At 42.6% G+C, this 72,089-nt stretch overlaps 2 long non-coding RNA genes across 2 annotated transcripts; one reads left to right on the plus strand and one right to left on the minus strand.

The window, feature by feature from the left end:
• Positions 1 to 33,591: 33,591 nt before the first annotated feature.
• Positions 33,592 to 34,639, plus strand: LOC311028607. The gene is made up of 3 exons (XR_014598741.1): positions 33,592 to 33,770; positions 34,319 to 34,373; positions 34,500 to 34,639. It is a non-coding gene; the product is annotated as an uncharacterized lncRNA (long non-coding RNA).
• A 116-nt stretch (positions 34,640 to 34,755) lies between these two features.
• Positions 34,756 to 35,742, minus strand: LOC311028772. Its single transcript, XR_014598784.1, has 3 exons — positions 35,603 to 35,742; positions 35,151 to 35,249; positions 34,756 to 35,026 (listed from the first exon to the last, which is right to left on the minus strand). It is a non-coding gene; the product is annotated as an uncharacterized lncRNA (long non-coding RNA).
• Positions 35,743 to 72,089: the final 36,347 nt, after the last annotated feature.

Here is a 72,089-nt window from a genome sequence, read left to right on the forward strand (position 1 = left end):
TCCTGCGTGTGGGTTCTCTCCGAGTTCTCCAGCTATCCCGGACAGGGATAGGTTCATCGATGACTCTAAATTACCTGTAGGTGTGAATGTGAGTGAGTGGTGTTACTTGTCTGTTTCTACATGTCGGCCCTGTGATAGACTGGTTACTTGTCTGTTTCTACATGTCGGCCCTGTGATAGACTGGTTACCTGTCTGTCTCTACATGTCGGCCCTGTGATAGACTGGTTACTTGTCTGTCTCTACATGTCGGCCCTGTGATAGACTGGTTACCTGTCTGTCTCTACATGTCGGCCCTGTGATAGACTGGTTACCTGTCTGTCTCTAAATGTCAGCCCTGTGATAGACTGGTTACCTGTCTGTCTCTACATGTCTCCCTGTGATAGACTGGTTACCTGTCTGTCTCTACATGTCAGCCCTGTGATAGACTGGTTACCTGTCTGTCTCTACATGTCGGCCCTGTGATAGACTGGTTACTTGTCTGTTTCTACATGTCGGCCCTGTGATAGACTGGTTACCTGTCTGTCTCTACATGTCGGCCCTGTGATAGACTGGTTACTTGTCTGTTTCTACATGTCGGCCCTTTGATAGACTGGTTACCTGTCTGTCTCTACATGTCGGCCCTGTGATAGACTGGTTACCTGTCTGTCTCTAAATGTCGGCCCTGTGATAGACTGGTTACCTGTCTGTCTCTACATGTCTCCCTGTGATAGACTGGTTACCTGTCTGTCTCTACATGTCAGCCCTGTGATAGACTGGTTACCTGTCTGTCTCTACATGTCAGCCCTGTGATAGACTGGTTACCTGTCTGTCTCTACATGTCTCCCTGTGATAGACTGGTTACCTGTCTGTCTCTACATGTCTCCCTGTGATAGACTGGTTACCTGTCTGTCTCTACATGTCAGCCCTGTGATAGACTGGTTACCTGTCTGTCTCTACATGTCAGCCCTGTGATAGACTGGTTACCTGTCTGTCTCTACATGTCTCCCTGTGATAGACTGGTTACCTGTCTGTCTCTACATGTCTCCCTGTGATAGACTGGTTACCTGACTGTCTCTCTACATGTCGGCCCCTCTGATAGACTGGTTACATGTCTTTCTCTACATGTCAGCCCGGTGATAGACTGGTTATCTGTCTGTCTCTACATGTCGGCCCTGTGATAGACTGGTTACCTGTCTGTCTCTACATGTCTCCCTGTGATAGACTGGTTACCTGACTGTCTCTCTACATGTCGGCCCTGTGATAGACTGGTTACATGTCTTTCTCTACATGTCAGCCCGGTGATAGACTGGTTATCTGTCTGTCTCTACATGTCTCCCTGTGATAGACTGGTTACCTGTCTGTCTCTACATGTCAGCACTGTGATAGACTGGTTACCTGTCTGTCTCTACATGTCAGCCCTGTGATAGACTGGTTACTTGTCTGTCTCTACATGTCAGCCCTGTGATAGACTGGTTACCTGTCTGTCTCTACATGTCAGCCCTGTGCTAGACTGGTTACCTGTCTGTCTCTAAATGTCAGCCCTGTGATAGACTGGTTACCTGTCTGCCTCTACATGTCTGCTCTGTGATAGACTGGTTACCTGTCTGTCTCTACATGTCAGCCCTGTGATAGACTGGTTACTTGTCTCGCTCTACATGTCAGCCCTGTGATAGACTGGTTACCTGTCTGTCTCTAAATGTCAGCCATGTGATAGACTGGTTACCTGTCTTTCTCTACATGTCAGCCCTGTGATAGACTGGTTACATGTCTTTCTCTACATGTCAGCCCGGTGATAGACTGGTTATCTGTCTGTCTCTACATGTCTCCCTGTGATAGACTGGTTACCTGTCTGTCTCTACATGTCTCCCTGTGATAGACTGGTTACCTGACTGTCTCTCTACATGTCGGCCCCTCTGATAGACTGGTTACATGTCTTTCTCTACATGTCAGCCCGGTGATAGACTGGTTATCTGTCTGTCTCTACATGTCGGCCCTGTGATAGACTGGTTACTTGTCTGTTTCTACATGTCGGCCCTGTGATAGACTGGTTACCTGTCTGTCTCTACATGTCTCCCTGTGATAGACTGGTTACCTGACTGTCTCTCTACATGTCGGCCCTGTGATAGACTGGTTACATGTCTTTCTCTACATGTCAGCCCGGTGATAGACTGGTTACCTGTCTGTCTCTACATGTCGGCCCTGTGATAGACTGGATACCTGTCTGTCTCTACATGTCAGCCCTGTGATAGACTGGTTACTTGTCTCGCTCTACATGTCAGCCCTGTGATAGACTGGTTACCTGTCTGTCTCTACATGTCTCCCTGTGATAGACTGGTTACTTGTCTGTTTCTACATGTCGGCCCTGTGATAGACTGGTTACTTGTCTGTTTCTACATGTCGGCCCTGTGATAGACTGGTTACCTGTCTGTCTCTACATGTCTCCCTGTGATAGACTGGTTACCTGACTGTCTCTCTACATGTCGGCCCTGTGATAGACTGGTTACATGTCTTTCTCTACATGTCAGCCCGGTGATAGACTGGTTACCTGTCTGTCTCTACATGTCGGCCCTGTGATAGACTGGATACCTGTCTGTCTCTACATGTCAGCCCTGTGATAGACTGGTTACATGTCTTTCTCTACATGTCAGCCCTGTGATAGACTGGTTATCTGTCTGTCTCTACATGTCGGCCCTGTGATAGACTGGTTACTTGTCTGTTTCTACATGTCGGCCCTGTGATAGACTGGTTACCTGTCTGTCTCTACATGTCTCCCTGTGATAGACTGGTTACCTGACTGTCTCTCTACATGTCGGCCCTGTGATAGACTGGTTACATGTCTTTCTCTACATGTCAGCCCGGTGATAGACTGGTTACCTGTCTGTCTCTACATGTCGGCCCTGTGATAGACTGGATACCTGTCTGTCTCTACATGTCAGCCCTGTGATAGACTGGTTACATGTCTTTCTCTACATGTCAGCCCGGTGATAGACTGGTTACCTGTCTGTCTCTACATGTCAGCACTGTGATAGACTGGTTACCTGTCTGTCTCTACATGTCAGCCCTGTGATAGACTGGTTACTTGTCTCGCTCTACATGTCAGCCCTGTGATAGACTGGTTACCTGTCTGTCTCTAAATGTCAGCCATGTGATAGACTGGTTACCTGTCTGTCTCTACATGTCGGCCCTGTGATAGACTGGTGACTTGTCTGTTTCTACATGTTGGCCCTGTGATAGACTGGTTACCTGTCTGTCTCTACATGTCGGCCCTGTGATAGACTGGTTACCTGTCTGTCTCTAAATGTCAGCCCTGTGATAGACTGGTTACCTGTCTGTCTCTACATGTCTCCCTGTGATAGACTGGTTACCTGTCTGTCTCTACACGTCAGCCCTGTGATAGACTGGTTACCTGTCTGTCTCTACATGTCGGCCCTGTGATAGACTGGTTACCTGTCTGTCTCTACATGTCTCCCTGTGATAGACTGGTTACCTGACTATCTCTCTACATGTCGGCCCTGTGATAGACTGGTTACATGTCTTTCTCTACATGTCAGCCCGGTGATAGACTGGTTACCTGTCTGCCTCTACATGTCTGCTCTGTGATAGACTGGTTACCTGTCTGTCTCTACATGTCAGCCCTGTGATAGACTGGTTACTTGTCTGTCTCTACATGTCAGCCCTGTGATAGACTGGTTACCTGTCTGTCTCTACATGTCAGCACTGTGATAGACTGGTTACCTGTCTGTCTCTACATGTCAGCCCTGTGATAGACTGGTTACTTGTCTGTCTCTACATGTCAGCCCTGTGATAGACTGGTTACCTGTCTGTCTCTACATGTCAGCCCTGTGCTAGACTGGTTACCTGTCTGTCTCTAAATGTCAGCCATGTGATAGACTGGTTACCTGTCTGTCTCTACATGTCAGCCCTGTGATAGACTGGTTACTTGTCTGTCTCTACATGTCAGCCCTGTGATAGACTGGTTACCTGTCTGTCTCTACATGTCAGCCCTGTGCTAGACTGGTTACCTGTCTGTCTCTAAATGTCAGCCATGTGATAGACTGGTTACCTGTCTGTCTCTAAATGTCAGCCATGTGATAGACTGGTTACCTGTCTGTCTCTACATGTCAGCCCTGTGATAGACTGGTTACCTGTCTGTCTCTACATGTCAGCCCTGTGATAGACTGGTTACCTGTCTGTCTCTACATGTCGGCCCTGTGATAGACTGGTTACCTGTCTGTCTCTACATGTCAGCCCTGTGATAGACTGGTTACCTGTCTGTCTCTAAATGTCAGCCCTGTGATAGACTGGTTACCTGTCTGTCTCTACATGTCCGCCCTGTGATAGACTGGTTACCTGTCTGTCTCTACATGTTGGCCCTGTGATAGACTGGTTACCTGTCTGTCTCTACATGTCTCCCTGTGATAGACTGGTTACCTGTCTGTCTCTACATGTCTCTCTGTGATAGACTGGTTACCTGACTGTCTCTCTACATGTCGGCCCTGTGATAGACTGGTTACATGTCTTTCTCTACATGTCAGCCCGGTGATAGACTGGTTACTTGTCTGTCTCTACATGTCAGCCCTGTGATAGACTGGTTACCTGTCTGTCTCTACATGTCAGCCCTGTGATAGACTGGTTACCTGTCTGTCTCTACATGTTAGTCCTGTGATAGACTGGTTACCTGTCTGTCTCTATATGTCGGCCCTGTGATAGACTGGTTACCTGTCGTTCTCTACATGTCAGTCCTGTGATAGACTGGTTACCTGTCTGTCTCTACATGTCAGCCCTGTGGTAGACTGGTTACCTGTCTGTCTCTACATGTCTACCTGTGATAGACTGGTTACCTGTCCAGGGTGTACCTTCACCCAATGACAGCTGGGATCGGGTCCAGCCCCTCCTCTGAACCTGAATACAGGATAAGAGGTAGACAATGGATTGAGCATATCACAAAGTGTACATTGTGCATTGATCTCCACTGCCAAGGGGCAGTATTTGACGAGTTGGCAGAGAGAATGTATTGGAGAGAGCACAGCATAACACAGCAACAAGCCACATTATGCTAGTTGCTTACATCAGAAATATCATAATATCAAGGGAAGATTGCTAATTACTGAGCACTTCCCTGCTTCCCAGAGGATGACCCCTCCATGAGGTTTTAGTAGCCCCACCCTGAAACAATAATGATGGCACAAATAACACACAGATGTAAATTTATGTGTATCCCAGCCTCTAGCATTTTGGGGGCTGTTGGTATCAAATAACAATTATACAAAACTAAATGTAGATAATACATGTCATGCATACTTGCTCAATGACAAGTAGTAAATATGTACCATACAGACGAGTTTGTAGTCGAAAATACATTTTGTATGTTGATTTAACACACTGCCAAGTTTGTGTTTGCTGTTGTCTCAGGAGAAATTGATCTGTTTGCAAAATCTCCTGGAACACCACCCAGCTCTGATGAAGTATTTTGTTCCATTTGTGCAATTTTGAGCAACGTGAAAAACATACAGTTGAGATTCCTCTATTAGAGGGGGCAGTGTAGAAAAATAGCGTATTGTATGCATTTGTTAACTAGAATAAAGCCAAACTCAAAGTACATATAAGAGATAGATTTGCTTGATAGTCTAAGAGCAAGATGTATTATATGTGTCTGTGGAGCTGGAAGGTTTGGCCTTGGTGTGGAGTTAAGGAACTGCAGACGTCTACAGATAATGTCACACTTAAGAACACATGTTTCTGCTCTTCACAAAGAGACTTGGTTTATTAGCAAAAACATCAACATACAACCAAATACACTTTACAGTGTACTTTAACTATTCATTCATCACGTCACCATATTAATATTGACTGTACTGCTGGAGAAGCTGAAGATTGGTGCACTGCCAGGGATCATTCCTGTTTGTATCCCTCTAACAGCAGAATCTATAACTAAAACAAGGTTAGGTTACATGTTAACATTACAGTGTGTGTGTGTGTGTGTGTGTGTGTGTGTGTGTGTGTGTGTGTGTGTGTGTGTGTGTGTGTGTCTATATAAATATATATACTGGAGATAGCTTGATGGTTAAGCTGAAAACCAGTGTTAATGACAAACAACCATTAGTGGTCTGTAAGTAGAAAACAAGTAAAAACAACAACTAGTAAGGTAAAACAAATATATGACATCTAACATTTCAGCTCACAGCACATACCTTACCAAAAAGGTAACAGAATGTATGTAATGGATTGTCTTTAAAACAACAAACATATCATTTTTTTGACACAGAAAAATAATGTATAACAGTTGATAACAATTCATATTTTGTGTTTTCCAAAAATACCGTGGCAAAACTTTCCCATCTTGTTCTTTTCATGCCCTTTCCTTAAACTGTTTTCCCCCTTTTTCACAAGGTCTTGAATTTTTTGTGAAATGTAGTGTCACGGTTCTGCCGGGACAGTCTGGGGTTTTCGTCTTGTTTGTCTTTCCCTGTCTGTTTTCCCTCTCCTTCCTCTCCCTCACCGACTCCTCCTCGGGGTGTGTCCGGTGGGCGTGTCGACGGTCGAGGCCGAGTGGCACACCTGTTTCCCATTCAGCTCATCAGCCTGCAGCATACATAACCCTGGTCTCTCCACCACTTCATCGCCAGATGATTCAGTCCCTACGGTGATGTTGACATGCGCCGTATCGTTCACCTAAACGTGCTTCTGTGTATCGTAGCTTTCTCCGCTAACGCCTGTCTTGTGGCTTCGCTCTCCAGGAAATCCCCAGCGCCTCGCCGCCGGACTCCTGCCTGCCTGCCTGCTCGTCACCTCGGTTGTCCCCTGCCGATCTGCCCGCACGGCCACATCATCCGCACCAGCTCGATGCACAATTATCTGTTGTAAATAAACACTTTACCTGCCACTTAGCCTCTCTGTCTCTCAGTCCGGGTCCACAGACAAAACACAACATGTAGTATCCCACAATCTTCTCCCTCTTCATCTTCTCCGTGGTGTGTCCCTTCAGGCACCCACTGAAGCACCCTTGAAATGGAGGGGAAAAAACAGATTCACATCTAGCCTCGGTTTATGATTACTTGTTGTGCACTGATTTTAAAAGGTAAAATATGCTGAATGTTCTGAACATGCACTGTGATAGCATCAACTGCATTTCAAAAGTCTGTAAAGTCAGAGGTTTGTGAAGACTTACTCTTGCATCACCTGTCTGCCTTTAATGTTTTTATGCAGTTTTAAATCTGTTAGAGGTTGAATGTTAGATGACATTCAGTGTAAGGAGATGTGCAGCACATCTTTGAGGGTTTCAAGCTTTTATGGTGTTCAAGGAGGCTTTGCTTCAGTACTTCTTGTTGGGCATTCTTTCCCAGGCATGCTTCTTCCCCTCAACTCTACCGTACCCCGTATGGCGACAGCCAACTCTTTTGCAAAGATATAATCTTTTGCACCCTCTGGAAAAGACATCTGGCTCCTCTCACAGCCAGATGTCTTTTCTAATGTGCTGATCAGCTTGTTATGTGTTCCTCTGTCCTCTAGTCAGTGACCTTGAGATCAGTCAGTGACAGGTGATATGTGTCATCAGTAATTAATGTCGCTTCACAATGCCACTGGACTGAGAAAGGGTATTTCTGGTGTATTTGGCAAATGTGTGCATAAAAAAAAACATTTCCAGCATGCTTGATACATGCCCAGCTCATAGAAGTAGTACAGACACTGAACTGTTTTTACTGGTCATTTGACAAGTACGAAAGAAAATGGCGTTGTTTGTTGTCATGGTGACAACATACGTCAGTGGGGCCAGAAAGTGTTATCTCCCGAGAGAGAACAGACGCAGAGAAGCATGAACTGAGGTGGAGGGACTGCTAGGTTGCGGTCGAATAGTCTATTTTGCTTAGGAAGGTTCCAAACTGAAGAAGTGATCCGGAAGTAAACAAGTGGCCGCCATGATAAGAGCCGTTTGGATTCTCTAAATGCAAAGGAAAGGCGCTCCAATGCTTCCTTTCAGAGCTCCTTTAGCATAGGATGCAACAGACCTTCGATACGAAATTAAAGGAGATCATGCCGACATTACATTTCTTTTCCTTAATCCTTTTGAGTTCTCCTATCGCCTTTCCTTAACCCTGTGATGTTTTCTCCAAAGGTCAAGGAATATCAGTTAGGACCTTATTTTTTGACTATTCGACTGCACCCTAGACTCAGCCCTGCCGCTTTTCACCAGCCTGCTGCTGGGCTCATTTTCTGTAACTAGTGTTGCGTTAAAGAATAACAGAATTAACAAGCTAGCAAACTAACCTATCCACAAGTTAGCTTAGCTAATTCTTTCTTGTTACATTGCCAAAGTTGTCAATCATTATCATGTCGACGATATCAATGTTGTTTCTGACGTTGTGTTCCACCCTGCTCTGATTATTTACCTGATCATTAACCTAACCAATCTCACTCCTTGTGCCATTTTTCCAACCAAAATTGTCTCACATTAAAAAATGATTACGACCTCATGTTATGTTAATTGTTTGACCATTCAGAGCCACTGTAGAGCTACAACCATCCAACATGTCAACAGAAAGAAGAAAGAAAAGCTGTATGACAAACAGACTATAGACTATACAGATGCAGAGAGGACAGATGGTGGCGAGCGATTGCCGAGCAGTTTGAGATCGGGGGCGTGTCAAGTGGATCGTTGAGATTGGTGGTCTTCTTTCTGATGTGCGGTTCCAGTAGTGTGGTGCAAACTGCCTAAATAAGGTGCAAACTGCCTAAATGTCATCCAGCAGTGAGGACGATTTTGTGATTGTCTCATTCTTGAAAGAAGAAAAAGAAGGGAGCTGCGCAACGATCACGATCGGTTCCATGTGGACTTCAGGTTGGTGGTATTAACCCCCAGTTCTTTTGTTGGAAGCCCAAGGATAAACCGGAGAACTCTTCAGTTCACAGATATGTTTCTTCAGGTCACAGGTAAAGTATGGCAGGCCTGGGCTCGGAATGGCAGAGCTCCCGCAGGATCTCGGTCAGAGCGAGCCCTGTCTCCGGGTGCTGGTCACATTTTATCTTCTTGGGCTGGGACTACCCCGTACAGATGTTGGTATCACTCCCTCCGGGACATAAACGACACCATGGTTCTGAATACTGATGGATTTATTGGTCATTGTGGTCATCTTAATTGCCGTCATCACAATCCACCGTCGAACTACAGTTTGACAATGTAAAACATAAACGCATTAAGATACACAGTACAAAGTAAATACAAATGTATTCGGGAAATACAAACGTTACACATACCTCGCTGGCTGCACATAACCAAGAGGGAATGAGAAAAACACCCGGTTCAAAGTAAAAATTAAAAACATTTCCTTCTTTAACTCCACTCCACGCAGGGAGTAACTTCTTTGTCTAAAACAGCCGAAGAGAAAAAAACGTCTTGCCTCGTGTGGTTTACCCGTCGCACCTTACAGTGTCCGAGTGCAACGCAAAAACGAACTTTAGTTCCTAATTAACTCAATATTCATAAAAATAGATTAAATAAATATAAATTATTTATATAAATAAACAAACATACCAATAATGACAGAAATAATATTTATGGCAGTTAAAGTTGGACTTTCACGTAACCGAATCGCACTGGTCAGTTATCTCTGACGGGAACTTACGGAAATGTAATATGAAACTGTCAGAACAAAGAGGGCCTTGAAGATTCAACAGGTTCCTGCTTATCAGGTTAAAATGTCACACTGCTCTAATGAGCACAAGCAGTGATTTATATGAGTTCAGTGAAAAAGTACAAGTCTAAAGTGAAGTGAAGTACAAGCTAGTGATGTCCAAATGAAGCTTCGTGAAGCATTTTCTTTATTTTCTGATCCCAATAGATGGCGCTCTCTGTTCAACAAAGGGTTTGTTCTGTCCTCAGAATTACATTCAGGTTCTTTATGCAAATGATTTAATAAATATGATGTAGTTCAAACTGAAAGAAGAACACACAGTAATATTTACATGTTGAGGACTTTTATTTTGAAGGGTGATAGTAGTCGCGATGTCGGTCACTCTGTGAATCGTCTCTTCCCTTCTCACGCTCACGAAAGCAATGGCTGTAAGTTCTAAATGCAGTACTTTTTGTATAAATTAAACGAATATCTGAGGTAACGTATAGCGCTCAAAAATGCAGACTGTCCTCCTCGAGAAAACGACCACATAGGTCGTGTGTCAAGCACCGAATTACGACCATATGTTACGTTTCAAAATAGTGCGCCCTCTAGCGGTCAAGTAAATATCGACACTCCGGTGTCTCAGACGATCGCCCCCCGTCAATCATCGGCAGAGACCCCCCCCACACGTCGACCTAAACCTACCCCCCCCCCCCCCCCCCCCCCCGCGCGTGCGTGGACGATCGCCCCCCGTCAATCATCGGCAGAGACCCCCCCCACACGTCGACCTAACCCTAACCTTAACCACTACTGTCGTTGCGGAAGAATCTCCGCAATACGCTCCCAGAGGTCGTATTTGAGGACGTGACACACGACCTATTTGGTCGTATGAGTTGGAGGGCTTGTTGCAAAAATGTGATGTTTGTTTGCTCAGTGAAAAGTTAAGGATTAGCCGATGTAAAATGTGTGTTGCATAAGACGGCGTATTAGCCTATGTTTAATAAGCGCAAGCTCTCGTTTTGGTGCATAGTTTTTTTAGCTTATTGTACTAACTGTTTATTACAGTTTTATTATTGTTTGTATTCGCAGTTTCACTCTTGGTATATCATACGAAAGGAAATAAAGGGAGCAAGATGCTCGGATCCTGGCTCAAGTGTAGCAGTGTTATACCTGAGTTTGGCTTGCTGTTAAACTGCAATAACGTACTGGAAGTGCCTAACGTGCAGGGAGAACAGTACAGGGTTGAAGGCCGATATATTGCCATTGCTTTCAACCCTTTGTTGAGCAGAGAGCGCCATCTATTGGGCTCAGAAAATAAAGAAAATGCTTCATGAAGCTTCATTTGGACATCACTAGTAAAAGCCAATTCTAACAGTGGTCCAGTTTGCAGCACTACTGGGACCACACATCAGAAAGAAGACCAAAGTGCGTAACAAATTTTAACTGATGACGGATGGAAAAAACCTTTAAAACAATGTGTGCAAAGGCCTTTAACCTAACCAAGCAAACCAATAAAGGCAACCAGTAGTAGCCTAAGAAAGGAAGAGCAGAGTAGGTCATGCCTTCGCCATGGCAGGAAAAAAAACAGGTCAGCCTAATGATGTTATTTTGCATTTTAAAAAATCAACAATTGCGTATGTCTGTTGCACAGAGATTGTGCTTTCTGAGTACAATGAGCATTTGTTTTTGGAATAAGGGGCTGTTGGATAAATGGGCTTTCAGTCCGAAGGGTCTTTTTTTCAAACTATTGGGCCATCAAAACAATGGGCAGTTCCCTGATAGCATAGGACAAAAGTCAGGGGATGAGCAACATCAGAACGGAGAGCATCGCTATACAAAATTTCATACCAATCCATCCAGTTGTTGAGATATTTTAGTCTAGTATTACTTTAACATCATTATGAGTTTTTTTTTTTATTATAATAAATAGAATAAATAAAGCTGGAGAGGGCCTCGTATATTTTAAAATGCAGACTAATTAATGCAGACTAATTAATTTCCATACAGACCTGTATGGAAAGAAATAATCATTTGATTTAAAGAATCTCTTTTTGTGCTGAAATAAAATAAAATTGGGCAACCAAGTCTTTGAGAGCTGCACAGCGTAAGCGTTGGTTCTCTCCGGGTTCTCCGGCTTCCTCCCACAGTCCAAAGATTCCACTGGGTGTGAATGTGAGTGTTAATGGTTGTCTGTCTCTACATGTCGGCCCTGCGATAGACTGGCGTCCTGTCCAGGGTGAACCCTGCCTTCGCCCAATGACAGCTGGGATCGGCCTCCTGCGACCCTAAATACAGGATATGCGGTAGACAATGGATGGAACCAAGACTTTGATGCTGGTTGCCAGACTATCAACATGTTCATGTTTTATAAAAAAATTGGATTATATAACAAGTTGAGAGAAATTTTGCGAGCAGTCCTACACATTTAAACACAAGTCAGACTGGATCTTTGCTTGTAACACACACACACACACACACAGTCTGTTTTCGTTCTCCTCTCGAGACGGCTAATGGAGGGTTTTAGAGAGTGTGTTGTCACATCCCCCTCTCTGGTCTGTCTTCATCACTCACATCCATCTCCTGGCAGACAGCATTTATGGTCAGTGTTTAAATGGTGTAGTTCCTGCACTGAGCATACTGATGCAACACCGTCCTGTTTTTCACTGGAGAACAAACTTGAAAGTGAGCATCCAAGTCAACACTGGGTCACTGCAAAGCAATTTAATGTTCCAGCCTCTTTCATTTACTCTAATGACATTTAGGCATTTATTATAAGGTTTCACAGTATTTGTCTTTGTGCTTCACTGTTTGAAGTACACGGTGACCTTACATATCTTTGTTTTTCTAATATCTACCACTCTGCAAAATGGCAACATCACTCAATGGCAGGATAGTTAATGCTTAAAGGCAATGTTCTCTGCAAGTTCTGCACTTACAACAGTAGTTACTTTTTTTAGACTTTGTTTGGATCATTTTTGATTAAGAATTGTGCTGACCGACATAAAAAGTCCAGTGCTAGTCCACTCTAGGAAAGTATGGGCCAAAGCATACCAAATGTATAAGGTTTCACACCATGTACAGCCATACGCTTCATTATGGTTTAATCCTGCCATTCATATTGGTAAAATCTAGGTGTACTGGAAGCAGTGGCATTCAAGAGGTATATGTACAATAGGAGATCTATACAAAAATGGACAATTTATGTCTTATGAGGAATAATTAGTCATTTTAAACTTGAAGGGAAACAACATTTTTGGAAGTACTTACAAATCAGGGATTGTGTAAAATCTCGAACTAGTAACTCCTCAGAGAATTCTATTATGGACTATATGAATATGCCACTGGAATGCTGTACAGCTTCACAATTTTACAAATTAACACATTTTTCAGTAAGTGAGGAGTGCAGTAATGTGAAGTTGCTATGGCAGAGGGACCTGAGAACAAATATTGCTCAGGAGAAGTGGCTGGATACGTTGGCAGGCTGTGGGAAGTATGTAAAAGAGGTGCGAGGAAAGTTCACACAGTACAAGATTATACACAGATATTACCACACTCCTGTGAGATTACATAGAATTAAATTGATGAATGACAATAAGTGTTGGAAATGTAAAACAGGACTGGGAACCTTTTTGCACTGTATATGGGAGTGTACATTGGTGGCTCCATTCTGGGTAGAAGTTGTGGACTTCCTGAGTGAATGGTGTGGTTCAGCAGTCCCCTTGACTCCTGTTATGTGTCTTCTAGGGAACAGGTCTCAATTACCAAATATATCTAAAGGAACATTTCTGTTATCATGGTGGGCCTGATTACAGCTTCCAGAGTGATTCTAAGACATTGGAAGACGGCGGTGTCTCCTAATCTGAGGGAGTGGTGGGGTGCAATGGTGGAGACAGCATCCTATGAAGCTATGCTCTGTAGGCTGAAAGACAAAGAGGAAGACGGGATAAGCTCTTGGGAACTTTTTTGGAGTTACACAAAGCAGACCAGAGACTAAATGTAGCATCCTGTACCATTTATTTGGTGGACTCGGTTCCTTTTCATGTGGATTTCTTATGTGTCATGTTTGTTTGGATTTCATAATTGCTCCTTTTTGTATGTGAGAGGATGTCAGCACCAAAACACACAAAAGAAAGCATGGGTATCTTGAACCTGTACTTGTTTGTATGTTTCTTAAAAGTTCAATAAAAATTTAAATGACAAAAAAAAGAAAAGAATTGTGCTGACCAGGGGTGTCAGCAGCATTTCATACAGGGGTCCTGTTTAGGCTGGGGGTCTGGGGGTCCTCCCCAATTATTTTCATGCAGTCATATAGTAATTGGAATTGTGTTGATACATGTGTGTGGACAGTGATAATAACTTAATGGTATTTGTATTTATATATTTCAATCATGTTACAAATTTTTCACAAAAAATGAAACTAAAACCAATGAACAAATTAAATGTCAATACAACAAACGTCAAACAGGAAGGAGGAGCTGCTGGACCTGAAGCCGAGCCATTCATAAAACCAACATGGGGAGAAGCGGACGATGCACTTTTTGTAGTCCATTATTGTAGTTTCTCCGCCGCAGAACCACGTCAATAGATACTGAAGCGGAAGGTTCTTTACGTAACCACCTAATTTTTGAATCTTCAAATCAGATTTTTATCATTCTAGAATAAATACAACTTAATGAAATAACTTGGCTGTGATCTAATTGATACTGTGAACTAAAAGGTCAAACGTTATTCTTGAATTTCTGTTTCATGTTGTTTGTGAAAATTACATTATTTCAATTTAATTTATAGTGTCATATCACAACAAATCTCAGGACACTTTCCAAACAGAGTCAATGGATCTTCCGAGTCCCAACATCACCCAGGAGCAAGCGTTACAATGGCGAGATAAAACTGCCTTAAAGACTTCAGGCAGAAATCTCGAGCAGACCAGACTCCTGGGTTCCATCTGCATTTGGTGTTGGTAATATTTACAGTAGTAATGTTACAGTCGTCGTCCATGGTGGCAGACACAGCCACGTTTAGATGGATCAGTCTCCAAATGTCCCCGTAGACCAGACAGCATTCAATGTTGAGCAGCATCATAGTGGAGGTGGAGCCACAATCCGGTTCTTCCCTCTTGAGTCCAGGTAGCAGTCGCCACCTCTGTAGACCCCGTCGCAGAAGAAGTGGCCTGAGAGGATGGGAACACGTTTGTTAACGGTGTGTCTGAAGAAGAAGTGGGTCGTGACCTCGAGTGTGACCTTGAAAGTCGACTCATTTTCAACAGGTGCGACACCAAACGCAGCCAGACACTTACCAGGCTGAGCTGAGGAGCCCTGGTGGCTGACGATGCTCACCAGGGAGAAGCAAGCCGTCTCCTAGAGAAGCACACAGTTTAGCTCAGGAGGTAGAGCGTTCGGCTGGCAACCGCAAGATTGCTGGTTCGATCCTCGGCTCCTCCTAGCTGAGTGCCTGGTGTCCCTGAGCAAGACACCTCACCCCAATTGCTCCTGACGAGCTGGCTGTCACCCTGCGTGGTTGACTCCGCCGTCAGTGTGTGAATGCGTGAGTGAATGGGTGAGTGACAGTCATTCCTGTAATGCGCTTTGGAGAAAAGCGCTATATAAATGAGGCCATTTACCATTTACACAGTTACCAACAGTGAGCTTCACAAAAAGACATGTTGGATTTGACAGCAGTCTTTACTCTACAATCTCTTTAGTTGCATTTTTTTCACTGAACATCATCTTTACCTGATCAGACTTCAGCCTCAGCACCCTCGAGAGGACAACAGGGGAGTCCACCTTCTCCAGCCGGAATGACAGGGTGAACCTGAACCTCTGCAGCTGGAGGATCAGCACACAGTGAACAGGAACGAGGTTGAGGAGGGAAGAGGGTCAGACCACATGTTGGCAGAGGGAGACAGGAGGAGGTGACGCTCAACTCTACTGTGATGAAGGGTGATGTTACTCACTTTGGCAGCGTGGAGAAGGAGCCCTTTATGGGTCAACTCCTCGGTGCCACAACTGCAGTGATTGTCTGCTGGTTGAGGGGAATGATGTTCCCACCATGACCTCCTGTCTGGGCCTCTGGGGTCTCAGGTGGAGGGCTTTCCTTTGCTGCATCCGTCTCAGTTGGAGCATTCACCTTCTTCTTCTGCTTCTTCCTGCAGAATAAGAAAAGGCGTCTACGCCACAGAGGAACCTTCTTCTTCTTTCCAGCTTCAGCTTCACACCAACCTTTGATTGGTGTGAAGCCTCCTGGACGCCAGCGTCTTTCTCTGCCTCTTCTGCAGTGTGGACACTAGTGATGAAAGAAAACACGGATGGTTATTCTACTGTTTGGTCACAACAATGAGGTTAAGGCAGGTAAACAACATAACAGGAACATTAATATAATATGTGTTAAAACAGTAAAAGTATCTCTTACTCATTTCCAGCGACACAGGACGGAACATCTGTCTTCTACCACATCTTCTTCTACAGCAGCCGGCTGTTTGGTCTGGATGATGCCTGCACCAGTTTGCTCAGAGGTTACTGTTGTAATCTGCAGCTCTGACAGACCGACCTTGTTGCAGAAGCGTTGACGCCACAAGTTAGTCTTCTTGGCTTTTCCCTTCTGTGCTGAGACTCTGGAGGCAGAGGTGAGGCTGTCTGAGACCACAGACTCATGTTTTCTGTCCTTCTGCACATTGACACTGATGATAAAGAGGAAACACAGATGATTATTCAGATGTCTACTGCAGTCAAAAGTCCCTCAAACTCTTTCAAAGATATATTCCGGTGTAGATATTCAGACAAGACAATAATCCACAGACTGTTATACATATAAAAGGTGTCTGTATTAATTAGCACATTAAATCAATAAAATAACCATCAAAGATACGTTTAAGGATGAAATGAAGCATTAACTCATTTAACTAATTGTCTCCAACTTCCACATCGTCTCCACGGTTTAAAACAACTAAACCCACATGAGTAAATATGACAGACACATACTCATCTGCTTCACAGACAAATATCAATAAATATATATATATATATATATATATATATATATATATATATATATATATATATACATACATACACTAAGTAGCCTACTAATGTTGAGGGGACAAAACACAAACAAGCAGCAGAACGGCGACCTCACTGAATCCGGCTCCATCTGGGTTCTGGTGCCAAACTTTGAACAGCTTCCATAACTTGAGGTCAACTTCACAGCTAATTCTCATTCTCACCTTTGATTGTCCTTCATTGTTTCACGAATTGTCTCTCCCTCTTTATCCAGGTTCACTGCCCACCAACTCCAAGCTCTGCGCTCTGCGTTCCAGCCGTCCGCCATCTTGGCGACAAACTCACCTGCTCCTGGACTACTTTCAACAACTGCACCCAACCGCAGCGTGCTCACGATAATGCATTTGAATCTCTCTAGGAAAAAAAAAAGGTTTAATGAGGTATTAAAAAAAAGAATGGCACATAAAGATGTCATGTCTGCATTTTTATGCATGTGACATGCAAAGCCCAGATATAACATTTTCTAACTGGTTGGGGATGAAAAACAAAACAATGCATTTTGGTAATTTCCTTAGTTTGCTTCCTTTACCAAATGTGCAAGTCCAGTGTGGCAAAGAGAAAGGGTTACCGCTTCAATACTTTTCAAATAAAGTCAACAAACATAAAAAGGAAACAATGTTTTACTTTCTACACACACAACAGTGGGATCTGTGGGAGGTTGATGGAAGTTGGAAGTTAGCACAATACAGAATGAGTAAGAAAAACATTCATGAATGTTTGTCAGAGAAGACATCAGCTACTGCAGATTGAGCTGCAAATTCACTCCCGACTTCTTCTGTGTCATGCTGGGGGAGTATATATGGATTTGATCCCCCCCCCCCCCCCCCCATTTGATTTTCTAGTGTATGCACATTTACTTCCTATTTTCTTTCAACAGAACATTTTAAGTAGTAAATACTGTACTTAGTTACTTACAAAGGCCGCTTTACTTGCTGCTTCATTATTTATATAAATATCACAACCTTTATTTTGAAAATATCCTACAAGGATGTCAACCTCTTCAACAACTTCTTAACTGTTTTTTTCCCCCCAACTTGATCCAACATACAGTACCATTGAGTTTTTCTGTTTCACTCAAATTGTTCATTGTGGAAAAGACTGAACATAAGTCAAGTTGTCGTGACAACACGTGTTGATTTGTCAACTACAGATTTGAAGCATTTTGACCATCAACATCTTGGAATCTTTGCAACTAGTGAAGGAAGTGACCAAAATTGAACTGTGGTGGATCTTATGATCACAAGCGGCACCCAAGCAGCACCCTTACTGCATCTGGATCCATCTGGATTCTGGTGTGAAGCTTCATGATTCAAAGGCAACTTTACAGCTACGTGTTGAAGTCATCTTAGCAGCTAATTGCATTGGTAGCGAGGTGACTCTAAATGGACCATAATGTACTAAATGAACATCATGCTGGGTTGAAGAGGACTTGGAAGTAGAGATTGAGACATAAACTCATGTTTAGGTAGGGTCATTTCCTCATTGACTTCCATGCAATCAGACTTATTTTTGCAACCAAAGGAGTCACCCCCTGATGGCCAGCAGAGAGAATGCAAGTTTAAGGCACATGAATGTTGGCTTTCCTGCAGAGTGTGGCTATTTCTAGCCTTGGTCAATTGTTGCCTTTAATTGCTCATGGACAGTTGTCCCTCGCCACCAGGAACCATGTTGTGGAGGTTCAGACTGGAGCCACACAAACCACCAGGATACAGAAGTTGCTTTGCACTTAATCTCTGTTTATTTGGTTTAACGTTTGAATTGAGGGGGTGGTGTCACCGAGTGCCATGGTTCTAAAACAAAGAAAAGAAAGAAAGGAAACAAGTAATTCATGCCTGATAAATATAACGAAATACCATTAAATTAGAATACAATCAATCCTTTAAGTTCATTATCCATAAACACATCAAACCAAATGATTCTCGTTAAACTTAGGCATGTTAAAATACTTGAAACTTAAACATTGACCTTAACCTTAATGCGTTCAAATAAGTTTAGATTTACTTACAATGAGCTGAAGTCAAACACGCATGGCAAACTCAGGTGAGCACCACCAGCACACACACACAGAGTCTGGAGACAAAGGAAAAGGGGGAAGGCCTCAACTGGGCCTCTATTTGTAAAGTGGGAGGAACGGTGGGAGGTGCTCACATCTCCATCTTGGAGTTTCCTCTTTGGAGATCTCAGCCTTGGAGTTTGTGACAGCCGCCCCCGGATTTGTGCAGCAAATACGTACATTTTCTTCAATCTGTGATCCCAGGAAGTGGGATTAATCTGGCAACAGGTCGTACGTATTCTCTTCCCTGAATACTGACAGGGTTACTGTCACTGATAGTGCCTTGATTCTATGGAACCAGCTGCTGTTGTGGACAGGCGTGTTTCAGTGGGGCTCGGTCCACTGTGAGATGGGGCGGCCATTCCCTCAGAGCCCAAGAAGACTTATTTTAAGACTAAAAGAGATGTGTTATCTTCCATATGCATGAAAAGGCACATTTAACAGGTTTAATTGAGATCCACACAACAGAGGACCTGTCTTTCCCCGTCAGTTATCTCATCCTCCACAAACGGCGCTCGACCGCTTTCCAGCGACGACTCAAGACTCGTTCTTGACATCAGCGCCCCAAGACTTCCAGTGTGGGAGCAATTCCACTTTAAGCCGCAGAGCGACGTCACACCCCCACTGCTCCGCTTTCATAACAGGAGAGGAGGAGGGGGCGGTGTCACAGAGCGGAGGAGAAGCACATGCGAGGGGGGAGGGCGGTCCTAAGCAGTCAAACCCCGCCCACCGTACCGTTTACAGCCACCACTACATGTATCAATAATATTTGAAAATAGCATACAACCCTATACAGTGGTTTCAAATATTCTGTATTTTCTATGTGGTGGCGACGACCATGGTGCTGATGGACATAGAATAACACTACTTTAAATACATTTCAAAGTGAGATTTCTCCACTACTCGGAATTTGCAGTCCCCTTGACAACATGTATACTCTGGCTTGACTAAATCTGTGTCAAGGACACAGGGACTACCACATTTTAGGGACCACCATGAACACAAAGGACCTTACAGACCCTTTTTTAATACCCCATGTAACCCAGACACTTTTTTTTTCACATATTATAGGCTTGTATATTCACATTATATATCCATATATCCATATTATGCTGTGTTGTTAATCTCCTGTGCTCTGTTTTCTTTTTGTATTCCTTTTTGTTACCCTTGAGAACAAAAATTTAAAGTAAAAAATATAAAAAAAATGCAATAATTCACTCAGTTGCCCCAACAAATCATGAAATATTTTATTCCTAGGCTGCACGGTGGTGTAGTGGGTAGCACTGTCGCCTCACAGCGAGAGGGTCCCGGGTTCGATTCCCGGGTCGGGTTTGGGTTCCTTGTGTGTGGAGTTTGCATGTTCTCCCCGTGTAAGCGTGGGTTCTCTGGTTTCCTCCCACAGAGACATGCAGGATGGGGATAGGTTAATTGATGACTCTAAATTGCCTGTAGGTGTGATTGGTTGTTTGTCTCTACATGTTGGCCCTGTGATAGACTGGCGTACCTTCGCCCAATGACAGCTGGGATCGGCTCCAGCCCCCCCGCCACTCTGAATACAGGATAAAGTGGTAGACAATGGATGTTATTCCTATGTATTATTATACTAATATGTGGAAGCCATTTAATTCAGTGTAGCTTGAGGACAGTTGGGAGAAAAACAGACTGAGGGACTTCATAAAGGATCGCCTGGTAAACTTCAGTAATTCTGCCTCCAGCTGTTCCATAGCTGCATTTTAATGCCAGTGGGTGCACTTGACCCTTCTTCGAAAAACATAATCTTTGAAAGCCTGAAATAGAACACACCATGGTGTTCATGTGGTAACCAGTGTGCTTTCCCATTATCGTCCTTTAGAAGAGCAGAAGAAGAAAAAAAAGAAAAAATATTAAGGTGTAACAGAGAGTAGTATGTTTTTCATTCTGCTGACAAAAGTGCACAGAGAGATTGAACATGAGATTGAACGTATAAATACGTTATACAACGTCATATGTGGATCTTTGCTGTTACATCAGAGGTCAGAAATAAGACAAGTAAGAGATGTGTCTGCCGTTGCAGCTGAGGAGGCTCTGAAATGCCTTCAAAGCCATAATATCAAAGGGATGTTTGCACCAAATTTACATTTAAAGCTGTCTTTCTTCCTTGCACGGCATATAAAGTATTCATTTGTTTAACATATGACTCGGATGTGTGATAATGTATTGTGTAATACATTCATGATGTGGCTCAGCTTAAAATTAACATCAGCACCTGCCAAATATGTCGTCAATGTGGAGTTGGTAAGCAGGTCTGCCACCACTTGCAATATCTCTCTGCCATTCAAAGGATTAATATATTTTAAATGATGACAACATTAATTGTTATGTAACCTAAACGTCTTTCCTCATTCCATATTGTGGGGGTATAACTGGTTGTTCCAGGCTACCATGGTTGCTGGTGTCATCAGAGTGTGACTAAGGGTGTTTTCACATAGTCCTCTTTTAACAAACCAACCTCAGTCCCCTTAAAGTGGACGGAAAAGTGGACCAGCAGAAAAAGGACTATTTGTGTTCACATTGTTGATTCATTGAAAGAGGACTCAGTTCTGATTCTGGCCCAACTCAGCTCTGATGGGGCCTCAGCTCTGCTCCTGTTCAAACTATAGTTCATTCATTCAAGTGAATTATTTCCCATTCAATGATGTGATGTTTAGTGTCGCTTCCACGCAGAAAAAAACGTTCTCATTAATTTCCTCTAAAATAACAATTTTATATTAATGTGAAAACATCTCCTTCAAACGACTGGGTCCCTTTTCTGCTGGTCTACTTGTTGGTCCACTTTAATGGGAGTTCAGTTTGTTTCAAGAGGACTATGTGAAAACACCCTAAGGATCTCTTCGGACATGGTATGACCATGCGTCTGGTTGTCTGATCAGAAGTGGACAGATTTATAATATTGGACATCAGAAATTAGTTTTTATTCAATCAAAATTATGATCAGTGGGCAACTGAAGAGCACAGATAAATATGATCAGTTTCTAATAATGTAGCATTTAAAAATATATTTTGTGATCACTCACTCAAAAAATTCACTGGGGCTAATTTTTTCCAGTAAATAAGAATGAAAGCAATGAGGACAAAACAGCATCCCAGATCTGTTGTTACCACATATTCTCTGGTCTAGCTCGACTAAAAACAGAAATAAAAATGGATTACAAGCAAGCCTGTTAGTAACTGGAACGACAACATTACACATGTAACAAACTGCCTGCTTGAGCAGCGTGTGACAGCTGCCTCGAAGAACTGACGTGTTCACACAGACAGCGCCTCTGCTGCCAGTCCTTCTTTCTATGTTTTATTATAAATGTCATTTATATTTTCTCCAGACAGAAAAAAAGGATTAACAAGCTCATTTGTAAATAAGATTAACAATCCACAATTAAAAGCTGGTACTGTATTCATTTATGGAGCCGTGCAAGTCGCTGAATTTTGCACAAAGTCCTGCAGAATAAAAATAAAGAATCAGAATAAAAGCTTTGTGTTAACAAATGAGGGGATTCTGTCTGCAGAAAGACACAACAGGGCTTTAATTTTAAAATGCTACAGCGTTGAGTTAAACATGTCTGTGAAGGTTCTCAGTCATCCAGGCTATGGTAATCCTTTAAAGCTTCGTTACATTACAGTACAGAGGGAAAGGAGTAGTGACCTGTCAATCACAACGTAGCCCCGCCCTAGAGATTGAGACCATAAACTCATGTTTACAATGTTTGCTGAGATAATAAATCAAGTGAGAAGTAGGGTCATTTTTTCATTGACTCCCACGCAATCAAACTTCTTTTTGCAACAATAGGAGTCGCCCCCTGATGGCCAGCAGAGAGAATGCAAGTTCAGGACACTTCTTTTTGGCTTCACTTTTTAGAACCAGAGGTTGCGGCCTGGAAAGAACACAAACACATCGAGGAAGCTTGTTTTACTCATTATGGCAACTTCTCCATAATAACTCCAAATTAGATGAACTCCATAAGTGAAATAATGTGTTTACATCAATTCTAGCTAATCAAACCCATACTAAAATCAAATCAGACTAAATTTCAATTTCAGCACAAGATTATGATTTATTTACATAGCTTCAGCTGTATGGGGATAACGTTTACAGAAAATTGAGCTGAAGGGAAATAATCAAATGTGAAAATACATCCAACATCAACCACTTATCACTTATCCTGTATTCGAGGGGGGGGGGGGATTCCAGCTGACATAGGGCGAAGGCAGGGTACACCTGGACAGGTAACCAGTCTGTCACAGGGCTGACATGTAGGGCCCTAGTTTCGTAGACCAGGCGCAGTCGGGGCGCAGCGCACCTGCGCCATGCTGACGGGGTGTGTCCGCCTGGACTTTGCAAGTTTCGTGCACGGCGAAGTCGGGCGCAGGCACGCCTCCCGTCACACCTCCCGTCACGCCTCCCGTCACGCCTTCCCACGCAAGTGGCAGGAGAGAAGGCGTGAGTGGGAGACGAGGAGGAGACAAAGCGTGGAGTGGGATTAACACAGCCGATTCAGATCTTCACCAATCAAATGAGCTCCTCTCCTCACCTTTAATGCGCCAAGGCGAGGTGCAGTGCAAGTTTCGTCACTTGACAACCCAATAACAGAAGCAGCGCCACCGCTCCCACCACGCGCATCACGCGCTGTGCGTAGGGCACCAAGTGCTGAGGGGGCACCAAAAATATTATGAAAAATCATCATAGTCATAATAATTATAATGCCAATAATATATCACTATAGAAATTGTAGGCACATTTTAGGCATGTCTATCACAAAACAGGGTCAGGGCGCACAGCAGTAGACATAATGGTGGCGAGAACCCGGTGCCTGCACGAGCCGGCCGGGCCATTCATCATCATCATCACCGTCTTCATCATCTGCGCTCCACAGCTGCACCGGATTCCCCCTCCAACACCAGAATGGCGGGACACCGGGACCTCGCGCGCCGCTCAGACCAGCTGCAGCCCCAACTCCGGTTCCAGCTCGCGGCAAAGTTGCGCGTTCCTCCACGGACAAGGACAACAGGCTGCCGAGGCGCGAGACCTCAGACTAGGCACGAGTTGCTGTATTTTTTTTTTTTTTACGATTTTTTCAGGCATAGACGCATTTTATTAGCAGTGGATAGATATTAAAAACAGGAGAGAGAGAGGGAGGTGTGACATGCAGCAAAAGAAATGGCCTCATTTATATAGCGCTTTTCTCCAAAGCGCTTTACAGGAATGACTGTCATTCACCCATTCACTCACACATTCACACACTGACGGCGGAGTCAACCACGCAGGGCGACAGCCAGCTCGTCAGGAGCAATTGGGGTGAGGTGTCTTGCTCAGGGACACCAGGCACTCAGCTAGGAGGAGCAGGGGATCGAACCGGCAATCTTGCGGTTGCCAGCCGAACGCTCTACCTCCTAAGACCTTCGGACCTTCACTGTTTTTTTTTCGGGTAGGGGGGGCCATCATAAAGGAATTCTGCTTAGGGCACCAAAATGGCTAGCGGCGGCGCTGGACAGAAGACAGCAGCAGCAGCAGCGCCAGACGGCCAAACTTTTCCCAGGATGAAACTGATGTTTTGATCCGAGAGGTCCAAGTTTCAGCTGTGTTAATTCAGTCAGGCTGAGTTTCCGTTATGCGTGCCATCCGCCTTTGATCTGACGTCAGATGTGACGGGACAATCTATATAGATATAAATTCACGTGTTGATTCAATTAGTTGTATTAAATAATGTTTGTTGTGATTATTTATTGCATTTAAATAATAATAATAATGGATTGGATTTATATGGCGCTTTTCAAGACACTCAAAGCGCTCTGACAGGGTTCCAGGTTCCATTAATTCACACACAGTCATACCGGTGGTGGTAAACTACGATAGTAGCCACAGCTGCCCTGGGGCAGACTGACGGAAGCATGGCTGCCATTCTGCGCCTACGGCCCCTCATACACATTCACACGAGGCAAGCTGGGTGAAGTGTCTTGCCCAAGGACATAACGACCATGACACAGTGACAAGGGCGGGGATCGAACCGCCGACCCTCCGAACATTGGCCAACCCGCTCTACCAACTGAGCCACAGTCGCCCTCGATGTGCCTGGAACTGTGGAAACCTGCCTGTGAGGTCTTGGTGACGTGTGCGCACTGCGCACCAATGAGCCAAACTGCCACTCCACCAGCTGTAATTCGCCTTGCGCCAAGAGTAGACCAGGTTGGAGCTGGTGGGCTTTCGGCGCCGTCTCGGCGAGGCTTTTTGCCACGAAACTCCCGCTGCACCAAGCTGAATCTGTGACGCCTCCCCCTGCTGCGCCGCCACACCCATCTTGACGCAGGCGATCCACCAAACTGCCAAACTGACTGTGCGCAAGGCCGCGCTGGTGGAAACTTGCATTGCTCCGCCACCCTGCGCCACCCTTCGCTGCGCCACAAAACTAGGGCCCATAGAGACAGGCAAGTCCCCATTCTGCATGTCTTTGGACTGTGGGAGGAAGCCGGGGAACACGAAGAGAACCCACACCAAGATGGGGAGAACATGCAAACTCCACACATGGCCCTTTTCCACCGAGGCATTTTGAGGGTCGGTTCGGAGCCGGTGCCCAATCGCGAACCAGTTCTTCCTGTTTCCACAGACAAAGAGCCGGCTCTCAGCCAGGAAAACTGGTTCCCGAGCGGCCCCAACTCCTTGCTGGGCTGGAACCGGCCCCGGAAGAAGGTCTTGCTTACGTTAGGGGCTGGGGGCGGGGTTAACGCTCGAGGCAACGGGGGAACGGGGGATTTTAAAATTGTTTCAACTCGTTTCAAGTTGAAACAATCAAGTTCCAGCTAGCGTGATATTGCTAACAACAACGTTGTTGTTGCCACTTTCTGACTGCCGTTGGCTCACTAAACGTTACCAACTACCAACGTAACATAACATCTGTGTTCGCAGCGTCGTGGACACGTTTGTGATTAAACCGCTGTTCTCTGGTTTGTGTTTGTAGAGCTGTCGGACATCGGCGATATTAAACGGAGGTCCAACCTGCAGATGACTAAACATCAAACCGATCTATTGATCACACACTGTTCTACACTTTAAAAAAAATGTTGTGATTTTATTATTTTGTGTATTTTATTGTTATTGTGTTATTTGCCAAAATAAACACTTTTTCTGAAGAAACATGTCTGCTATGCTTGAAATGAGCGCTGCGGGGAAACCTCAGACGTATACAGTGACGTAATGACGTGGCTCTCTGGGCTCTCTAGCCGGTGGAAACGCAAACAGGTTCTCAGAAGGTTCGCAAGTTGAACCAACTGCGAACCAGCACGGGCACCGGCCCGGTTCCTGAACTAGGTTCGCGTTGGTGGAAAAGGGGTAACAGAAGAAACCCGAGCCCAGGACCTTCTCGCTTTGAGGCGACAGTGCTAATCACTACACCACCGTAAAAGAAGCGTTTTACTTGTTGTTTTTGCAGGTTACTTAAACAAGTATTTTTGGCTATAACCCTCCACATAAAGTGGGAAATTAAATGATGTAATGCAAGTGTCACTTTAAAGATTTGTTGGTTCTTTCACAAAACAAACCATATAAAATTAAGGTTGGCACATGAGTCCCTCCATTTACATTGCCTTCGGCAACTAGCAGCAACTGTGAGCCAATTTAAGTCTAATCAGGGGTTCAGGAGGAAAATCTGGTGCCATCTTTGATTTAATGCCTGAGAGATTGGGATGTTCATGCTGAGTTGTTTTTTCTCAGTTTGCCAGCTAACAGCTAATGTGCTGTTGTGTGGTTTGAGTGGTGAGGAGGAACGACGCATGTGCAGGACGTTGAAGTCGGTCCCTTTCTGTGCCTTTTTCTTTCCACATCCAGGACAGATATGTAGTCATCCCCTGCTGCTGCTAATTAACACACACAGTGTACCATACACTCCTTTTGCACCTTCTTAGGTTCAACTAAGGAACATCCTGTTGTAGTTGCTGACACCCTCCCCCACTGTGTATAGTCTCAGAACCATGGTTGGTCTGGGAAGAGCTACGATATTCTAATAAATCAGTGAAACCCTTCGTCTGCCAGATTGGCTGAACTGTGAATTGCTCAGCAGTGCTTTTTTGGCATGTGGAGATCAGCATGACGAGACTCTCGCATGAAAAGTAGCAGTACAGAGAGAAACTCATTGTGCTGTAGGATGTCAGAATGGAAATGCAAACAAAGATGATCTTCACTTTTAATAGATAAACGTTCTTTCAAGCAAAATGCAGTAATTTTATGAAATCATCCTGAATCATTTTTTTCCCTTTTTTTCTACTGTTTATCACACACAATGGGAAATATTTATTAACATGTAAGGATAAATAGCATAGAGACAGTTTAGCTAACCAACATTGTAACAGTATCCAAATAATGAATTAGGCATAAATTACTATTATTTCTGTGACATTTACTTTACACGATGACTGAGCATTGGTGTTACAATGTAATGACTGAAGAAGTCGTCAGCATGCATAATTCGACAAATCTCAGTGTTGAATATCCTGGAGATGACCGGAAAACACAGTTTAAAGTGTCAAGAGATTTGTAGCCTTTAGCTTTTCTTTTGGATTTATTTGAAGAAGTTTCAGCCAAATCAGGACCCACTTGCCCCCACCTTCAAGTCAAGTGCTTATGACTCAACTTTCACTTGAGGGCTGGGTGGATCCAGGAGTCTCATGCTTCTCACAGTATTATTGATCCTATAAGAAGTGTCAAGTGTTTTGCTTCTTTGCTGTGCTTAATCCCACACTTGAAGGGTGCACCAACGCTGAACATTAAACAGGTTTTCACTCAAAAGACCAGACCATTGTTCCTTCTTTTCCCTTTTATTTTTTCTTCATTTTTTTCTTTTCAGAATTTTGCAGAAGTCCTTGGGAACAGGTGAAACAGCCTTTTTTACAGCCTCTTTTTACAGCCTCTTTTTTCCAGGTGAAAAACCTTAAAGACAAACAAACACCATTACCATTCTGTAAAACCAGGTACTCACAAAGCACATGATTATTAAACCTTTAATAATTAATATAACACAATTAATTATTATCAAACCCTTAACACTAATAATATAATTACCATACCACAATTAATAATCAAAAGCCTTAACCATCAAACGTGTATGAAAATAAACTAACTTTTTACCTTTAAGTTAAACCAGGTTTTAAATGGATTGTTTCAGTGCAAATGCATCAAAATATAAGATACATTTTTAACTACAGGAGGCATGATTGATTAAGCAGTTTCTACCCCCAATCCACAAATTAACAGACAACTAACCAATTATCCAACAATTCTAAATACACATATTTACAAAGCAATATTCACTATAAAACCACATTACTGTTTTAGCAGTGAAATAGGGCCTACTTAGTTTAACTGTGCTGTATACAGGTAGAAAAATGCCAATTTTCTCCCATGTCCTCACTAGCAGCATCCAGCACAATCACAAACATTTCTCCCACATTTCTCACCGCCTCACCAGCGCAACAAGTGCCTCGCCGTATCTATAAAAAGAAATAAGCATGATCTTACCGGCTGTCCGTTCAGCTCTTGGATTTTTGGTACACGCACAGCTCTGTCGATAGCTCGATGAGAAACCCGAACTGACCTGATGTGCTCTCCCTTGGCGTCTCCTCCTGTCCTGCTTAATTTGACACAGGTGTGCAATTAACGTGCTCGCGCACCAGTCGAGCATAAACATAAACTAATTCTAACAGTGGAAACTACTGCACCAAACTATAGCCGAACTCATGCCGAATTATAAAAAAACCCTCTGGGATCGTTCCTAGGTGGATACGGGTGCCTACTTGCTCTGGTGAGTGCATACAAGATATAATATTCCTAGACGGAGTCTGGCTTGTTGTTATGCGCGTCACGGGGAAGCCGAGGATGCGCCTCGCATATCAGCTAACAAACAGCTGTTCGCCGCGACACCTCCCACTCAAGCTTTCTGAATTAGTAAGAAAGGTTGAAAAACTGAAAAGGCGAACAACTTCACGAACATCTTTACCACTAGGGGCACCTGTCTGACATCTGACATCTCTGCGCAATACCACACCATTAGACCTCTCTTTCCGGTCGTTAGAAACTGAGTGGATCACTGGCTGCTGATGGTGGACTGAGGCACAGTTGCCTAGGATGACAAGAACCTTAACATCTCTAACAACACCCTTTGGGTCAGGAGCTACAGTGACAACTCGGCCAAGTCTAAACTGCCCACGCAAAGCATTTTGATCACAGAGCCACACATCACCAACAGAGACATTTCTTTCTGCAGCATGCCACTTTGATATAACAAAAAGATTTGGGCCAGCAAGCTGGCACCATGCTTTCCAAAACTCGTTGACTTGGCCTTGGATTTCTCTGAGCCGCTTGTATGGGTAGTTCTGGAAATCAAAGGACTTGAAGTCACCACTGTGAGATGCCTGGCCTAGGAGGAGCGAGTTTAGTGACACGTACTGAACGCGGTCCTCCCGACTCTGGACTCTTGCATCAATAGGCCGCTCGTTTGCCAGGATAGCTGCCATTTGGAGGGCTGTGAGGAACTCGCTGAAGGTAAGATGTGTCGTCTTGCTCAAACTTTGAAGAGCTCTCTTGGCGACCTTTACGGCAGCTTCAGCAGCTCCATTCCGATGCGGTGAATCAGCAGGGAGCACTTTCCATGTCCAGTTTGTCCCATTCTTGGCAGCATACTCCTCCAGGCTTGCTGTGTCTTGGCTTTTCAGGAAGTTATACAAATCCTCCAGCAAGGACTTTGCACCAATGAAATTGGTCCCAGGATCTGACCAAACCTTGACGGGGTGGCCCCTGATGGCAGTGAATCTCTGGTAGGCCATTAGGAAGCTCTCTGTGGACTTACTGTTCACCAGGTCTACGTGCAGGGCCCGGCTTACCATGCAGCAGAAGATGACCCCCCAGACCTTCATGGATACTCTCCTCTTGACATCGTCCTTCACCAGGTAAGGTCCAAACAGATCAACTGACATGAACTGGAAAGGCGCAGCGGGTGCTGATCGCTCCACTGGCAGGTCTCCCATCACCTCCCGGCAGACTTGAGCTCTGGCCTTCCTGCAGTGGACGCACTGGTTGACGACTTTCTGAGCCAGCCTTCTGCCTTGCACAACCCAAGCCTTCTTCCGCATCTTGAGCAGAGTCCCAGCAACTCCTTCATGCCCTTCTTGGTGACTCTGGCGTGCAAGCAGAGTCCCCAGCCAGGTGTCAAAGGGAATCAGTGGAACAGCCAAACCATCTTCCTTGAAGTGCTGGATTCTGCCTCCGCATACCAATAGTCCACTGGCCTCGTCCTTGTACACGACCAGCCGGTCTGTTGTGGTGCTGGGGAAAGTAGCTCCTTCTTGTGCCGTCAGACAGAGGTCTCGGAAGGCGTCCCCTCTCTCAGCCACGGTGATGGTGCCATCAAACGGGACTGCCTCCCACTTTGGTCTTCCCCTGCCTCTGCCATGAAGGAATTTCTTTGCTGCCCTCCAGACCAGTGCGAGTGACTTCTCCAGTCTGGTTAGGCTGCTGAACCGCTGGATATCCATCAGGCTTGTGACTGCAGCCCTGGCAGGAGGCCTGCGCAGATTGTGGGGGCTTGAGATTGATTCCAACTTTGGCTCCGGCTTTCCTCCAGCTCGGGTCAGGGCAGCAACGAATGCCTTTTTCTGGATGCGCATGAGGTTCTCTCTGGCTTCGACAGCAATATCTTTAGCGGATTTCACTGGCCACTCACTCTCTTGGAGACTTAGGAAATTAGGACCCAGTTGCCACTCTGTGCCTTCGTCCAGCTCCTTGGGGCTCGCTCCTCTAGAGATAATGTCTGCGATGTTGAGGGGCCCAGGGATCCACCACCAGTCCTGGACATTCGTACTCCCTTGGATTTCCCCAATTCTATTGGCAAAGAATGTTTGGTAGCCGTAGCTTTCGCGTTGGACGGCTCCCAAGACTGTCTGGCTGTCAACCAGGTGGTACCACTTCTCCACACGTATGCTGCAGTGCTTCTGGAAGTGCTTCTTCAGACGAGCAGCATAGACGGCTCCGCAGACCTCAGCCTTGACAGCGTCCCCCTTGTGGTCTAATGGTGTCAGCCTGGCTTTGGCTTCGACCAGTCGTATAGTCACACCCTCTGGTGACTCCCACCGGAGGTACAGTATGGCACCATAAGAGCGCTCGCTACCGTCAGAGAAGGTGATCCCACAGGGCTTGGCACACGGGTCAGGTGGTGTCAGGGCTCTGATGAATTTCAATTGGCTGAGCTCAACGTAGTCTTCCAAGAGACAGATGGCGTCTTCACGGAGGCCCTCAGTCAAAGGTACATCCCATGTGTCCACTGATGAACTGTAGTTGACCTTTGCTTCCTGGAAAGCCCTCCTCACCAGGATAGCTCCCTTCCGTTTAACGGGTGTCGCAAGGCCGAGGGGATCATACAATCCAGAGACTTGACTGAGGAGCTCTCTTCGAGTGAGTGGGTTTGGCGCCTGTGCTCTGACTTCCTCTCTTGACAAGTTTTCTCCGAGTCTCATTTTCTTTTTCTTCATGGAGAAGTTTACAGCCACCATCAAGTGAAGCTTGTCGCTCTCGGGATCATACCCAAGGCCCAGGGCTTTATTGTTCTCATCAGAGAGTTGGTTTGGGAGGACCATCACTGGGGGTTCTTCCTTCTTTAGGTGGTTTGATTCTGACCTCCCACTTTGGCCTGAGTAGACCCATGGCTTCATGTAGAATCCTCCGGCCTCCAGAATGTCCTCAACATTGGTTGTTATTTTCTTGAGCTGGCACAGGTCATCATGCGAGGTCAAGATGTCGTCCACATAGGCGTCTTGCTCCAGCACTCGACGCTCCTCTGCAAGATGGTAGAACATTGGCAGATTGGCCGTCTCCCGCATGGCGACTTGGGCGATACAGCCGGCTGGTTTATCGCCTATGTTAACCCTGGTGATGGCATATTCCTGGATGTCCTCTTCCTCAGAGTCTCTCCACAGGAAGCGATGAAGATGTACTTCCTGGTCCTCAAGCCATACAGAATTATACATTTTTTTTATGTCCCCAAGAGCAGCGAAGACACCTTGGCGAAACCGGATGAGGACAGCACGGATGTCGTTGAGGACGTCTGGACCCTTGATGAGAAGGTCATTCAGGCTCTGGCCTCTGAATTTCTGACTACTATTCCAGACGAGGCGGACTGGTGTAGTCATAGAGTGGGGGTTTGGAGCAATCAGGTGGCTGATATACCACACGGGTCCAGACCAGTTTGCCAACTCCTCTTTGGACAGCTTGACAGCAGCGTTCCGCTCGACCATCTCATAGACTTGCTCTTTGTAGGCCGCCTTCCATTTCGGCTCCTTTGCCAACTGCTTCTCAGTCCTCAGGAATGTTGCTGCAACAGCTCTCCTGTTGTTCTGGCAATGTTGCCGGTGCCAGTATGGTTTCTCGCTGTGGTGATCTCCATCGATGTATGTCAGTCCACACTTTATTTTCTCCAGCTCCCGCTCCTCAGAAATGGTCATTTCCTTTCCCCCAGGTTGGCCATTTCCACATCTGCAGCCGCCACACCTGGGCTCACACGCAGCCCCAATGCTGTCTCACCTCCACCAGTCCATGAAGTCGCGGTTGGCAGCAGACGTGACTGCCTGGGTGAGTTGAGGTGGATGAACTGGGATCTTGCTGGTGATCTCTTCATACTCAACAGCTGCTGTGCGCATGGAGTGAGCAAAGTGGGTTCTAGAGCCATGGGCTGTGACTTTGATATCTTCAATGAGATCTGGATGAGAGCCACCCACTGTTTTCCAAAGGGGACCATCCCACAGGACAAGGTCACCAACAGAGCGCACCTTCTGAGGGACGAGTTGGCCTTCCTTGTGGCTGATGAGGAGCTTGATTTTAGTGGGACGGACCAGTTCATGAAGAGGGACGTCAGGAAATATTTTTTGCAGTGTTTTGGGTGGCACGTGGCGATTGACCTCTGCGATGCTGTCAAGTCCGTAACACACTAGCTGGTGAGACCTCAGGGTTCCCTTTGCAGTTGTGACCCGGATCTTCAGGAGGTAACGCTTGGTCTCCACTGTCATCCCGCCGACTCCATGGACTATGAGCGTCACATCCTCACTCCTCAAGTTCAGCTCAATTGCAGCCTCATGAGTGATATAGTTTGTGTCGGACGCCAAGTCTATCAGTATGTTTTCCGCTGTGTTTTCCAACTTTACTTGCAGTAGGGTAGCTTTGTCTGAAGTTAACTCTTGCAACAAACTCTCCACATTCCTGACCCGCTGCCGGAAATCATGCCGCTCTTCTTCTGGGACCCACCGAGTCCATTGGCGCATGGTCTCTTTTGCCATTTTCACCAGCCTCTCAAGGTTGCTGAGCCTGAGTTTGTATACCTTCAACTTCAGGCTAGGTCTGCTTGCTGCCAACCACCTGCACTCTTTCTCAGCTGCCTCCAATGCAAGGGAGAGTTCGGAGCAGCCAAAGTTTTGCCATAGGACTTGCTGGACAACACCAACGTCCTCTGCCGTTTTTCTCACATCTGCATTGATGTCCTCTTAAGCAGTAGTTTCGAGCTCCACCTCCTCAGTCAAGGCTTCCACTTCCTCATTCGCCATGAGTTTGCCTATCGGGTAAACCGCTGTTTGGCAGTCGTTCTCTCTCTCTTCAACTGCTGCAGAGACTTCGAGTCGGCCATTTTGGGCTTTGGTAAGAACTTTGGGCACAGTACTTGGATGCAGGGCTGGGCTTGGACGCAGCGGCGGGCTGGGCTTAGCAGGGATTGTGGGCCAGTTTGGCAGGGGCGTTGGGTGGGCTGTTTGATAGGCTCTCCAACCAGCTGGACGTGTAGCCTCGGGGTGTAGCCTTATGCTAACGAGTTGACCCCCGACCCCGCTCCTACTGAGGAAGTGGTTGTGTCTCTCCGCCCCGTGCTGTCCGCGTCCAGCTTGTTGCCATGGTTATGGTTCTACGCTACAAACTAACAGCGGTCCAGCCGTACCGCTTCGAACCGGACTCCGGCCCAGAACCAGGACCAGCTCCTGTAGAAGTTCTACGCCGCGGATGCAGCAGGACGTTTCTGAATGGTTAGTTAACATGTCTGTGTAACGTTTTGGACGGTAACTCGATGTGTGTTAGCGTAGCTAGCGCTAAGCACGATGACGCTAATGCTGCTTTCTTCGCTCTATAAGTAACATATCTGTGAGCTATTTTGGCAACAATTAATATCGTTAGTAGTGCCGTGTTGTTGACAGTTCACAGTTGCATGTTTTCCAAATGGGGAACATTAAACGGATGAAAACACGATTAAAACAGCGTCCTGTATGCGGGCAGTTTGTTTACATCACATTAACGGGATTAAAAACTTGATCCTCTACACATAAAGATATACAAGGAATGGGATTTGGTCAGTATCATGTCGTCCTCCAGAATTATGTGCTGAATTGTGAATTATAGGCTGTGTGCTGTGTTTTATAAACGTGATTGTGCTCCATCTCAACATTACGTGCTAAACTTACTGTTACAAAATTCAAACATGAGGTTTACGCCTCAGCTTGTCAGCAAAGTCCGTCAGGTTACCATATTAACAAGTTTTGTTGTTGAAATGCTCAAATTCTGTACTATATTCATCTAGGTGACTAAGTGGGCCTTCAGACAACGAACATGTCTGCTGCATGGAGACACCACGGGTAATGTTACTTTGTTACACCAAGTTGTCTGTTGAGATGTTATGTGAATAATAATCTCAACAGACACCAAGTTGTCTGTTGAGATTATTATTCACATAACATGACGATTATCATGATTCACACTAGGTAAGAAGACGGATGCAGCAGCTGGAGGAGGAAGAGGTTTGCATGGTGGGACATCCTGGTTGGAACTGTCTGTCTGAATGTTCTCTCTCCAAAACGCATGAAATATACAGCTGGTTATGGTGCTTTACACGTAAGAGGAATACAGCAGTCAGTTGTTTATCAATTGTGTTTTATAAAAATAAATCCCTCTATGCAACATATTATGCAGTCCTCCTGACCATTACTTCAGTTATATTAACCATGACACATTTTACAATTACTGTAAAGACTTTATTGTCAAATTAATCAGCAGTTGAAGTTCACAGTTATCTCAGAACACAAACGCAAACTGTTTGTGGCCGACTCTGCAGGGTCATATCAAGCTCTTCTGAAGTCAAGGAAGAGCTGCCCTCCAAAGTATCCTCCTCCTCTACCGGGTCCAGGCGAGCTCTCTTTGATGGTCTCCTTATTGGAGTGGTTGTGAAACGGGTCTGGAACCATGGCTGTGCCAACACCAAAGTCCTTGCAGGACACAGTAGCCTGGGTAGCTGTAACAGAGTTATATGGAGGAATGGAACCCATGATATCACATAATAGAAACACACATCTGCACAACTACTAGTAGTTGCTGTTAAACCTGATCTCAAGTAGGCTACATGTGAAGCTACACACCTTTACTTGGGTAAGGAGCCTGTAGTCCTCCTAGACAGGTGACTGCCAACAGTAGCTGCTGTGGTGGGTCGCTGTGGGACGCTGATGTGAGCTGCTGCTCTGTAAGCAGACAGACAGTCAGACAGACAGTCAGAGTTTACAACTACATCTGAAATGTGGAACACGTTACTATTTCACTATAACTGATGTTGTGATGCACCAATAGCTCGTAAAATCCCTTCGTTAGCGGTGCAAAAACAAACGTTTGGTGACGTCGTCTTTGCATCGGTGTGTATAAACAAACACAGATCAGCTGCCCTTGCTGCCGCATTCAAGCTACAAAACTTTCCCAAGCAAACTGATGTCTAGCGTTATTTTACAGGTTTGGGCAACACGCCAATGCTAACACACCAATGCTAAGAAAGAAACGGTAAACTGTAACACGGCATATTACATAATATTTAGTAACTTACCGCTTCAGTGTCTGTGGTTGGCTCTCGGACTGTCGGTACTGATCCAAACTTTAGCCCCAGGTTAGAGGCATGTCCTGAGCTGTAGCAACCCATGTTGTCAAAGCTCCTGTCGGTGAAGTGCGTCGCACACACAAACACACATTTACGGACACGTGTGCGCACATTTCCATCGTAGATGCTCCGACGATGCCAGTAAATATCAGTAATTGGACTGCCAACTCGCTTTCCATTGATTTTGGCATTTTGGTTTACTGGTTTGTATGTACATCACACTGACAGCCAACAGGTATGGGTATTATGTGGGCGGGACCACACAGGTGGAGCGATTCTAATGAGCCGAGATGACCCATATAAGGCACAGGAAAATTCGGTGCTGACGTCATTTAGTGGACATTCTGCAAACCGTTCGTTTATCGGGAGGATTTGTGTCAAACTGAGAAAGTGAAACAGGGAGATGGTGGTCTTTTCTGATTTCATTTTAGGGTTGAAAAACATGGAAAAGTTGATTTTTCATAATAGGGCCCCTTTAATATGTAGGATTCAAATACTTTATACTTACTTTGAACCTGAATCAATCCAGTGAATATCAGCTACATTAGTTTTACAATGATAAAAGTGGTTGCATTCCATTGGGGTATCACTGGTCTATTTTGTATCACCACCTCCTCTAGACTGTGTGAAAAGTGAGTAGCAGGGGGGAAAAACTCTCCAAACTACATGTGGGTGGACACACTTGAGAATACCCTACTTGCTCAGTGAATTGAAGATACAATCTTTCTTTTTAAATGTAGACTTTATCACTTTATTACATAAAGGCAAAGTTAAATAAGCTTGTCCCTGATGTATCACTATCCAACAAATGTCAAGCTGTGGAAGGAATAATGTTAACATATAGCACCGTTGTCCTTTGTTCAAAGTTAAAAGACTGGAGCACTGATGTTCCCGCGCCACCTCAGAGATCCTTGGCATTGATATTCTCGTACAGCCATTTCTAATTATACTGGGAATGTCATAGAATCAATCAAGACTTCAAAGAGCCAAAGGACAGCTTTTATCTTACGCCCGCATTACTGAGAGGAAATGAATACTGATAGTGTGTACAACAAGGAGGGGATGCCTATGATGAAGTTATTGCCTCTCGGTTTGAGAGATTTTAGAGTAGACTTTAAAGATTCCCTTTGAATCTTTGAATCCCTCCTTCACCAACATAACCCATCCCGGAATCTGCTCTCCATCCCCCGCACCAAACTGCAAAACTTTGGCGACAGAGCCTTCAGCGTGGCAGCCCCCACCCTCTGGAACTCTCTCCCCATAGATATCTGCAACGTCCCCACCTTGGTCACATTCAAATAATCTCTCAAAACTTTTATGTTCACCAAGGCCTTTGGCCCCTATAATTTTTGTGTTCTTTTTGTTTATGACTGTCTGGTTTTATGTCCCACCTGTCACTTTGTAAAGCGTCCTTGGGTTCCTTGAAAGGCCCTATGTAAATACCAGTTATTATTATTATGATTATTATTGAACAACAGATCTGTAGTCTATCTAGCAACACCCTACAAAACACAAATGTGTTGGAGATCCCGGCCAAACAGAACAAAAGATGGGGAAGATACTGGACCAACCTCACAATGGGCCATACCATCTCATTGTCAACCACTTAATCCAGGGTTGGGTCGCAGGGGAAACAGCTGAAAGTAGTGATTCAGACTCATATTTACAATGTTTACTGAGATAATAAATCAAGTGAGAAATAGGTCCATTTTATCATAGATTTATATGATTCTTCTATAATCTGACTTCTTTTTGCAACCAGAGGAGTCCCCTTGATAGCCTGTAGGGAGAATACTGGTGTATGGCACTTCAGCATGGGCTTCACTTTTCAGAAGGACCTAGAGGTAAGTAATCCATATTAACAACCCTCTAACTACATCCTCCAACTCCACTGGGAGACCCTCAGGCCATTCCTAGCTAGAGAGGATATGTCATCTCCTCAGCATGTTCTGGGCCTCCCAGTTGAATGTGCCAAGTAAGTCTCCAGAGGGAGGCATCCTTACCACCCCAATTGGATCCTTTCAACATGAAGGAGCAGCAGTTTTACTCTGAGCTTCTTGAAGATGAGAGACCTTGCCCTGTTCCCAAGGTCACTTTTGAAATGGTGTAGCGCCGTACGTATTTACTTACTTTTAAATGATTACCTTGCAACTTAATTTGTATTTTACCTTATAATGTAAGCTACTACAATGCTCACTCTCCAAAGAATAGCGATAGTAGATGTTCTCACAATTAAATGCAAATAACCATTGACAGGCACTGACATTTTTAGGAATTAAATTAACTTAATTCAACAAAATTTTGTACACATTTAAATCATTCCCTTTGTAAATTATTCATTCAAGTCAGTTTCCTTTCATTGCTTAACACAATCGTTTGCATGGATAAACTTACAACACCAATTCCATTGCACATTTACATCAACACTCAAATACTGGGCTCTAAGCCTCAATGAAATGGAATAACTTAATAATAGCGGCAGTATAACTAAACAAGTCCAGTTGTTATTGCAGGCCTGACGTGTAGCTGGTGGGCATTGTAGCACAACAAAATGACAGCTCCTAGACAACTCACAGTTCCTCGAACAGGCAGCACACGCGTAGCTCCTCTCCAGGAAGTGTAGGAATCACTTGAGTTGCTGTCTCCTACGGTTTATGCAGCCGCGTCGAGCTCTCCGGGTTGGCACACCCACAGTCCATAAGCAATCTTTATTTCAATACATGGACTTAACCATGAAATCCAATGGAACAATATGCAATATCAAACCACTGCATAGTTTTTAGCCTTTAAATCCTTGTTATTCGATGTATTAATTCCTATTTATTCTATGTATTAATTAATGAACTTTTAATATAGGCCTAATTTTCCATAGGGCTACACTGGTATATTAATTCAGCTGGTGGTCCTTGACATTTCCCATTTTCAGTTGATTCACTTTATAGTTTAGCTTTCAAATTCATGCTGAAATTGCACAAAACAATAACTTTAACAATCGCATTTTCACGCAAAGATGATAAATTATTTCAGTGAACAATCCAGAATCTCATTATAAGAAACATATGGACTGCTAAAAGCATAACTGAGTCTGTTGACACTGCACCAATACAACGGTGAATCTCATACTCAATCTTCCTCTCGCTTGCCCTCAAGTTAGCAGATTTATGGTAGAGTTCCATGGCGTGAATTGGAGTTAATTATTTTCATCCCAACTGCTTTACAATTGACTGCAAACCATCCCTGGGTACACTGAGATCACTCAAATGTTTGAACAATTGAGGATTCAATTAAATGTGTATGAGTGTACTCAGGCGGCAACATTCTCTTAAATGTCTTTATATGTCTCTTAAGAAAAAGAATAAGGTGTCAACTCCAGATGCAAACTTTCTTGACCAGTTGAATGTGCTCTGTGTGTAGAATTATGGCCACTTTATCATATTGTAAGCATGTGGCTGATGTTTATTAGCAAAGGTGAAGCCCCCTCAACATGATATAATCCAAGTAGGTTTTGTTGAAAACTATCAACATAATCTACAGTTAGATTGTTTTACCTTATTAAAGTAATAATTGTTCTTAAGATTGTAAAGAAAAGAATGATTGGTAGTACAAATTAGTTGGATATTCAAGGAACTCATTGTCCCCAACCACTTCACTGCTCCAAGGGAAAAACATTACAGTCTAAATGTATCACATTTCCCAACTGCCCTTAAAAGCACCAATGATTGAAAAACACAAAACATACTATGATGTACTTCATATTTTGGGTGAAACATTTTTACACTGAATAATGTAAAGAAGGATTGGAGTAGATCTAAATAACTACATTTAGAAACTGACAAGTTGTTATTCAAATTCTAAACAATAGTAACCCTGAGTCAATACCACCATGCCATTTTACAGGTAATAGAAATGCAAGGTAGATGTAACCGAAAACGAGATGAAGACAAGATGATTTAACAAAACAACACATTGTGGCATAGACCATTGCCACCCTAGGTTCATAAAGCTCGAGAGACGCGGGACACAGTTTGACCGTTCTTAGGTTAGTTTATTTAAAGCGCTACAGAGACATCCATGCATTCACACAACACTCGGGTTCTCCTCGTGTTGCTGTCCATCCTTTCCCCCACCGCCTCCTCCTGTGGAGCCTATATCCAGTTCCACCTCACCCAGACCACCTGCAGCTGCGTTAATCAGATGACACTGCTCCCGTTAGCCTCACCTCTCCCCCACACCTCTCTCTCGTATAGCCAGATGCTGCAATACACCCATTGCCTTCACTTACTCACTTCACTATGTTTTTAACGCATTTGCAAACCTCACATGCGTTGTGTCCTGTGTACCCAGCACATTAGGAGACGCAAATGTGCTTTTTTGTTATAAATGGAAACCTTAACAAGTCTGTAAGCACTACATTTGCTAAACTTTCAGACAGATAATAAAAAAAATTAAAAAAAGCCATGAAAGAAAAACAGTATGAGAGCATCTTGCTGAACAGGAGTTGGCAACAACGTAGGCAGGTCTTTTTTCAGTCTCTTAACCTTGTTTGGACCCTTACCACGATCCAGCTCCAGCAGGACTTTATTTGAAATTCTGGGGTATCTCAGATCCAAGTCATAGGTTACTCTGCTAAGATCCCGAAGACTGGTGGGGACAGTGAAAACCTTGATGACCATCCCCTACATCATTGGTTACTCAGCCATCTTGGTTCTGCAGTTAAATCTTCATCACTTCCTCTGCCAGCTCCTCTTGTATGCTGACAGGTGCATCAACAGCATCCCACAGTTTTTCTAAACATAACTAATTACTTTCAGCCTGCATGTTTATAAGACCGGAATGCAAACATCCAAATATTGTGTCTCACATTAGTGATTTCATTCATCAATTGAGTAATAAGCCAAAAAAAATATTTTGAATCTCTCTCTCTCTCTCTCTCTCTCTCTCTCTTATAAATGTAAATAACCATTTGAATCCTTAAAAATATGTTATTAATGAATAATGGTACATTAATACAAAAGAGAAAATAAGGCCAGTCTCTTAAAATTTGTTTTGTCGAAAAAAATCTATATTTTCATTGTTTAAATTGCATACAAATTGTCAAAACTAAACCCATTTAGTGCATATAAGTACTATTTAATTATGGGTTTTAAAGAACACATTTTGTGAAATACAACAACGACAACTAATGAAATCTATTAGTTTGCACGTTTAAGCAAATTTTTTGTGATACTGCAACAAACTGTTCAAAATTAAATACAGACATGAAATAAATGCAGTATAGAACGTTGAGGAGGGGTTCAAAGTCAATGCAAGAATCAATCAATCGAACAAAACATGGAACATTGAGCATATGAATAGTAAAATAGGGGTAAGGCAATGCAGATGGGTGCTTCTACATGGATGTGGTGTCTAGAAGATGTGAGAGATTGAAGGACAGAAAATGAAGGAAGCAAAAGCAATAAGTGTTAAGAAGGGGATGAGGAATACAAAAAATAAGTTTGCAATTAAGCTACAAATCAGCAGGGGGCAGAGTCAGAGGGCATAACAAGGAGATTTCTGTGATGCATAAATTAATCTGAAGTTATTAATGATGGTAATTGACTTACACAAAGGAAAGACATGTGAATGAGACAGATGGTATCATTATAAAGTATTTCTGTGAGATGAAAAAAAAACAAAAAAAAAACAGCTGTATTCCTTGTATGTGGACATACTGGGCATAAAGAGGTGATTTTGATTGTGATGCAGAAAAGTGAAGCGAAGAATCATGAAGAGGTGGAGGATGACACTAAGGTGTAATAAACTAATTGAAAGGAAAGGCAAAGTAAAAAAGTCTGGATACCGAGTGCCAATAAAATGGCATCAGCCTTCTTTGGTTGTCTTTGTGTTCAAAGAAAGGAATGGTCTGCAAAACAGCTCAGTTTGATAGCGGCACTCAACAGAGACCAAGGGGAAGAACTAATCATTTTTACTGTTCCTACGTGACGATTAGCATCCAGTAAATTGTAAATTAAAAGTGTTTTGAACAGCAGACATACTGAAGGAAAAAAAAAAGATCTCAATCTATTCTCTTCACTGTTGGGTGAATATAGTAAAGGAACTTTTTGCTTCTCGTTCAAAGAAGAAAAAAATACAGTGTATAATAATATATATAATATGTATATATATATGTTTATACTGTAATATACAATATAGGATTTTATATATATATATATAGTGCTGACAGAGTAAAATCTTTCCATACATTTAGAATTTTAATATATAGTGTAGTGATAATGGTATCTGGAGGCATCATAGATGATCAACAGGGATGAAACAAAACCTAGAAAAAGGAAAAGTGAAAAGCAAAGACAAAAAGGGAGTTAATTTGTGACCTTGGTGACCTTGGTGGTTGCAGGGGTAACGATTGATGCCTTTTCCCAGAGTTCTCTCCCATTAGTGGCGTAATAAGAGAGAGCCCATCACCTAAGGGCAGATGCCACCTCCAAACCCATCATCCCACAACAAAAGGTGACCCATTTTATACAGGTACACAACTCAAATGGGGACTTCTGCTTTTAGGCTCTTTCAAATTGAGAACTATACCACCGACTTCTGATGTTCTTACTTAGTGGAACATTTTGACGATAAAATACAGACTCTTCACAAACTAAATTACTAACTAAGATTACCAAAAAGAGTGCGACTGTAAGTAAAATCCAAGATCAGGATCATCACTGTAGTAGAATAGAATAGAATAGAATTTTATTTAAATAGAGACGATAGAGTTGAAATAGTTCCAATACAAAGAATACAACTGATGTGCTGTAGGCCTACAGAGAGTTTATAGCTATTGCTCATTTCCGACTCTTCTCCCTAGTTGGGCTTGTACATGAGCAATAAAATAATCAGCATAAAATGATATAAATGATCAACATGCTAAAACTATATTACACATCAATAAAATACATATCAGCACAATGGGATAAAAAGCCTACATTTACACTGTACACTAATACACATACCATAAAACCATTCCTGTACATTCTTGAATACACCACCTCCAAAATTCACTATCAGAACCTGAGGACTTAATGGGCACAGCTTTGTTTCTCCTTTAGCCAACACTTAACCCTTGTTGTAAACAGTTTAATGTCAGTTATTAATTTCATCTCAGTTGGAAGTGTGTTCCAGAGTTGACAGCCCTTAATGGAGAAAACAGACTGTCCAAATGTAGCTCTACGGTATGGTATTTGAAATGTTGAAGGTGTGTTCACACCAAACACAAAGTGAATTTGCATTATTAGCAGGTTTGATCTCATGATCAGTTGTGTTTATTTGCAGCATCATTTTATTTATTCGCTTCACTCACACGAAAGAGGAGGGTGTGGGGGAGGAGCAGCGGCCAGCTTCCATGTTCCATCAATCATGGCCGAAATATCAACTATTGGCTTTGTACTTGGTTGTGGAAGTTCCGGATACACCAGGTAATCAAACGCTGTCCTGTCTGAGTTTCTAACATCATCCAAAGGTGTATTCCATCCATCCTCAAACTCCTCCTCACTGGTAGTTCCTGTTATGTCGGTCTCTCCAGGACCACATTTTACCATGATAACTCACACAGTCTCACAAGGTGACAACAATACTGGTATCACTGTTGTGGCTGGTCATTATGTTGATTACCCACAGCAAGCATGCATGACCACTGGGAAAGACGTCTTTTCAACTTTCAGAAGTTCAAACAGTGATCTCCTGCTGTCACTCGACAGCGAGCACTGCTGCTTTTGCTGAAATGTCCTCTTTTGTTGTTGTGTGCTGCCACTGTCCACTGTGTCAGGCATTGTGCCTCCCCAGCAACGATGTCACATTGAGGAAACATACATGTCCATCAGAAACGTAGGTGGATGCACCTGAACAAGAAACTCCACTGTATTTGTGAGCTTTTCATCAAACAGAATGCATCTTTTTTTTTAAACATCTTCTGTATTTCATTGTTTCATTTCAGTTGGTGATTTCAAACAGGAAACTGAATAAATAGTAGTGATGTCCAAATGAAGCTTCGTGAAGCATTTTCTTTATTTTCTGAGCCCAATAGATGGCGCTCTCTGTTCAACAAAGGGTTGAAAGCAATGGAAATATATCGGCCTTCAACCCTTTGTTGAACAGAGAGCACCATCTATTGGGCTCAGAAAATAAAGAAATTCACGAAGCTTAATTTGGACATCACTAATAAATAGACAACTGTATCCAGTATATGCATGCATTGAATCAGAGCTGACAGGACAGACACAATTGCAGCTACAGCTTGTGCAAAAAAAGAAACATAAGGAAAAAGGGCTGTCGACATTCATTAGTCTCAATTTTTTTTAATATTATATTATATTCTCCATAAACTATTTTAGTGCACAACTATATCTTGATAGTTTTTTCCCCAATAAGATACAACCACAAATCTAAACTTATACTTAAACTTAAACTATTTCCGCATTTATGCAAATAAGAGCAGTAAAAGCAAGTTGGAAGTTGATCAGACATCGGAAAGGTCTTGCTTGCAACAAATTGGTCAGAGTTTTCCATGAATAATAGCAGGCTTAGTTTGTGTTTTGTGTCGAGGTCATTCATCAATCAGCATTATAATAAATAAAGCAAACAAAAGTATTACTTTTTTAGAACAAATTGTTTGTGTGAGGATTAATATAAATGACGGCAATGTGCTTCCTTCCCAATCTATGTTACATGAGGTAGCTCATACATTACAATTACAGCATAAAAAGACTGATATGCTGTCGCTAATTTTAAAGGAAATGACATATTTCCATACAATACAGATGAGAAACAGGCAGTGACTACATTTACATGCACCATTTTGTATGCTTTTATTCCTAAAAAATAAACAAATGTAATGCACTTGTCTGTTTACATGGATGACGAAAATGAATATTCCAATACTGTTCACTTCCAACTTTCATATTTCGATTCATATAAGGTCAGTTTGAATTTTCTCTGTTCTTACCAGCATCATCTGGTCGATATGAGGAGTTCACTGCCACATCCTCATCACCGTGCAATGAAGCCCATGCAATTTTTATCTCATACTAATATTCCTTTCTCTTGTACTCATCAAATGTCCTGCTGCTCCTATTTGATTGTGTGTTAAAGTGTAAGACCATGAAAAAACATCAAATAAGCCATCCAGACATTTTTTTTCAGTGATCACCCATGTATCGAGAAAGCCTCGAAAGCCCCATACAGCCCCATAGCGCTAACACTGATTAGATTGGGGCGATGCGCCTAACGCATCCACAACGGCATATTTTAACCACTAAAATTGCTCAAAATAGCACCAAACCTCTTCGGTAGCATGATAAGGGTCCTTACACATAAAACCAACACCAACAACGTAGTTAGCGAACCCGGAGTTTATTAAAAAAGACTAGTTTACAAGTCTGTGCCTTACCAGTAGGTCCATGTTGACAGGTAGTCCATACAAGTCAATTACCGAATGCACTGGAGTTCAGTTCAATGAGGAAAATCTTGGCATTTATAATTCCATGGAAAATGCATTACTTGGCTATTTGTGATGATGTCTATCGAGTGTTGACACGGAAATGAAAGTAAATGAAACCACAACGTTTACGTGTTTTGCTGGAACAAATCATCTCCTGTTGCATTGCATTCGATAATCGACTTGTACAGACTATACTACGAGAGTACCTAGAAGTTGGGCAGTGAGTAAGTCTTTCAAAACAGTCCTTTTTAATAATCTCCGGGTTCGCTAACTACGTTGTTGGTGTTGGTTTTATGTGTAAGGACCCTTATCATGCTACTGAAGAGGTTTGGTGCTATTTTGAGCAATATTAGTGGTTAAAATATGCCGTTGTGGATGCGTTAGGCGCATCGCCCCAATCTAATCAGTGTTAGCGCTATGGGGCTGTTAGCGTCTTTTGAGGCGTTCTCGATACATGGGTGATCACTGAAAAAAAATGTCTGGATGGCTTATTTGATGTTTTTTCATGGGGTCCATTTTCGCTGGTCTTAAGGCGAGTCCATACCGGACCGAAAATCGGCATCTTTGAGAGAGTCGGCGTCCGTGACATGAGTCTACTTGGTGTGGATGCTCGAATCGGCCCACGTCGGCGTTCATTTCAGCCGATTCAAATGTATAATCCGCCATTCGAGTCGGTCATTCTTTTACCATTCTGATTGGTGGAGGCTAGCAGCTTGACTAGCGAATCAGTGAAGCCCGGAAGTGACGATGGTAAACATACCAGATAAACAGTGGAATCGGGTTACATTTTACATTTTAGATTTTCCGTTCAGAGAGTAATCACAACTACAGTTACAACCTCACTCTGCTGACAACAGTGACTGGTGAGGACAGCGTGCTCTGTGTTTATGGTCTAGAGAGGACCGGCTTCTTCCGGTTTTCGTGTTTTTTGGCCCACAATGCAGATTAGCGCCGCCTGTTGTTTTGGAGACATTACATCTCGCGCAAGCGCGGAACGTATGGCGTCGGCTGTAATTCCGTAGGTGTGAACCGCCCATGTCGTTGTTCGAGTCGGCCATATTACAGTTTTTTTTAATTGTTTACATGCAATTTTGAAAACCGGGTTCTTTTTTTCTAAATATAATCACAATTATCCAAACACCACACTCAATTTGCATAATTCCTAGACTGTTTGCAAAATGACACACTTCAGTCAAAACATACACACTTCAGTCAAAACATATACACATATTCGTGAAAATGCTATTAGTTTTCATTTAAACCAACACAGTCCTCAATGATCAGACACTATTGCAGCCAGTTTCACACTGCTGTGATAAATAAAAAACACATTTGTAAAAAAACTGATTTTAGGATATAGCATGTGCTAGATTTTTGGCCAGACATTGTTATGTAAGGGATAATTTAGATGTCAAAAAAATAGTGAAAACCCACAACATTCTTCATGATTAGTTTGAGATATAGGGAGAATGTACACAAATAGGCCTACTATAAACTTACAAAGCACTGCACAACACTGATGCCGCAGACTGAATATTTCAAGTATTTATTTTAATTACCTCCTCCTCTACCTCCTTCTCCTCTTCCTCTACCGCCTTCATCTCCTCTTTGAGCTCCCCCTCTCATTCTCACTCTTCTTCTTTTTCTAGCTCCTTCCATTTTTGTTGAAGACAGGTGAACTCACCTGCTGCCTTTTATAGCACACCTGAGTGCTGCGTTTTCAAATAAGCACATGTGTGCTTCCACACCTGGTGGATGTGATTATCCAATTTGTTCATTAGTGTGGTCATTGGCAATCCGGGGCTTTGTAATGACAAGGAAGTAACCTCACAATCCATATCTGTGTCTAAGGTGTGAAAATGTGTGTAGCGTTTTACTAATTACTGTGTGTAATGTTTTGCAAAAAGGGTGAAGCAGACATTGTGTGTAATGTTGTGCAAATCTGTGGAGGTGTTTTGCTCCTTGGAGTAGAATTTCGCAAATTCTGTGGACATTTTTATTTTAGTGTGTAAACAATCGTAAAAAACTGTAAGTAGCCCGACTTCATTTACCGACGCGAATCGGGCAGTTCTTCCGGTGTGGACTCGCCTTTACACTTTAACTGTTGTTATTTTGATGAAGAAGACCTTTTGGTCTTTCTTCCTTCCTGAACCGTCTCCGAAACATCCTTATCTCACATTGATTGATCAAGGCCTGATGAATGGCCCCTGTAGTGACCCAACTGCTCCAAGAGCAGTCACACCTTTTGTCGTCTCAGGATGTCTCTTCCTCTTGGAAGAGAAATATATAGAATCAATGCAAATCCACTAATCACACCTTCTTCTTTGTTCTCCAGATAATTCTGTATAAAACTCTATGACTAGCCCCACTCTTGTCAGAAAGGACTTTATCGCAACGCTGTAACTTCTTTTTTCCACTGTCAGTGATTAAACCACATCTGAACCAGCCAATGAATTGGACCTGTAGAGTTTGCTTCCACAATGCAATAACATGTTGTTTATCATGTCAATGTTAAGACATCAATGTCAAGTTGTTGAGTGGTGGACTTGTTGGACTGTGTGAACACAATGCCCCTCTTTCATTCCTTTAACTACCTTCTTGAAGAGGTTGGCATTGTGATATTTATTCACATCCAAAAACCTGGTGATATCTAAATCCTTCATGAAGCTTAAAAGTAGGTGGGTTTCCCCATCTTTTCATTGGCCATGCATCTCTACTCCAGTTTTACAAACCGTTGTCTGGTTGGTCTTGAGTATTCAGTGTGGTGACATATTTCCCAGTGAAACAGAATAGACAGGCGAAACATTAAGCTGATAGGAATTTGATTTGATGATTGAAAAGATTTGCCTATGTTGGCACTAGCTGATGTAAACGTGTCATATATATATTTATATATAATCTATCTTTCTCTATCTTTTATTATGTAAAAAATATTTTATCAATACTGTTACTCGCTAATTATATTTGTTATGTCTTCTTTCCACCGTGGGACTAATAAAGGTTTAATCTTAAGGCATTTTTTCATTTAAACTTGACTTTAAAACCCCAATAACATCAACATGTCTTAGTTAATTGCTTAAATAATGCTTGTCACAAATGCTCTGCATGTTAACAATTTTTTAAATGCTAATTAATTTCCTAAAACAGCTGGTCACTGCCGTTTTGAGCAAACAAAACTCAAAGATGAGGGAATAGTGCATTTTCTGCAATGGATTGATGCACATTCAGTGCACTAGTGAGTGTTTCTGGCAGATGGTGCGTGTGTGTGTGTGTGTGTGTGTGTGTGTGTGAGAGAGAGAGAGAGAGATTGAGTCAAAATAAACTGCAGTGTATGTGCTCATGGTAATGAAGGAATAGAATTATAATTAGATGAAAAATGTGGAAAATAACAGAACTGCTATCATGATTAATGGCTTCAAGTAATTATTGTGTGAATGGTGAAACTTCAAGAGGAATTAATTGAGTGTAAATAAAAAAATAATGTTAAAGTAAAGTGAGTGGTTACAGTCTAAAACAGATTGTTTAAAACAAATACTTTTTGAAAAGTACTTAGAGATTACATCATGTCTGGTTCTCTGTTGACACAGACATTCAGTCATTAATATGCTAACAACTAGATTGAATGTGTTCAAGAGCAACCACATCCATAACAGTAAAACAATTCTGCTTTAAACAAATATAAATATGAAAATAAAAAGCAGCTGTTCCTCCAGTGACACAACGGCATTTGGGGGCTTCAATAAAGTCTCTCTTATATTTCTCCCATTCAGCGAGAGAAACGGCCTGCCAGGATTTTAAACCTTCGCAAAATGGTTTCAGAGAAGCTTGAACCTGACTTATTTTTAAACAAGCTCACGTTTTTCGTCATCATTTGCTGGTCTAAAAATCCTCAAGCTTTAGGTTTGGTGACTCACTTCGCTCTTTGTTTCTCCCTCCTACCAATGAGACGTCTGTGTTGGGTGTTGTTTCACATCGGCGGCTTCACTGGTAATGAGCTGCTGCTGTGACTGGCAGCTGGACTGGAGGCCCAGCCAGGGGGCCACAGAGCTGAACCTGGGTAAGCTTACAGCCGATTGGTCGATTTCAGACAAAGGTCATGTCTGAATGAAAACAGAAACCAGATCTCCGCCAGGTGTGTCCAAAACACTAAATTGAGCCGCAGAAAAAGCCAAACATATCGTTCATTACCATTTGCTGTTAGCCAAACACACAGCAAACTGTTCTCGTCCTACTGTGGGCGAGTAGCAGATGAGGGGTCAGAGATGAACTCAGCTGTCTTATCAATAGGGGCCTCTGCTGGCCGGGAATCGAGTAAGTGGGGAGTCAGCACTCAGTCAAAGGCAATAAAAAGTCTTTTGAGAAAGTCAGTCATCATAACGATGAGAGGTCCCAGAGCATGAAGTATAAATGGCAACCTGGTTTTGTAGATTTCATGGATGTTTTAAAATTATTATAATTGCAATGTGCAATTTGTATTTTTCTGTTTTTAGTATCAATCAACTATATATTCCATCATTCTGTATAGTCTCTGAGTAGTTTTCCCTTGCATGAACTGTATCTGGTAGAAGCACAAGTTGGCTTCATTGGGTTGTGACAGACAGAAGATAGATCCTCTAAACACTAACACCAACAGAGAGCATTACTTATTGGTCTATCAATGATTAAAATTAAGCCATACGTTAAAACCCCTGTTTCCAAACATACAAACGTCTAGTCTGGTTTTAAACGTACATAGATGTCCACCCTTTGGAAAATGGTGAAGATTTTCTTTTGTGAACAAATTCAATGTTGACCTTATGATTCTACAACATGTTAAAATGCCCTCTCATCTGCATGCACAACCTGGGCCCTACTCTGCCTTTGATTGGCTACTCATTGCCTTCTTTGTTACAGTGTCTGTTGATTAACAAGGTTGGTGTGTTAACAGTTTAAACTCCCTGACCAGTGCAACCAAATGGGTGGGTAAAAGAGCAGTTATGTATCGTATATGGGTGAAAGAGCTGTGTGAATGAGACCTTGTGAAGATAAAAACTCATATATGCAAAAAAAACATTTTAAATTCAAGCTTTACTTACTCGTTTATTTCCCATTGTCTTCATCCATCCACAACATTGGATGTTGAAAGAGCAGTCAACATCTCCCCCTGAAGCACTAAAGTTACATGCACTGAAGAAGGACATGCATTGCAGTTGAAAGCTTGAGGAAAAAAGCTATGACGTGTGTTTCAAGCTATATTTTTGTTTTGATTGCAGTGGTTCCATGTGACTCAATTGTTATTATTTTAGTTAATGGAAAATTGTAAGCTACCTAGCCAATTGGTTACTAGCACTTAGCTTCCTAGCCATTACCCAACACTTACATTTCCACCACATTTTGTAGTGATCTGTCCCTCAACTCTAAAAACCAACATGCTCTAAAAACCAACATGCTCTATCATATAAATGAGTCAATGAATGTTGCAACTATTAGCTGTCAGCATTTTCCCACTGATTAAGTCATCAATAGCAAAATCATTCATATTGACTTCTTTCTTGAACCCGTTAAACTCAAGCCCATTTGAAAGCTGTGGTGTTTTGTGTGTGTGTGTGTGCATGTGTGTGTGCGTTTGTGTTTGGGAGTGGGAGAGGAGGGGGGGCACACCAGTGAAGGTAAATGTGTTGGGCAGCTCCTGTGTCAGATTGCATACCGTGGTGCTGGGAGTGATTATGCCACCCCTGCAGTTTTCTTAGACAGAGTCTAAATTGAATGTGGCAACAAGAATCAGAGGGGCGCCATGGGAGTGGACGGATAAACTTTCCTGAAAATAACACTGTCACGCACACAGAGTTAGCTGCATTCTGTCTCTGATGCATGCTGGTGGCATTTAGACATCTCGACACTGACGCTTTTTGTTGTGAACTCAGTGGTGAAATCCCAAACATCTTTGAACTTTGAATACAAGGTTGGAGGAAAAAAGGCAAGGGCTTGATGCTTTTTCATCAGAGGCATTTCTAATCTGTCTCAGTCTTAACTCCCTGCTCACGCACTTCTTTCATCCTTCCATCTTCCATGCCTGTGGCCCTCATTAGTAGGAATCAGTAAAACAAATGTGGAGTTTGGACCTCTGCAGGGCAACAGACTGCTGGACTGAGTGGGCATACTCAAGATAAAGCAAAGGTACACCATCAACGATTTGTGGGGGCAAACAAAGCCCTGCTAGAGCAAACATCCAGTTCTGAAAAATGAAGCCCAGTGCTGATGTGCCTGAAACTTGCATCCTCTTGGGTGGACATCAGAGTTTATGGTCTCAATCGCTAGTTTCAAGTCTTCGACCATACAGCAAGATGTAAATTTTATAAATTATGGTCCCAATTAGAGTAAAATACATGATAAAATTGGTGTAGGCTTTGGAAGCTAACTTTGTTAGTAGCTTCACACCAGAAGCCAGATGGAGTCAGATGCCGTAAGGTTGCCGCTCAGGGTGCCCCTCTGGTGCTTGTGTTCGTTAGATCCACCCATCGCTCCTTCGCAGACCCTATAAAGTCACTTCCATTCACTGATGGAGATGGCCAGAATACAGAATGGCAACGACCAAAATGAGTGAATAAGCTCGGGACACAAGAACAGGTCAGGTAAAACAGTCCTTACTTGTAGAGGCTTGGTTTGCCGGAGATCGGTTAGTAAAGCAAATGAGGCAGACAGGTAAGACAGTCCAATAAAAACAGGTTCAAAATACTGGCAAACTGAGACGAGGAAGACTGCTAGAATGCTAGACATAGAGGTACGAAGACGAACTGACAATGAGGGACAGAATAAACAGGGTAATATACTAACGTATTCTCATGAATTTTCGTATGGAAACGTACGAAAAGTTATGTACAATTTTTTCGTGTATTATCCTATGAATTTCGAAATTACACCAGTGCACATGCGCGATTCCCTGCAGTGAAAAACAGCTTCCATTCCTTTTCATTCATAAGCTGCTTCGGCATTAAAGTACGTTTTGATAACATTCCTAGCAAAAAATATGGATTTTCTTCTCATATTAATCCTTCAATGAATGTATATGATCTTTCGTTTGTTGGTTAGGGTTAGGGTAAAAGTTAAGGTTAGAGTTGGAGGAGCCTGGGATCGAATCAGCAATCTTGCAGTCGCCGGCTAACCCTCTCTACCTCCTGAGCTAAACCCACCGAAGGTTATGGGAAGGTTTAGGTCTGATGGTCTCTAACTACCAGCATAACACGCATCGTTTACGTGACCACGGCTCTGTGTAATACGTAGGAAATCATACGAAAATATCGTGCTTTACTTTTCATACTTTTTAGTACGAAAGCTGAGTGAGAGCAGCCTGAATATACACATTGGAGGAGGGTTTCATTGGACACAGGTGAAATACATCGGGGATAGGGCAGAAAAAGGCAACTGGTGGGAAACATATAAGCGCAGGAAGTGGAAATAAAAAATAAGAAGAGAGGTATGTAAGACAATCAAACAGCATCCCCAGTGTGGAGCTCAAGTTTTCCACAGCAGGAGAGTTGGTGTAACACCAAATTCTGTGACACATCAGATTGTGTGACAGCAATGGCCACTGTTGCAAATGTTCTCTTGGGAAACATGAGGTCGGTTCAAACAAGGCTGACACACTTCCCGCTTTTGGAAGCCAATGTATCTACATGAATGAAGTTTGCTTTTTATTATGAAGGTATGGCTGAATGGGAATATACTCTACAGTCTGCTCTAGCTAGCTGACTGCACAGTAATGTGGGTGAACAAGGGGAGCAGTGGTACATAGTAGAAGTGGACAAAGTCATTGTGATGTCACCTAATGGTTCGCTTTAAACCTCAAGTTCAGGAGGAGCAACGGGTGGATCTGACAAACATAAGTGGCAAAGTGGCACCCCATGCAGCAACTTACTGCATCTGGCATTAATTCAAGTTCAACTTTATAGCTACACTTTAAAGTAAACTTAGTAGCTAATTGTATTGGCAGCAGAATGGACCACAATTTACGAACAGAACATCAAGCTGTATTGGAGAACACTTTAACCTAGCAATTGAGACCTTAAACTAATGATTACATTTACTGAATCAAGTGATAAGTATTTGCCAAAACAGATTGCAAGTTTAAGACATAAAGTGCCTTCTGGATAAGAGAAGAGCAAGGAGTCTTGATGTCTTTCTTAACTCTAACTTTGTGTACTTCTTGACGTGTGATTTTGAATGATTGCACTCTATACTGTAATCATGGCGGTAGGATTCATTCTGTACTATCAGCTGCTGCGTTGGCGAGCAGGAGTGATATGACAATCGTCATGAGACTTCAAACCCAACACTGCAGTGCCCTCATTAGTTGAGTCCAACTATGTGCCATTCTACTACCTTCAAACAATATGTATACTGTGTAACAAGAGAAAATACATTCCTAGACCTCTTAGATGTCGACATGTCTTTTCTCCTGTCTTCAAGAATTAGACCATGGCCTCATACACCTTGAAGCTACCTGATAGTCACCAGTGAAGAAACAGGTTGCCAGCACAAGAACTGTGAATGTTTGGTCTGAGGACACACAGGAGTCTTTCGAGGATGTTCACATATTCGGACCTGTTCCAGGGGGACTGTGGATATGATATTCATCCCATAGATCTTCTGCTTACCTTACAATAAACCATGGTTCAATAAGAACCATTGAATTGTTTTTCAACAGGAAGAAGACAAAAATAACTTTTTTCCAAAATTAGCTCAACAGGAAACTGAGAGAAGCCGATAGCAGCTACAGGGAGAAGATGGTGTCCAAGATGGAATCCTGCCTCCGGAGTACAGACTTTGCTCATGATCTGAACCTATTTTGCAATAGGTTTGACACAAACCCTGTCGACTCTGACAAATTGTCTATATTGCTAACCATCCCCTGCACCCATTCTTATCTCTGCTGTGAATTCTGCCCTCCTTTGCTCAATGGAAGCTATCAAAAATATGAATACCTCCCCCTCTCAGTAAACCCATAATTCATTCAACCCCCCTCACCATCCACTTCTCCCTGACTCAACATCTACTTTCATTACAACCCCCACTCACACTTACCACTGCTACTGCATACCAACCAAGCATCAGGGATGAGGATGCCATCATCTTTTTGACCCACAAGTCCCAGGGATACCTGAAGCAGGAAGACTGACATGTTATTTAAATTCTCAAGTGCTTTCAAGCCGGGATCATGAGCACACAAAGGAAGTATTTGTAGTTTATTATCTCGTTAATATTCTACTCTTGTGTCACACAGCCTTTATTGTTTTAAATTAACTGACAAAGTACACACAGTTGAATATGTTGAACATGTTTATTTGCATAAATAGGTTATATAGATGGACATGTACAGATCAATTATCAGATCCCTTACTGAACAGGTTTCATGAAATGTAGATGGATTTACAGAATTAGCTATTCAAATCAATCACATATCTGCTATCGTAAACTCCTGTGGTTGCTTTCCGACCATAAACAAACTGCACCAGATTCCACTTGGAAGTGGACTGACACCCATTCATGAGTGGGTCTCAGTTTGGTTGTTTGATCTGCACCAGGTAATGATCGACGGCTTTCACAGCAGCCCATAAACGGTATAACTGAGCAAACTGACCTGAGTTTAATTTAGATCGAAAGCAACCTGAAGTGCACAGAGACCTTACATTTGCATTTCCTGCTTCCAGTAACCATCAAAGATGGTAGCTAGCCATCCGAGCTTAACAACATGCCTTCAGAAACTCATGACTGACATCACTAGGTTGTTGTTCTATATGCGATGCACTGAACCTAGACCAGCTCAAGGGCGTCTGCTCTGTGGATGACCCTGCCGCTGGCTTGGCCTCCTCAATGAGAAGGAAAGAGAAGAGAGAATCAATAGAATATCAAATCTGAAGTCAGAGCGGAACAGACATTCAGTTGTTCAATGCTGACTATTCTACCTGAATATGTTTTTTTTTTACTTCATGCCCTTCAAAAAGCATCGACCAGATGGCAAAAGCTATTAATTAGAGCTTCGCACCTTAGTTTCAAAGATGAGGGATCAATCCCTTTATCATTTAAATCTCAACCCTGGCAGCCTTTGTTGTACATAGACGAGGCTCACAGAATGGTCTGTGAGTGCCAGTGGACAATGGAAAGCTCATTTACTCAAGGCAACGTGTAGCTTCCCCTTGCAGAAAATGAATAGTCATTAGCCTGGTTAACCTCAGAAGTAAATTGTTTTAAATCCACCCTGCGATATATGCATTATGTAAAGCAGTCCTGAATCTGAGCTGAACCATTACTTTAAAGCATGAAATCTACTCCGCAATTAATTTGAAATGATTGTTCATACAGAACAAAAGAAAACCTAATTTATTTTTGATTTACACGTCATATCGATTTCATGCTCCCATGACGAACCTGGCTCAATAAAAAAAAAACCCTCACTTAAAAAAAACCTTCAATTAATTATCCTCTCAGGGATTTGAAACGTTCTACATTGTTCTTTGCATGTCTATGGGAAATCCCAAATACGCTTTTAAGAGCTCCTATGAAAGTCAAATCAAATAATAAATGTGTGCTGATCCTCTTAGATGCTGAGAGGAATGAAATAAGCCAAAGTTTGGAGAGATTGAGCTCTGCTGGTGAAATAAATATGAATCTGCTTAAAATGAGATCACATTTGCAAAGACAGACTAGAGTAGCCTACATTTACTCTGAATTGTTGTTCTGTACATGCATATATTGATACAATGTAATTGGAAACATTTGCTTGGTTTCCTAGTTCTTTACATCTCTTCTATGGCTGTTAGAAAGTTTAATGAGGAAACAGTGATGAGGTTTCTTTCTATTCTTCCTACCTTTTTTGAGTGAATTACAAATTAATATTAAAGGTTGTCAATGGTTCTTGTGAGGAATTAGATAAAGTGGTTTAATGAAGTGTCAGTATCGGGACCGTGAAAGAATCTGTTATCGGTATGCTGTAGTACCCTTACACCTGACTCTCGAGTCAGCTCCTACAAATTTAGAAACATTAAGGAGAGAGACAGAGGAGGCCAGAAATTGGATTAGCCAGTTGGATGTGATGATAAGCCAGCGAGGATGGCCTGTGCAGCGCCTCAGTGGCCTTCCTGATAACAAAGCTAATCCATCCATCTTAGCCTTCTGGCCCCTGCTTTGATTCCCCTCATCAAACATCCCACCACCCTATTGTTAGCCATGTTTGCTGCCTGTCCTGCTGCAGCGCTCCGGCCATAACTCTTCGCTCGGCAACGTGGCGAGCAGGTCAACTATTAATTTAGGTGAAGTGCCACCGTGTCTGTACCTGCTGTTCGGGCTCAGCACAGCAAGCTGAGCTGCTCAGCTGAATGAGAGAGACATGCTGCCTGTCATATTTCACCTGCCTGGCACTGTGCTCCTCTGGGCCTTCTTCACAGGCGCTTGTCTTCCGAAAGTGCCCACCGTGACCGGCAAGACAAATTGCAATATTACGGCAAAACTATCAGCAGCACATTTACTGTGGCCAAGAGTTAAGCTGGAGTCATAAGTCAATCCTATCGGACAACCAGTCGTTGAGGACGGGGGCAGACAGGGAGGGAGGAAATGAAAAGATGAGGGCCGTGTTTTACACCGGAGGGTCTTTCACAAAGTGAGATGAAGCAGACAGACTTATAGTAAACTCCGCTTCCATTATGACTTTACCTCTTATGCCACGTTCACACAAGCACAAAGTGAGTTATCGCCTCGTGTTACTCTGGTGAGATTGGGGGGCTTACTTCCACCAGCCAGGCTTCCTCCATCATGGCTGAAATAACCACTTTTGCGGCTTTGTACATGTTGTGAAGTCCCAGATACACCGGGAAACCAAACACTGTTCTGTCTGGGCTTGTGACATCATCCAGACGTGCTCGGTGAATTTGGATTTAACACTGGATTTAGCAAGACACATCAGCTGGTTTACCAGAGCTGAATTAGTAGCTGAGATTAAATAGATATAAATAATGATGGTGATTAGTAAACATTCTGAAGTCATGCTTTGTTAGGTCTGTCTGCAACTTTTAAAATACTTGTTGTCTGAATGGAGTCTGGATTGATGGGTGCTAGGATATGCTAACGGTGTAGCTGCTCCACCAACAATCCAAATAAGGTAATCTAGGCATAAATACGGCAGCTCCTTTGTTGTTTGTATCACAGACAGTCTGTAGTTTATACACAGACATTTTACACATTGTTTGCTTTGGTGTGTCTCACTGCTGAATCATTTAGCATGGATGAAATAAATATATTAAACAAAACCACATCACGGTTTAATGCCCCCGCCAAACGGCCATGTTGCACTTTACATCCATGTGTGTCCAAAACGTCATCATTCGACTTGTGTGACATTGTTATAATTAGAATAAAATTACTGAGTTATTGCCCAAAATGTAGTTGAAAGTATTCAACTCCTTTATTGTTTCTGATCTGTCGATATGGCAAGACATAAAAAACAGTGTCGTTACCCACTTAATGGTATATTGCAATTATTAAAGAGATACTTAATAATTAAAAATAATCTTTAAATCCCATTTATACGAGGTACTTTCATTTGGTGTTGATTTTGGCGGTCCCTCTTCCAACACCAGACTCCCTTTACGAAAACCTCTCGTTGTACTGCTACAGGGTCTGACAGAGCTGTTCAGTCTTGGTTCTGGTTAGTGATGTCCAAATTAAGGCCGATATATTTCCATTGCTTTCAACCCTTTGTTGAACAGAGAGCGCCATCTATTGGGCTTAGAAAATAAAGAAAATGCTTCACGAAGCTTCATTTGGACATCACTAGTTCTGGTCCATTCTCAGTCCGTGCCTCCCTCCCTTCCAGCGGTCCCAGCAATACAGCTTGGACCTCCAGCTGTGTGGTGTTAGTCTTGGCTCCCAGCAGGGACCGGTGGAGCAGGGAGGCGAAGATCTACTCCTGGTCTGACGAGGAGCCAAAAGCAAATCATCATGCTGATGGTCTTGTTGACTTACTCACACAGAAACATCAGTTTTGCACTGAGACTTTTCCATAGCCAGTTATGTCTTCCCTTGTACTGTACCCACATACATGCTCATGATTACATGTTTTTATACCTCATCATTTAGTTAATCATGACAAAATATTGCAGCAAATACTTGGAATCAAATTTGCCCACTTCACAGTTTGAGAAGTGCAGCGTAAATAAAGCCGTGGAGTGGTTGGTGTCTTTTTAATGAACGTAAATGTACTGTGATTAGACCAATTGATGTGATCAGTGTTCCACTGCCAGACTGCATCCCCTGACTTACTTAATCAGGCTGCAGTGCTGTTGCCTTTCTTTGGTCATTAGACGCTTGTAATTATCAGACCACATGTGGCCCTGAAGTATGCAAAAAACAGTCTTTTGAAGTGTGACTGCTGCATTCCTCTGCTCGGACAACTTTACCGTAGCATGAACAGCATCCAGCAAGCCTGTCATGACTTCATTAACCCTAACTGGAGGAGTCACTAGTTAGTTTAGTGAAATTGAAAGCAAAGGACCAAGTCAAGCTTAATGAAGTGAGACTTTCATCAGTAGAAGTCCTGCTCCCCCCCGCCCTGAGCCGCCTCAGTGAAATACCCCCCAGGTAGCTGCTCCTGACAGCTGCTCCCTTGTTTGAACATCAATTTCATTTTCAGAGCTCCTTTGCCCCATGCCTTACCAAATCCCACAACAATTACGACACAGATAAAGTGTTCAGAGGGGGAATACTGCTAATGAAATGTGGCCTTTAGGGCCGCTGGTGTACAGTAATGTGTCAATGCAGTGGAATGGCTGCAGGCTAATAGTGTGTCCCCGGCTTAGCACCACAGGATTTTGTATTAATGTATTTCATTCAGTGTTTGTTTATTCAAGTTTCTTGTTTTGACTGTGACGAACATTAATCTCTCAAATGGGAAACCTTTTCAACCCTGAAAGCTGTTAGGATTTTAATTCTCAAGGATGCACACAGGTAGGCTATGGCTACAGGGTCCTATGCAGGACGCACAATGTATTATTTTGACAATTAATTGATTATCAGTCATGAAGGTGTCCTCATAATTGTTTGAGATATTGAATGTTTCCTTTGATATGCATATGGATACAAATACAAAATGACATTTCATCATTGAACTGAACAATGAGGCTGAGTTTAGAAATATGCTGTAATTCCCCCTTGCTTATGTGAGAATATTAAACATATATGGAACGACAGTGTAGACTGCTTATAGTGATCAGCCACATATCCAAAATCTTGTGAAATAATCACTCCTATACAAACAATGTTTAAATAATTTGCCTGAAATCAAGCAGTCCACTTATAGTATTCAATTCAATTCAATTCAATTTTATTTATAGTGTCAAATCACAACAGAAGTCATCGCAGGACACTTAACACATTGAGCAGGACTAGAATACGCTCAAAATTTCAAGAGTCAACACAATTTCAAATTCCCAACATCACCCAGGGGCAAGCGTTACAGAGACAGTGGCGAGAAAAAACTGCCTTAATAGGCTTTTAGGCAGAAATCTCGTGCAGCCCAGGCCCTTGGGTTCCAACTGCATTTGGTTTTGGTGGTATAGTAGTAGTAGCATTAACAGTAGTGGTGGTATTTACAGAAGCAATAGTATCAGCAGTAGTAGTCCATGGCAGCAGGCACAGCCACGCCGAGATATGATCCATCCCAACCACGTCGCCGTAGACCAGAAAGCAGGAGTAGTTGATGTAGCATCAGGCCAGTTAGCAGTCTGCATCGACCTCAGTGGACTCTGCTGGACCAGAAAGCATAGCCAGACTCCCGGGGTCAAGTTAGTGACAGTAGAGATGCCGATTTTAGTCAATTACTTGAATTAAAAATACTGGCAGTAAGAGGCAAACAAGACCACAACATTGGTGCAGTCTGGATCAGGTTCCACCACGGTCCAGGGAGACCTGCTAGGCAAGAGAGCACAGGGACTCCGGGGGAACATACACAGAGAGAGAGAGAGGCTCAGTGTGTCACTATAATCCCCCAGCAGTCTAGGCCTATAGCAGCTTAACCAAGAGCTGGCTCAGGGCAAACCTGAGCCAGCCCTAGCTATAAGCGGTGTCAAAGAGAAAGGTTTTAAGCCTACTCTTAAATGTGGGAACAGTGTCTGCCTCACGAACCAGAACCGGAAGACGGTTCCACAGAAGAGGAGCTTGATGGCTGAAAGCTCTGGCCCCTGTTCTAATTTTGGAGACTTTAGGAACTACAAGTAACCCTTTATTCTGAGAGCATAGTGCTCTAGGAGGACAGTAGGGTTTAATGAGCTCTTTAAGATATGATGGTGCCTGTCCATTAAGAGCCTTGTAAGTGAGGAGAAGGATTTTAAATTCTATTCTGGATTTTACTGGGAGCCAGTGCAGAGAAGCTAATGTGATCCCTTCTTCTGGTTTTAGTCAGAACACGAGCTGCAGCATTCTGGACCAGCTGGAGAGATTTAAGAGATTTATTTGAGCAGCCTGATAATAAAGAATTACAATAGTCCAGCCTTGAGGTAACAAATGCATGGACGAGTTTTTCTGCATCTTTTTGAGACAGCATTGGCCTAATTTTAGTAATGTTACGCAGGTGAAAGTAGGCTGTCCTCGTGGTTTGTTTAATATGCGAGTCAAAGGACAGGTCCTGATCAAAGATAACTCCAAGGTTTCTTACAGTAGCATTTGAGGCGATGGCAATCCCATCAATAGTCGCTATATCTTTAGACAGCGAGCTTCGGAGGAGTTTAGGCCCAAGTACAATAACTTCCGTTTTATCGGAGTTTAACATCAGGAAATTGCAGGTCATCCAGGATTTTATGTCATCAACACATGCCTGGAGTTTAACTAACTGATTGGTTTCTTCAGGCTTGATCGATGGATATAACTGAGTATCATCAGCATAACAATGGAAGTTTATAGAGTGTCCTCTAATAATGTTGCCTAAAGGAAGCATATATAAGTTGAAAAGAATTGGTCCGAGCACAGAACCTTGAGGAACACCGTACTTAACTTCAGTGTGCCTGGAGGATTTTTCATTGACATGCACAAACTGAGATCGATTGGATAAATAGGACTTCAACCAGCTTAATGCGGTTCCTTTGATGCCAATTAATTTTTCCAGTCTACATATTAGAATCTCATGGTTAATGGTGTCAAATGCAGCACTTAGATCCAGCAGAACAAGTACAGAAACCAGTCCTTTGTCAGAAGCAATAAGAAGGTCATTTGTAATTTTCACCAGAGCTGTCTCTGTACTATGATGTACTCTAAATCCTGACTGGAAGTCCTCAAGTAGACTGTTATTGTTGAGAAAGTCACACAGCTGATTGGCGACTACTTTCTCAAGGATCTTAGAGAGAAAAGGAAGATTTGATATTGGTCTGTAGTTTGATAAAACCCCTGGATCTAGAGTAGGCTTCTTAAGAAGAGGTTTAATTACAGCTACTTTAAATGACTGTGGCACATAGCCTGTTAATAAAGACACATTGATCATATCTAATAGCGACGCGCTAACTAAGAGTAAGACTTCTTTCAGTAGCCCGGTTGGTATCGGGTCTAGGAGACAGGTTGAAGGTTTAGAAGAAGAGATCATTGACGTTAGTTGGTTTAGGTTGATTGGAGAAAAGCAGTCTAAATATATATCAGGTCTTAATGCTATTTCTAAAACTCCTGAGTTTGAGGGTAATGCGGTTCCAATTGAAGGCAAGATGCAAGTAATTTTGTCGCGGATTGCTAGAATTTTATCATTAAAAAAGTTCATAAAGTCGTTACTACTAAGATCTCTAGGAATGCATGGCTCAGTAGAGCTGTGACTCTTTGTCAGCCTGGCTACAGTACTTTTATTTTCCTCTATTAAAGATGAGTAGTAGGCTGCTCTGGCATTACGGAGAGCCTTCTTATATATTTTAAGACAGTCCTGCCAAACTAGGCGGGATTCTTCCAGTTTGGTATTCATTTTCTTTATTTGAATCTTTCTCCCATGATTCTTTGCTTTGCTATGCTTCTGGTTGGCTGACTGCCTGAGTCTGGTGCTGTGTCCACACTGAAATCATGAAAGGAAAAAGGAAGTAATTTTCTCTCAATTAAATATGTCTCCTTGTGAGCCACAAATGATGTTCTCTTTAGGGATGGGACAGTATAAGAAATGACACTCACAATAAGTTTCCATTATCAAGATAATAGTAAATATTGTTACGAGTGATTTGAAAAAGATTATTAGCTCATTATCATGGTATACAAAAATAGATCCCGATTTAATTAATACAGGATACAACAACACATTTTATTAATCATTTATTTATGAAGAAAGACCTTATGAGTCATAATGATCTTATTTAAGATTATTTGGTTGTTTTTCAATTCAAATGATAAAAAAATATGCGCATCTTATCTCTGGCACAATACAATTATTTGTTTCTTAAAGGAGAAATCCGGTCATTTTTGACCCCATTTCCAAGCTATCGTTGCTATGTTGTAACATAGTCATACATATGGACATAACAGCTTCCTGGATTTATTACGGACAGGACGACTGCACTGCTCGGCCGTTTCTTTATGGATACAAAATCAAAATCTACGAGGAAAACGTTTTCGTTTCTGCGGTGAGTGGGACGGACGAGCGCCCGGCACGTTACTAGCTGAAGCTATCGTTGCTATGTTGTAACAGTCATACATATGGACATAACAGCTTCATGGATTTATTACGGACATGACGACTGCACTGCGTGATCAATTCTTTATGGATACAAAATCAAAACTACGAGGAAAACGTTTTTGTTTCTGCGGTGACTGGGACGGACGAGCGCCCGGCACGTTACTAGCTGTAAGCTATCGTTACTATGTTGTAACATAGTCATACATATGGACATAACAGCTTCCTGGATTTATTACGGACAGGACGACTGCACTGCTCGGTCGTTTCTTTATGGATACAAAATCAAAACTACGAGGAAAACGTTTTCGTTTCTGCGGTGACTGGGAGGGACGACAGGCGCTCGGCTATCCACTGCTAATGTCTACGGGGTGATTTGAGGTGAGTAACTTCATGCTAAAACACATATTTATGTCGTTTTGCAACACTATTTGAGCTAAACGAGCGCCGTGGTGTCTCGTACGGACCCAACCTGTGTTGCATAGGTCTTGGAATTGTTTTCTGAGGCCCAGGAAAGCAGATATAACGTGCCCCAATGGGTTAGCATTGGAGCGAGTCTGGAAGGCTGCCAGGCAGGTACAGATCTCGGGCTAGGCAACGTCAATTTTTGTCGGGTTTTTTGCTTCTAATAAGTCGGGATGACCCTGAGGACAACGGAAATGGGGTCAAAAATGACCGGATTTCTCCTTTAAGAGAAAACCTAGAGCAATTCTCGTATGTTTAATTGCCTTTTTTAAGAATGTTAAGCACATTTCGATGATTATAGGAATAATATTGTGAGTTGCAATTGAGTAGTTGGTTTGACTGGGACACAGACAGCAGTCTCCTGGCGGAAGCCCTGTTGTTTTGAACCTGACCTCCTCCCTATTAGGGCTTCTTGTTTTTCAACCATTTTGTGATACATCAAAAGCAAATGTAATCCCCCTTAAGATACATTACTAAACTTAAATCGCAATGTAGTTTAATTATGTGGTAACGTAGTTTTTAGGAGACCAGCCTATAATCTGGCAAAAAGCCAACGGGATGTAATGAAACTTGGTGTTCTTTGGGCTCAAACAATGATGAACCTCATGACTGCTAGTGCTGGAGACAGAAAGCACCTGTGGTTGAAGCTGGCCATGAAACAGCTGTAATGTATTTTAAAACAGTCAATACAATTCCGCAAATAGCAAAGCTGGTTCCCTCATTACATTGTATTCTCATTGTTATCTGAATGAGAAATAAGATAAAATTAAATAAATATGGTTATACTAATCCTCCACTTACAGTGATCAATTTGACCTGACCAGATGTGACCACTAAAAGAGGTTTCCACTGTAGAAGACAATATGACATGTAGCTTTTCTCTTGCAGTCAGATGTTGTCACGGGGCAGAATAGGTCATTTGGAAAAACCACAGAGATTTTGACTTTGAATGCATCACCGAACTGATAAAGCCCCGCCCCCTTCGTACAGACCTCTTTTCAAAGCCCAACTTTTTTTCTCCAGCCCGACTTTTTTGATTGGACGGAGTATTTACAGTCCTGCCACAGCCACAGATGACATTTTTAAAAATGTTTTATGTCAGAGCATTTAATGTAGGGATGTCCCGATCCAGCTTTTTGCACTTCCGATCCAATACCGATATTGGAGCTTTTAGTATCGGCCGATCCAAGCATGTATTAAAGATTAAAGATATTTACTTATTTTGTTGTCAGACTCATGTTGAAAAGGGTTTTACTATTAAGAACAACTAGCCAACTTAATTAGGTTAGTTTGAATAATCCACAATGGTTGGTAATGAGAAGCTGACCGTAATGAGAAGCTGACCTGACCTTTATTCTTAACAGGGTTAAATAAACACAAAATAGACAAAATAATAAATAGTCAATTAACCACACAAACTGAATTGGCATCAGTGCTCTGCTCTTGAACAACAAGAGTGTAAACCAAGGCTTAAAAAAGCCATCAGTGTAAACAATATTGTAAACTATATAAAATGATATGTAAAAGCAACACACACAAAACCTGAGTGGAAAATAGTCAACACCACCACGCTTGACTATATTGTGGCAATAATCCCACACAGCTGACATCTTTATCGATAACTTTAAATTCTTAGTGGGACATGCACAGACAAGTCTGTCCTGTTGTTGTTTAGGGGATGCTGGACAGGTTGCTAGGTGTGCGCTAGGTGTGCTGGAAAACGTGGACCGGATTTTGGGGAAAAACCTGAAAAAAACTGGAATGGATTACCTACATCGGTGGCAAAACTGGATCGGGAGTCCGGATCGGGATTTTGCCGTGCAGGCCGATCCGATATTGATATGCATTTTTTTGCTAATATCGGCGGGACATCCCTAATTTAATGTATTCATTGCTATCGGTATGCTATGAGAATTTCAAGTAATATAACAGAAAGTGTTTCTGAATAGAATCTCCTACTGCCTTTGAGGCTTTGATAGGCCTTGAGGCTGGTTTTTTTTTACCAAGCTGTTAACTTCCCATGGAAGTCCCTTTTTTTAATTCAATACATTCTTCTTCCATGTGAAAAACTGGAACTCACATTACTCTCAATGCAATGCAACCACCGTTGGTGCATCGGGGTGTTATGCTCGTAACAACTAATGTAGCCTGCAGCAGATATGTGGGGTTACAGATAATAATATATTCATGTCACAACCAAACGGAGGATCCTCACAGTATTGGCAGTCTGATTGTTTTCTTAGTTGGATAAAAAGCAGGTTTGACTGTTTACCTTTGCAAATTATAAATATATTAAAATCTGTGGCCTGTGCATGTAGTGCATGTGTGAATTATTAAACCTCGCTACAGTGATAAAGTTAGACGTAACAATGAATAAAAGAGGGTACATTTGGATGATGGATTGGTTGTGCCGCCATTGTAATTATAATTATTTTCATCGCGTCTATATTAGTATGAATTATGGATAGTCTTTCAAGCCAAGTCTGGTAAAGTCTGTATCCCAAGCAGAATCTCTGGAAGTCTGCTTGCGGTCTGAAGTAATTGGATAATAAGTCCACGTATCTGCAAGTGCTGGAGAGTCTAGACGGATTCTAATTCACACCGGGCCACTTAAAACATTGCCACAGTTGGCCCCTAGTTTGGCCATGCCTAATTTATATACACCTAGATGTTCTTCATTCCTTTTGGCCTTGTATTCCTGACTCAGAGTTTTTTTTGACTCGTTCTTTTTTTTTAATCATAATCGTACTTTATATTGTACCTTCAACTGAGAACTCTGATGTTTGTAGGCTTCTTATTTTACTTGATAGCGAACGATTTAAAATCTGTATGTCACTATCCGCTCAGTATTAAATATTAAACACCAATATAACACTGCTGGACTAGCAGGGATGGATTTGTGAGAGTGATGGATTTATGTCCACATACACTCTTCAGGTGTCAGTCCAGTGTCAGCAGAAGTGGTTGTAGGATTTAAGAAGAAACAACAGGTTTGCAGCAGTGTATCTGAACAGACAGTAGTCTATCCCCCAGAATAACCCCCCTCCATGTAATCCAGGCCCCTGCTGCTGTGGCAGACCTCTGCTCGAACAACTGAGCTTTACTCACAGTGATGCAGCAGCCAGCCTCGTGGAGACGAGGTCCCTACACCTCCAAAACCTTCGCTGACGGGGAGGAAAGTCATTTACACAGTTGGAGGTCATTTTCATTCGAGTATTGTGCTTTCCACATTATGAAGTTCCAAATGTCCATTTGGCTAATTGTTCACAAATTATAGATAATTTTCTCTTCTGGAGCTATTATGAATTTCAATGAGTGGTTCTTCCTGTACATCCTGTTATTTCCACAGCTGGATGCCATTACCACCAGTGTTATTTACATAAAATGTTTTGTTTTGTCTTAAAATCTGACTTTTTACTTTGCAGCACATTGTGCTCTGGTTAGTTTGTAATTTCAGCAGTGTCATTTGATTTTTGGATTCATGTCTCGTGAATGCCTGTCTATGTTCCCAGTGTCCCCAGTTCCTCACTTCGACATTCAGTTAACAGAGATGAACTAAACTTTTCAAAAGGTTTTATGTTGTCAAGGAGTAATTTCCCCAGGAATTAGGAGTAGAATAAGTCAATAATATATATAATTGTAATTGTGAATAATGGTTTCCATCTTTGACAAGTTCCAAGTCCATGTTATATGAAGTAGACAAAGAGCTAGGGAACATTTTCCTATATAATGTCCTATATAAAGTTGGGCAACACGGAACCCCAGGAAAATGCAGGACCCTGGGAGAGCACATATGAAGAGCTGCGGACATAGGAATCTAGGACCCCAGGAACATAGGACCCTAGGAACATAGGACCCTAGGGACATAGAACACGAGGAACATAGGACCCTAGGGACATAGAACACGAGGAACATAGGACCCTAGGGACATAGACCACGAGAACATAGGACCCTAGGGACATAGAACACGAGGAACATAGGACCCTAGGGACATAGGACCCTAGGAACATAGGACCCTGCTAACATAGGAACCTAGGGACATAGGATCATAGGAACAAAGGACCATGGGAACATGTTATTGACGGCCATGTTATCTGCACTACTGTTTTTGTTTTTTTCCCTGTGTTGCATATTGACAATAAATTATCCTTGAATCCAGAGTGAAGTTTGCAGTCTACTAGTCATGCAACCTGTTGTGTATTGGCAGCAGTAAACAGGAATACAGTGAAGCTAATTAATTACAGACTTCAAAGACATGCAGCACAGCGGTGTGTCCAAGTTCCTACTGATGGAGATTGATGTCGACAGATTCAGAGGCAAGTGACTTTGATAGTCACTCGTCATGCTATTAGTAGCATTTTGGCTACTAATAGCATCAGGTCTCATCTGAGGAGATGGATTCTGAGGGATGGAATGAGCCCAGTAAATGTAACAATAACCAGTAAATGTTCACATGAGATGAAGAACATGTTTTTCATTCAGAGAAATGGGAACCTTAATATGTAGGAGAGACAATACAACAAACAATAATGGAGAGGCAGTTGTTTAATCGACATTTCATTACAGAATGAGGAATAATATACACACATTCATGACAAGATGGTGCGAGTAGTTCCCAGTAGATCATGGTCATGTATACATACGGATCCCCACACATAGCAAAAGGCAATCTGCCAGGCCAGATGTCTGTTAGGATGCATGCATACAAAAATGCACAGATGGAGGTGGAGAAGTGATCAGATGTGGTTCAGACCTCCCTGAATGAAGCACTTAAACTCAGTGTTCACACGTCAAGGAGTTAATCAGCCGTAGATGACGTCTTGGTGACACAGTTGCATGTTTGTGAATTTGAGGTTTAAATGATGCACATATACACTGTACAACAGGCAGCTTTATTTATAGAGCACTTTTCATACATGAACATGTAACACAAAGTAAAAAAAAGAAAATAGAAAAAACAACTACAAATAAAACCCCTCCCTCCCACCCTCCATACTACACACGTGCACACGCACACAAACACAAACATACACACACACCTGCACACTCTCACTAATGACAATAGGGAGACATGGCATGACACTGAGGATTGAGGAAACGCTATCTTTGGGGCCATCCACACTGGGAGGAGGCGTACGCTGTGCCACAGGGGGCACCAGTACCCAGGCCCCCCGACCCCGATAGACAACAGTCAGCCGAGCCGAAGGGACCCAGGGACAGCGCCCCCAGCAGCAGCCCAGACAAGCTCCCAGTGTGGAAGACCCCCCTGAGGAAACACTGGAGTTAAAGCTAAAAACTAAAAGCATAAAATAGGATAAAAAAAAACATGAAAAAATAAGTAAATAGAGTGACCAGCTTAAAAGAATAAAAATATATAAGATAATAAAATAAAACAATACCAATGATAAGTAAAACAACTTAAATTATTTAAGATCAATATCATCTTAAAAACAAGATAGAAGCAAAAATATAAAATAAGATAGAATCACATAAGAACGTAAGAAGAATTTAAAATACTAGTTAAAAGCCTGATTAAAAAGATGTGTCTTTAACCTTCCTTAAAAAAAAAATATCAACTGTCTCTGCGGTCCTGAGGCTCTCTGGCAGGCTGTTCCACAGGTGGGGGCCATAGTAGCTAAATGCCGCCTCACCATGGGTTTTAGTTCTGGGTTTTGTTATGGATAAAAGGCCGGTGCCGGAGGACCTCAGGGTCCGCGAGGGTTGATATGGTAAAAGCAGGTCAGCTGAATAAGAGGACGCAAGGCCGTTAAGACATTTAAAAACTAGTAAAAGAACCTTAAAATCGATCCTGAAGCGTACGGGGAGCCAATGCAGCGACGCTAAAACTGGTGTAATATGCTCCCGCCCTCTGGTCCTCGTCAGCACGCGTGCGGCTGAGTTCTGTAATAATTGGAGATTTAAAATACTATTTTTGGGAAGACCAGAGAGCCGGGCATTACAATAATCTAAACGACAGGAGATAAAAGCATGCATCAGCACCTCCGTACTGGCCTGAGAGAGAAACGGGCGGACTCTGGCTATGTTCTTAAGATGTTAAAACCTATTTTCGTCATATTTTTGACATGTGGAATAAAATTCAGCTCAGAGTCAAAAATCACGCCCAGATTTTTTACTGACTGTGCTGGTTTAAGATCTTGTAGTTTTGGTAAAAGTTTCTCTCTCTGGCCTTCAGGACCTATAACTATAACCTCAGTCTTGTCCTGGTTGAGCTGTAGGAAGTTCTCTGCCATCCATGACTTAATGTCTAAAATACAGTTAAAAAGGGCGTCAATTGGCCCTGTGTCATCAGGAGACACGGCGATGTATGCGTATCGTCAGCATAACTATGGAAGCTGATGCCGTGCCTCCTGATGACGTCCCCAAGGGGCAGCATGTAAAGATTAAAAAGAAGTGGACCTAAAATTGACCCTTGGGGAACCCCACATCCAATTTCATGGGTTCCTGAGGAACATGTATCCATACTTACATAAAAGCATCGGTCTGTGAGATAAGAACAAAACCAGTTAATAACAGTACCAGAGATGCCCACCAGGTGTCTGAGCCTATTTAATAAAATGTGATGGTCTACTGTATCAAAAGCTGCGCTTAGATCCAGTAGAACCAACACTGTGAGCTTTTTATTATCAAAATTTCACCTGATGTCGTTTAAAATCTTTAAAAGTGCTGACTCGGTATTGTGGTTTTTCCTAAAACCAGACCGATGCTTCTCTAAAATGTTAAAAAGTTTAAAAAGTCGTTAACTTGGTTAAAAACCAGTTTTTCTAAAATATTCATTTAAAACACTTGGATCTAAATTGCTCTTTTTCAGAAGGGGCTTCACCACCGCCGTTTTAAAGGCGGTGGGGAAGACACCCGTCTGAAGAGAGCAATTCATGATGTTTAAAAACTGTTCCTCGAAGAATCCATAAAACGATTTTAAAAGTGATGTTGGAATGGGATCTAAAAGGCAGGTTGTTGGTTTTACTTGGGAGAAAACTCGACCAAGTGTCCTTGCATCAACCAGGGCAAAACTCTCCAGTGTTACCTCAGGTAAGGACATCAGTTCAGTGTTAACAGATAAAACTTGATGGGATAAAAGACAGGATCTGATGTCCTTGATTTTGGTTCTGAAGTGGTCTGCAAAGTTCTCGCAAAGATCATCTGTGGGTGTCTTAAAAACTTTATTAGAATTAGTGCCTGTTAAATATCAAAAGTGGAGAAGAGGAACCGGGGGTTGTTTTTATTGATGGTGATGAGTTGTGAGAAATGAGAAATTCGTGCCTTTTTGACTGTATTATTGTAGGTTTTGAGTTGTTGACGTAAAATCTTGTAATAAATTGTCAGTTTACTTTTCCTCCATCTTCTCTCTGCACTCCTGTATTTTCTTTTCAGTTCATTGATTTCAATGTTTTTTCTCCACGGGAGTATAGGTTTTCTTTTTATTGTTTTAGTTAAAAGTGGAGCTACTGAGTCCAAAGTTGACTTCAGCCTGCTATTAAAAGTCCTCTGTAAAATCTCCATAAAATTTGCAGCCACTTCAGAAGTAAGGTAGCGCCTCCTCACCGTTCTCCCCGGGGCCTCCTCTTGGTTAAAACTGGTGATGTTAAAAAATACATAGTAGTGGTCAGACACAGCCAGGTCGACAACAGAGGACACACTGATGGACAGGCCATGGGTTATGACCAGGTCCAGGGTGTGTCCTCTGTTGTGAGTTGGCTGAGCGACGTGCTGCTTAAAATCAAGACAACTTAAAAGATTTAAAAACTCTCTGGATATCGGATCCTGTGGTGGAAATCAGTTTATGATCACCTGATGAGAAATAAGAATACAACTCCTAACAGCGCTTTTAGTAATTTATTCTATAAAGAGTCCAAAACAGGCTAGCAGTCGCTACAGACAGACTGTAAACAGACAAAGTCTAATAAGTCAAAGCCCTCGCAAACAGGGTGTCCAAGCGGACCGCATCACCGACATACAGTTTCAGAGCAAACTATCTGGCCAGATAGGGGCAGACTCCTTAAGAGTCTGACCAAGTCTTAAGTCTTGAGAAGGGCTTTTTATACAGTTGTTTGTGATGTGTCATCAGAGAAGCATTGTTCCGTTGTTTGTGTAGACGGAGAACTTTGTCCAGAATGTGGTTTTTTAACCACTCATCAGTGTCCATAGATCCATATTGACTTGCCAGCTGTGCTGGTGTCACAAGATGCATTTCACAACTCATGTAACACATGACATGACATAAGTGCAGAATACAGGTTACCTCATGACACACATGGAATAGTATGAGTTAAAACTACTCAAACTACTAATTATACTATAATGAACTACTAAATGAAAAATTCCCATCACAGATCCGACATATCGTCAACATGTAGATTAAAATCACCAGTTATTAAAATCCTGCTAAAAGAGGTGTGGATAATTGATAAAAGTTCAGAAAATTCACTGATAAAAGAGCTAGAGTGATGGGGTGGTCTGTATATAGTAAGGCAAAGAATTGGAGGACTGCTAAAAGTAAAGGCATGGTGCTCAAATGATGAGTAACTGTTAAAAAACACTCCATTTGAGGTCAATGAGTTGTCTGTAATCGATGCCGTCCCTCCTCCTCTTCTACCCTCTCTAGTAGAGAGGTTTTTTAAGCTCCCAGTCACTAACAGCTGTCTGTAAAACCTCAGCTATGTATTGCTCACAAAACTCGCGAGACAGATTTTTAACGCGACGAGAAATATCGTCGACTTTAATCTCGCGAGATCTTGTGGCACGAGATCTCGTCACACCCCTTATATATATATATATATATATATATATATAGTGGATGATATTAATAATAA

Source organism: Eutrigla gurnardus (assembly GCF_963514095.1).
Source record: "Eutrigla gurnardus genome assembly, chromosome: 18".
NCBI lineage: Eukaryota > Metazoa > Chordata > Actinopteri > Perciformes > Triglidae > Eutrigla > Eutrigla gurnardus.